We start from the raw sequence: 70,155 nt of genomic DNA, 5'->3' as shown, positions 1-70,155 counted from the left end.
TACAGAGAGATGGGGGGTGGAGAGAGAGAGAGAGGGAGAGGGAGAGAGAGGGAGAGAGAGAGGGAGGGGGAGGGGGGGGAGAGAGAGAGGGAGGAGAGGGGGGTTAGAGGATAGAGAGACATGGAGAGAATGATAGAGGGAGTGAAAGGGGGAAAGAGGGAGGAGAGAGTGGGGGGGAATACAGTCACAGTCAGTATAATGGTGTGATGACAGGAGGAATTAACAGACAGCTGGTTCCCAAATGAAGAGGGAAATGCAGACAGTCAGAATGATGCTCAGAGAGGACCCTCACCCATCTTTTTGTAGTACTCCTCCCAGGCCTTGGTGTAGTCCGGCGGGCCCCCGGGGGTCTGTCCGGCCTGGGGCTGCTCGGCGGGGGCGGGGGCACCTGAGGGCGCGGCAGGGGGCTGCCCGGGCACCGCGCCGGGGGGCTGCTGGTAATACTGGGCGTAGTACGCGGCCCAGGCGGCATTGGGGTCCGCCGCAGCCGCCTTACCTGCGGGGGGCACAGGGGGAGGGGTCAGTCCAAGTGAGTGAACGAGCTGAGGTTGAGAGGAGGAGTGAAGGGGTGAGAGAACGGCGTAAAGACGGGCACTCACTGGGGTCGTGGGGTCCCGGGGGCTGCCACTGCTGGTACGCGTTACCCCAGCCCTGGGGGGGGTACTGATGAGGAGGCGGGGGGCCGCTGCAAGGAGGAGAGCTGGCGGTTACTATGGCAACTGCACAAAAGTGTTAACGTGCCGCCTGCCCTGCTTCAAGTACTAATTCACTGGCCAGACCGTTCTCAATTGACACTAGGTGTGACTTCCTGGGTGCGACTCATCGAGTGCGGGTAACTGAGTGGGTGTGGTTCATTGAGTGTGGCCACCGATAGGCTGCGACTCCTGATTTAGTTCACAATGCCAAAACACATTCTCCACTTTGCACTGAGATGTTTGCTGGCATCTCAAAGCTGTCTGAAGTCAATTCTGTAAATTAATTTAGGCAGGAAGCAAAAATGAAATAACACTGCAGAGTCACCACTAGATGTCGCCACTGCACCGCTGGACTCTGCGCGGTTGCTGGAGGTTGACTGGGCGGTACTTACTGTGGGCCAGGACCTCCGGGAGGCCCCTGGTTGTAGGGATTTGGGTTGTAGGGGCCCATAGGACCGGAGGGGCCGGGGCCACCGGGACCAGGGCCCACAGGACAGAGCGGGCCCTGCGAACACAACAGGCCGCAGAGTTACGACCCGCCCCCGGTCTGGAACACCCAATCATATTTACCTTCAGCGTTCATCCCCGCAACTTCTACCACTGAGCGCAGACAAGCAGGTTCCCCATCAGCCCGCACACCACGAGTGTCAGCAACCCTACCGCACATTGTGCAAAGCATCCGTTCTAAAAAAAAAAAAGCCCAAATAATTCAGCCCCAATACCTCGATTTTGTCCTCGATGAGCTGCTTGGCGTGGTCGATCTGCTGCGGGGAGCCCCGGATGATGAAGAGCTTGAAGTTGGGGTCTCCGTTGGGGGGCAGCTGGCGGGAGATCTCCACGAAGGCGCCCGTCTGCTGGTTGATGGCCTTGACGTTCTCCCCGCCCCGCCCGATCACCAGGCCGCACTTGTGGCTGGGGATGGAGAAGGTCACCTCCCCCCCAGGGGGGCCCCAGTTGCCCTGTCCCCGGCCCCTACCCCTGCCCGGGGGCATTCCAGGACCGGGCGGCCCCGGGGGGCCCTGTGGAAGCACACACAGACATGTCATTAGAACACACGTTAAACAAGTCAACGCAACCACTGCGATTTGCAAAGAGAGCACTTGGTGTGTACAGCGCGTTTCCTTTATGAGGAACATAAAATCTAAGTTAATTTCACTTCTTATTTTTTAATGAATACTTTTTCCCTATTTCTTATAATTTTGGAATGTTTAATCATGGTAACGGGTCCAATGCTCATTGCAACTTTGGTTGTCAATTCGGACAAATTAAACTGAAATCCCTTAACAGACACCAGACTGAGGGGCCCATCCACACACTGGAACAGAGCCTTAACAGATACCAGACTGAGGGGCCCATCCACACACTGGAACAGAGCCTTAACAGATACCAGACTGAGGGGCCCATCCACACACTGGAACAGAGCCTTAACAGATACCAGACTGAGGGGCCCATCCACACACTGGAACAGAGCCTTAACAGACACCAGACTGAGGGGCCCATCCACACACTGGAACAGAGCCTTAACAGATACCAGACTGAGGGGCCCATCCACACACTGGAACAGAGCCTTAACAGATACCAGACTGAGGGGCCCATCCACACACTGGAACAGGGCCTTAACAGACACCAGACTGAGGGGCCCATCCACACACTGGAACAGAGCCTTAACAGATACCAGACTGAGGGGCCCATCCACACAATGGAACAGAGCCTTAACAGACACCAGACTGAGGGGCCCATCCACACACTGGAACAGAGCCTTAACAGACACCAGACTGAGGGGCCCATCCACACACTGGAACAGAGCCTTAACAGATACCAGACTGAGGGGCCCATCCACACACTGGAACAGAGCCTTAACAGATACCAGACTGAGGGGCCCATCCACACACTGGAACAGAGCCTTAACAGACACCAGACTGAGGGGCCCATCCACACACTGGAACAGAGCCTTAACAGACACCAGACTGAGGGGCCCATCCACACACTGGAACAGAGCCTTAACAGATACCAGACTGAGGGGCCCATCCACACACTGGAACAGAGCCTTAACAGATACCAGACTGAGGGGCCCATCCACACACTGGAACAGAGCCTTAACAGACACCAGACTGAGGGGCCCATCCACACACTGGAACAGAGCCTTAACAGACACCAGACTGAGGGGCCCATCCACACACTGGAACAGAGCCTTAACAGATACCAGACTGAGGGGCCCATCCACACACTGGAACAGAGCCTTAACAGATACCAGACTGAGGGGGCCCATCCACACACTGGAACAGAGCCTTAACAGATACCAGACTGAGGGGCCCATCCACACACTGGAACAGAGCCTTAACAGACACCAGACTGAGGGGCCCATCCACACACTGGAACAGAGCCTTAACAGATACCAGACTGAGGGGGCCCATCCACACACTGGAACAGAGCCTTAACAGATACCAGACTGAGGGGGCCCATCCACACACTGGAACAGAGCCTTAACAGACACCAGACTGAGGGGCCCATCCACACACTGGAACAGAGCCTTAACAGACACCAGACTGAGGGGCCCATCCACACACTGGAACAGAGCCTTAACAGACACCAGACTGAGGGGGCCCATCCACACACTGGAACAGAGCCTTAACAGACACCAGACTGAGGGGCCCATCCACACACTGGAACAGAGCCTTAACAGATACCAGACTGAGGGGCCCATCCACACACTGGAACAGAGCCTTAACAGATACCAGACTGAGGGGCCCATCCACACACTGGAACAGAGCCCTTAACAGCATGAGCCACTCAGCAGCCTAACAGAGACAATGCTCACATGAACACTAACATGCTCCTGTTCCGTACATCGCTCTGGATAAGGGCATCCGCTACGCGAGCGACACAACGGCGGACAGAGCGGAGCGGAAGACGAGTGGTCGGAGAGCGGAAGACGAGCGGTCCGAGCCGTACTCACCCCCTGTCCTTCCTCTCGGGCCCGGATGCTCTGCAGCAGGTCGGTGATGATGCTGGCGGCGTGGTCACAGCGCTCGGGGGGGCCCATGATGTGCGCCACTTTGTCCGGCCCCACGCCGTCGTCTGGGGCAACGAGACGAGAGGTGGCTTACGCGGGGAAACGGCCCGCGGCGAGGGCCGGGCCACACACAGCAACAATTATCAAACGCAATTAGGGCCATCGCCTCCCTGAGGTGCATCTATTTTTTATTCTTTCATCTTCTTGTCTTTAATTACACCTGATGCCACGCCAAACAACCAACGCTTCAGAGGCCGCGTGAAACGCCTCCCGGAAAAACACGTCACCGCTGCTATCTGTTGGGCGCAGGTAAGACAGCCAATCGGCAGCAAGGTCACACAGCTTCCGTGTGATCACGTGATGTGTTTTTGTCATCACAGAAAAGCTGCAGGGCTTTGCTCTCGACTGGCCGCCTTATCAACACCTAAAAGATAACCGCGGCGCAGTTCTGTTCCTCTGGAAGCTTTTCACACACTGCCTCTGAAGTTGGGATGTTTACTGCAGCAGCAGGTATAATTAAGACAGAAAGACAAAAAAATATACCATATGGTGAGACTATGACTGCATTCGATAATTAGCTTTACTATACATCGCCCAACCCTACCCACAACACACACACACACACACACGCGCACGCACAGACACACACACACACACACACACACACACACACACACACACACACACACACACACACACACACACACACACACACAGACTGCTGCACTCAAGGAAATAAGTACTGGCATGATATAAAAACAGTTATTCGTGTTTATAATTACAAATAAACAATATGAAATTAATCCGTTCGTATGTTTATAATCATCAGTGCAATTTCATGCTTCGGACCACAAACCCCTGAAACCCCTGAAACCCCTGAAACCCCTGAAACCCCTGAAACCCCTGAAACCCCTGTCCAGTCATGCACAGCTCACAGCTCTTCAGAAACTTCTGTAAGTATATCTGAACTGTCCTCCACTGCACATAAAACCTGTCTGGGCCAATCAAAATATACACCAAAAAAAATGCCAGAAAATGACCTGTCTCTTTTCAGATGAAAAACAGCCTGCTCCAAGGTTATAGCAAATTGAAATTCTGGGTGTAAACCTATCACAACTCATCACAGAAAAGGTGGAAAAAAAAATTTTTTACGTGCACCATTTTAAAAGCCCACCAGAGGGCCCAAGACCCACAGTTTGGGAAGAACTGCTCTGAAGCACAAACTCGCTGTAATGGATTTAAATAAGTTCCACATTAAACGCTGCAATGGCCTTGCTGAAATGACCTTCACGTTTCGCAGATCGTCCCAGCTTCTCTGAATACTGTGTCCTTACAGGCGGCAGTCGGCACTCTGAATGACCTGCACGTGTGTTAAAATGCCCGACTGCCTCTTTAGGGACATCTTACCTGATTTTCATCGTTTCATGGGGTGCGGGGGACCAGTTACACAGTTTAAACAGCACAGCGAGCAGAGTGGATGCTTTACCTGGTTTAAACTGTATCCTCACGCCGGCGTCATTTTGAATCTTCTTAATCATTTCTCCGTTGCGGCCAATCACCACGCCGACCGAGTGGCGCGGGACGGGGACCTGTCCAATCACAGAGCGGTTAGCGCCTCCCGTTCCCCTCCGCGCGTCTGCACCGGGCCGTGAGTAAGGGCGAACGGCACACAGTGAATCCAAAACGCCTCACACTGCCACCACGGAGACAGAGGCAGGGGAGCAAACGGCAGAGGCAGGGGGGTAAAAGGTGGAGGCAGCGGGGTAAAAGGCAGAAGCAGTGGGGGTAAAAGAAGTAGGCAGGGGGAAAAAGGTGGAGGCAGGGGGGTAAAAGGCAGAAGGAGTTGGGGTAAAAGAAGTAGGCAGGGGGATAGGCGGAGGCAAGGGGGTAAAAGGCTGTGGTCGGGGGTAAAAGGTAGAGGCAGCGGTGGAAAAGGCGGAGGCAGGGGGGTAAAAGGCTGTGGTCGGGGGGTAAAAGGTGGAGGCAGCGAGGGAAAAGGCGGAGGCAGCGAGGGAAAAGGCGGAGGCAGGGGGGTAAAAGGCTGTGGTCGGGGGGTAAAAGGCGGAGGCAGGGGGGTAAAAGGCTGTGGTCGGGGGGTAAAAGGCGGAGGCAGGGGGGTAAAAGGCTGTGGTCGGGGGGTACTCACGTCGATTCCGCCTCCCCCCATGCGGGACCCGTACTCGCTCCGCTCCCCAAATCCTGGGTGGTCTTTCTCACACAGGATCTCCTGCACCAGCTCCCTCGCATGCTGCACACACACACACACACACACACACACACACACACACACACACACACACACACACACACACACACACACACACACACACACACACACACACACACACACACACACACGCACACGCACACACGCACACACACGGACACACGGACACACGGACACACACACACAGACAGACAGACACACACACACACAGACAGAGACAGACACAGACACACACACACACACACGCACGCACACGCACACGCACACGCACACACACACAGAGAGAGAGGAGCGTGGGCTTCAGAGACTGAAAGCACGTGAGCATGTGCACAGACGCCACAGAGGAGCGTAACGCAGGAGTGAGGCCTCAGCTCAGAGACAGCACAGCAAGCAGAGACCGGCGCTCCAAGGGCTTCTCATTAACTCCCCGCCAGCCAGGTTGTCTGGGCAACCCAAGGACTGGAGTGTAGAACAGCATTTAGAGACCCGGGCTTGCAGCCGAGGTTATGGGGTGGGATCCCAGGCGGGGCAAAGACACCGTACCCTTGAGCAAGGTACTTAACCTGAACCGCTTCAGTAATTACCCAGCCGCAGGAAATGTATTACATATTAAATAAAAATGTTTTTTTCTTTTTACAGCAGACTGTGTAAGTCACTCTGGATAAGAGCATCAGTGTGATGTAACTGCAGTGTAAGTAATGTAAATCTCGTGCCACTTCCTCTCTTCTCTTTGTCGGAGGAGGATGAAGAGCATTTTGAGGTTTGAGGAAGCTGCCGAATCCTCGGGACGCGACCCCAGTACCTGCACTTTGTAGGGCTCTCCGATGATGCGCAGGGGTTTGTCCACGTTGGGACATTGGGACCCGTCCTGGATCAGAATCATCTTCACCCCCGCCCGCTCCTACATGGCGAGGGAAGAACCAGTCTTCACTCAGGCTGTACTTCTGACTAAAGTACTCCCCACACACATCCCTCAGAGAACCCAGTGTCTGTACTGCAGGTGTACAAGGCTGAGGCCCTGGTGTCTGTGCTGCAGGTGTACAGGGCTGAGTCCCTGGTGTCTGTACTGCAGGTGTACAGGGCTGAGACCCTGGTGTCTGTACTGCAGGTGTACAGGGCTGAGTCCCTGGTGTCTGTACTGCAGGTGTACAGGGCTGAGTCCCTGGTGTCTGTACTGCAGGTGTACAGGGCTGAGACCCTGGTGTCTGTACTGCAGGTGTACAGGGCTGAGTCCCTGGTGTCTGTACTGCAGGTGTACAGGGCTGAGACCCTGGTGTCTGTGCTGCTGGTGCACAGGGCTGAGACCCTGGTGTCTGTATTGCAGGTGTACAGGGCTGAGTCCCTGGTGTCTGTACTGCAGGTGTACAGGGCTGAGACCCTGGTGTCTGTTCTGCTGGTGTAGGAGATGGACAGCCTGTACTTATGTACTAATGTCTGTACTGCGGGTGTAGGAGATGGACAGCCTGTACTGATGTACTAATGTCTGTACTGCAGGTGTAGGAGTTGGACAGCCTGTACTAATGTCTGTACTGCGGGTGGAGCCAGCAGGGGGCACAGACCTGCAGCTGTTTGATGGTCTCTCCTCCCTTCCCGATGATGAGCCCCGCCTTCCCCGCCGGGATCATCATCTCCTGGACGGAGCCGCTCTGGCCGTTGGTGGACTCGTGGAAGGAGGACGGGGGCGTGCCCCTGCCTCGGGACACGATCTCGTCCAGGAGCATTTTCGCTTTCCTTGCAAAGAGAGGGACAGAGGGGTTCAGCTGTCACCCTCCAAACCCACTGCTGCACATATACACACACCACACAACACAGACACAGCTTTTACAAAACAGTCACCCACAGCCGTATTCACACACCCCAGAAATCTGCCAGTACATCTGCAGGGAATGGACTTTTGAGGGACGGTTCAAGGTCTTCCCTCATGCCCTGATTGGCCGTTTGCTTGTTCGCCAGCTAACGAATCAGAGCCGTTTCATTTGTCCTCTCAAATTTATTCGCGAGATGAAGCTTGGCGATCGTTTTAATTTTCGTTCTCGTTTCCCCCCCGAAAATCAGCGGTAATCGCGTGTGGAAGTGGTGAGAGGTGCTTACGGACAAACGCAGAGATGGGATGCACAGACTTACTGTATGGAGTCTGGAGACCCTGTGAGAGAAACACTCCTTTCTGGAAGACCTCCGCTGTCTGGACAAAAATCAACCACACAAATTAGTCACCCACTTCTGCCCAATTTCACTTGGGTCTACACAACCAAGAGGACACCCCACCCCGATGTCAAGGTGCAATCTTCTCGCGGTGTGCATCACCCAATCGATTAGGGGGAGACTATGTGGCGTTAGTCTGTAGGGTGGCTGACTCTCCTACCATATACGACCCCTTGCCCTCCCCCCGCCCCCCCGACCCCACGACCCCCCCGACCTCCCGCCCCACCCCGAACGAAGTTGAGGACACGAAAGGACAGGCAGCCGCTCGCTCTCGGAGGAAAGCCCCCTTCCCAGCTCTCCCTCCATCTATCTGCCTCTCACCTGGCGCGATCTGGACCTTGCAGCCAGAGTCCTGCTGGATCTTATTGATCTGCTCTCCTCCTCGACCAATAACTGTCAGAGAGTACAGAAAGAGCTTTAATTACCCTCCAGCACCCCCAACACTAAAGAGCAGGCAGAGCTCTAGACTGTTCAGCTACCCAAAAGAAACAGGAACAGGGCTCTACGGTGCACCCATTTTAGGACCATTTGCTACTGAAAATGTATGTGGGCTAACAGGAAAAATAATTTGGGAGGACATCTAGTAATTGGGATGCATTAGTGTGCTCCTAAATTTGCCAATTAGGGAGCACATGTGCTCCCTGGAAAACATATTAGCAGTGGCTAATATTATGCTGTGGCAGACCAGGCAAACACACTGCAACCTTAGTACTGAGAAGAGACCTCTTCTGACAAGGCAACAGGCATCATGGGACATGTAGTTTCACTGGAAGAGGGGAAATGCCTGGATTTAATCCAATCCATGAGTAAACATAGCGGATGACTAATCGTGCATGTGCAATCCCCTTCAGCACAAGGCTTTTGTTCTCTGAAGCCGAACGCTACATTTGTCAGGATTTAATTACCACTTAATGAAGGCTAAGCAGCCGCAGCCAGGCTGGATTCCAGGAGCAGTCAAAGGGAAGACCAAATGTTAAAGGTGTGTGAGTGTACGTGTGCGGGTGTGCATTTCTGTGGGTGCGCGTGAGTGTGAGTGAGTGTACGTGTGCATGTGTATGTACGTGTGTGGGTGTGTGTGTGCGTGCGTGCGCGTGTGTTTGTGCGTGGGTGTGTGTGTAAATGTGCGTGCATGTGTGAGTGTGCGTGAGTGTGAAAGAGAGATTGAACACTTACTGAGTCCGACCATGCCATCAGGGACACTGTAGTCTTCTGTGGTGGTTGTTGGCCGACTTCAGCGTGGGGGGGGGGGGGGGGAGAGGTAATTAGTGATGGGGTGGGCGATATAAAATAGATTGTGAAAAAATGACTGCAGACTGCAGCATGGGGGAGAAATGCTCTTTCCACTGAAATCTAAAACAAGCCCCTGTCCTCATTCCCAAGCCCCTCCTAATTCCATCCACAACCTTGTGCCCAAGCCTTTTCTACCCTGTCCTGCCAAAGCCCCTCCCACTCCTCCCTGTCATCCTCCGGATCACACAAAGTGAATGAATAAATGAATAAGCGCTTCTGTACTCCATTAAGGGGTTGCCATGGATTCCAGTGCATGCTGTGCTCACCTCTGTTGGGCCAGGGCTGCCAGCTGGGCTCTGATGGCTGTGAGGGGAACAGACAGGTCAGGCGTCGGGTTACAGACGCTAAGGAAGTCAACGACAGATACAGCGGCGGATGGGGGGGGGTAGAAGGGAGGGGGAAGGAGCGGACGAGTCGCCGCGGAAACAGGCAGCGGAGGAGACGCTGGGAAGGACGGCGGGAATACAAACAGCTGAGATAAAACATGCTTACACAGAGCGGTGGCAGTGTCCCGGTCACTCTGAGGGGCCATTTTCTTGCTGTCTGGCTGTTCTGGAGAGAAAGAGGAAGAAAATAAAACACCAAAATGAGACCAACCACATTCATGACGCACATCCTACACACAACTGTGAGATAACACACTAGGCAAGTCATTCAAGTAAAAAAAGAACTAAATGTGGCAGTTACTGAAATTAAAGCGAACAGTTTGTGACAGTAAGACATTCGGAATAGTTCCACAGGTGGGATATCACATTTCACAGAACTCACCGCAGTACAAAACCCACAAGTGGTGCTGAGTCACATTATAGGATTGCTTATGTGCTAAAAAACCAAAAACGATCAATGCAGTCTTTCCAGTGAGGGCAGCAAGTAAACCAGCGGGCAGAAAAACCAATGGCTGATGCCAGTGTGCTCATGAGAGAGAACGTGTGAATATACGTGCTTGAGAAAGTATGCTGACATGTGACAGAGAGCATGCTCCAATGTGCAGGTGTTGAGCTGAGAAGCAACAAGTTAAGGGCAGTGAGTGTGTGTGTTGAGAAGCACAGTGTTCAGGGCAGCGAGTGTGTTGAGTTGAGGAGCACCGCATTCAGGGAAGCGAGTCTGTGTTGAGTTGAGAAGCATCGTGTTCAGGGCAGTTATATTGTGTACTGAGTTGAGGCAGTATCGAGTTAAGAAGCACTGTGTTCAGGGCAGTGAGTGTGTGATGAGTTGAGGAGCACCACGTTCAGGTCAGTGAGTGTGTTGAGTTGAGGAGCACCGCGTTCAGGGCAGTTATAGCGTGTACCAAGTTAAGGACCACTGTGTTCAGGTCAGTGAGTGTGTGCCGAGGAGCACCGCGTTCAGGGTAGTTATAGCATGTACTGAGCACTGTGTTCAGGGCAGAGCTTCACCTGCGTCCTCCAGCTGCCGTTTCTGTGCTGTGAAGGGGAAGCTCTCTACAGGGCTACTGTTGTTCATAGAGGGGGCCCCTCCTCCTGCATCTCCACCGATCTTCGCCGCGATCTGAGGGACACACACACAGCAGGGAACCATCACCTCCACAGCCACAGGTAGAGACCGGACAGCGTAAAGGAACCATCACCTCCACAGCCACAGGTAGAGACCGGGCAGCATAAAGGAACCATCACCTCCACAGCCGCAGGTAGAGACCGGGCAGCATAAAGGAACCATCACCTCCACAGCCACAGGTAGAGACCGGGCAGCATAAAGGAACCATCACCTCCACAGCCACAGGTAGAGACCAGGCAGCATAAAGGCCAGTTCAGATCAATGATTCGCAACGAGATTGGATGCAACTTGCAAAATTCCAAGACGTCTGACTGTAAATGTTCTAAAACTGCACTTGGCGATTTGACAAGGTTGGTCTTTTGAGACCCCAGGCAACGGCTTCAGACGCTCTGCAACTAACCAGTTCACACCGCTGCAATTTTCTCTGCAACATTCTAAAATCGTTTCGTCTCGTTGCAAATCATTGATCTGAACTGGCCTTACGGGAACCATCACCTCCACAGCCACAGGTAGAGACCAGACAGCATAATGGAACCATCACCTCCACAGCAACAGGTAGAGACCGGATAGCATAAAGCTGGGCTTCAAATGTTCAGGTTGTCTGCAAAGATACTATATCTCAATAGTTTTATCAAATGAAGTTAGTGTACCTAAAATAATTTAAGCTGAGTAAGTTGCTCTGGATAAGAGTGTCTGCTAATGGAATTTAGCCCCTCAAAGGCTTCCCCAGCTGACATTCTAGTTCCTGTTCCATTCGCTTCAAGCAACCACACAATTTCCTCATTCAGAAACTGGAAGTTTAAGCTACATAAAAAGTGCTGTGCTGGTTAAAATCTAACCACAATCGGCCTGAGAAACTGCATTTCCATGTCTTACATGGAAACATGGCATTAAAAAACAGTAGGGATTAAAAGGCTATATTTAGCTTAGATGCTGCCAGGATGCAGACCTGTTCAAGGCAAATACCCCACTGGGTCCACAGGACCAATACAACAAAAAAAGCAACAGTACTTTACCTCCACTAGGCTACTATTGATTCCCACTGCACCTGAATGGCACTTTAAACCCCGGTCATAAGTAAGGGCACAATGAGTGGGCTAATCCGGCATCCACACAGACAAATAGCTCATTGAAACCGACATAGGTTGAGCTGAGACGTCACTACACGTCTCAGAGCAACTAAAGCAATTACAGTGACGACACGGATAGGAATTTAACCTGATATAAGGAAACAGGAACGCAAGGCCTCGCCTTTCATAAATGGCAACGTGATCCAAGAACATTAATTAAAAAATCATAAGGTTTTACAACTTGAACACTACTAGATTGCACGCCGTAGTGGTGCTCGCCAAATAATTCCAGTTCCTTTGAGGTCAAGTTCATTACTTTTTCTTTGCATGATCGGACCCGATTAGACCCGATTTTACCGGAAAAGTTTACGTTGGGAAAGCTTGTTAGCAAACCAAACTGACAGGTTTAATTGCTCAGTGAGACGCCATACGCACTGCGTTACCTTGCTGTGGTGATATTATCACTTCAGAAGTTAGCTAGCTAGCTTGGGTAGGTTAGATAGCTACTTCAGCAGTATGACCAACCGACCAAGTAGCTAGCTAGCTAACTACTTATCAAGCCATCCATCAAATCCATCCACCCCTTAACGTTTCAAGCGTCAATTGACGAGCCGGTGTTTTCATTGCGGTGACAAACGGTAGCTAGACTACAGCTAGATAAAAGTAAACAGACAGCTGGTTACTGATTTGCTGTGATATTTTTAAACCACGTAGCTACCATTTCAGGTTGCTCTTAAAACTGATATGCCTGGTTGTTACGATGTATCCTACAGTCCCTAAGACCTTGTCCCGCTAGCTGACTGGGAACATGTTGTCTAGCTTGTCAGATAGCAGGTTAAATGAAGGTGCTAATGGCCTGTTGTATTTACCAGGCTAACATCTTAGCTAGTATAATGGTTTTCATTTGGTCTCACCATCAAAACACTGCATTATAGGCAATTGTAGACATCTCGTCCTACGTCTACGTGCTGTGGCTAGACTAGCAACAAAAAACCCAACAGTGGTAACTGATGTTAACCTGCTAGCTAGCTAGTACACAGGCCTCGCGAATCCATACCAGCTAGCCAGCAAGTTTCCCAGTTAAGAGCACATGAGAATACCAAAACTAAAATTCGCTGACAAGCAGGTTCACAGAAACGTGTGATTTTATTGGGGACCTATCAGATATATACGCGACTTACAGTTAGCCAGCTAGCCATGCATGACGCCGGCTCCATTGATCTGACTGTCAGGCACGTTATAATTTAGCTTTAGCTTGCCTTTACTCACACGCCACCCCCCTCCTCACCTGGCGAGCTCGCTGTACCGCGTCTGCAAAGGCATCTTTCTTTATCCCGCCACCGACCCCCAGGGCTGACTGCCCACCGAGAGGTGCTCCAGCCCCGGGCTGAGGCACCGCGCTGTATTCCGACATGCTAGTCGTGTTGCGACGGGGGGCTGTCGATTCGAAGCAGGCAGTTTAGGCCGGGTCGAGGTGCGCAGAAGCGGGAAGACGAAAAGGCAAGAGTCGGGGAGGGGCGAGGAGGTTGTGATGGTGGAATGGGGGCGGGAGTTTAACAGAAACACATCTTGAGTTTATTCGGCTTTCTCCCGTGAGCGGCCAAAACAAAAACACAGTGAAGGGCGCAAACGCAAAACCTCGAGTCGATTTTCACCTTCAGCAACAAGTGCCTTCAGCCTTCGAGAAAAAAAACGCCAGACATTTAAAAACAGATTAAATCAAGGCACCGTCCCATTTGCGCTGCTAAAAATAACCAATCAGATGTTCAACCGTCATCAGCAACCAGTAATTCTGGCCAAACATATTTTAAATCCAGAACCGTTTCATGTTGATTGACGGGTAATCATGGCGTATAGAAACGTGAGATGGGTGTACAGGTTTGACGTTTTATTGAACAACGTGGATTATAGGCCGGTTTTCGCAAGATGTTTTACTTTGCGAAGAGCTCACCACAAATCAAAGCGTTCTGGAGTGACCACGTGGTGTCACTGACGGTTTGGATCTGTGGTATTTGCATACAGTCCTTCAAACAGGGCAAACCAGAATTTAAAGTGGATTTTCCCTAAACCGGATCTAATGTCTGCTACTGACGGCACGGTAAAATGTTTTAATCAGAAGCACCGATTAAACATCGCCATCTATCTACCGCTTGCTTTGACATAGTATAGAAAATATGTTTTTTATGCAATGTACACCAAATGTATATTTAATTTACAGTTAGATATTCAGTAGACCCTTTTATCAATAGCGATTTACAAAAGAGCAAAACCACCAAATGTGCTTCTCTTAAACATTGATAAAGTTTCCCTATAATCTTTAAATGTGTATAATTAAGTAAAATAGGTCAAAAGTCCTTTAGCATAAGGTCAAAAAAAAGTTTCAGATCAAAAAGCTGAATATATGCCTTTTCATCTAGATTCTACCGTATGCAGAGGTACTTCTAGATTCTAAAACATTTACTTAGTCGACAGTTAATTAACCAATGCTAATGGGTTTAATTGAAATACTGTTGCAGACAACCTGACAAGGAATATCTTAAAAATACAGCATTCGGTTAGGTGGCCAACAGAGGAAGGCCATGTTGCCATTTTCCTGAGTGGACGCTGGCATCCTCGAAACACTTAGAAATGATTGACGGCAGGCTAGGGAGCCGTTGTCTGTATGATTGAGAATTAAGACCATGTCTCCATTTTGTCTGTGCAAAGCCTCGCAAAGGAAGGCGTGTTGTAAAGCTAATCTCAGTCAGACTGCACTAAAACTTTTACTTTGATGGAGTTTACTTTCCGAAACAATTTCTCCACCCTATATATTTTTTGCCTCTCAATTTGGAATGTCAGTTTCTATTTAAGGCCCCTCCCATCTTTGCAATACATAATTACAATACTATTATTGATTTTGTTTAAACAAGCAAGTCCTAAATCATTAAATAAAGACAAACAATAAGAATAGCTATATTACAACAAATCGAGGAACAAATCCAATAAGAAAGGAAACTTAAAATTAGACAGAGATATGAGCCTCAGACCTCATTTAAGAGCATAGCGTGTATATAATTTAACTGAATGTATTCTGGAGTGATAACAAAATATGAAAATATGTAATAATAACAGACTTACAAGTGAATTCAAAATATCTTTATTTTTTAGTAATGTGAGAATAAAATGTAGCTCAAACAATATATATACTCATTACTTCATCAACATTTTTATATTTATAAATACATATATGCATGAAAATATGTTCATAAGCAGAATTACCATATGAAGAAATATTCAGTAAATTTGTAAGTAACAGGAATTATAATAGCAGGATGACATGCAGCCGATATTATTTATCAGATGGCAAAACACCATGACAGTATGTCTTAATAAACATAAATATTATGTGAATGAAGCACATCATGGCAACCAATTCCAGTGCAATAACCACATTACAACCAAAGCTGAAGTGGAGGAACGTCAGATCAGACAGCTAAGAGTTTGAGAAATCACTGCTTGGTGCAGAGTAAGAAGCCAAGGTGCAGCCCTTAAAAACATGGGCAACAACACAGATTATGGTTCCCGCCAGACCTCGGTCAAATACGTAACTGTTTTGGATTCAAGTTCTTTTCTGTGCTCTATTGATCTTGCCTGGTGTAACTGAGCCTGCCAACACCACCGGAAGGTGGAGTTTGCGCTTTTTTGAGAGTATTTCATTGGTTCCAATACACCAGACAAGATCAGTAAAGCATAGAAAAGTATTTGAATCAAAAACAAATACGTATTTGACCCAGGTCTGGTTCCCGCTTCACTCAAGTGCACCGCACGTGGACTAGTACACTCCTCCTCCCTAGGTACAGGAAGAAAATAACTTTTTAAATGACCTGGTTCAAAGTCATTGGCTCTCGAGTCCGCGACAATGGGCTAGGGTTGACTGCTGATGTTCAGAGACCTTTATGATCAGCTGTATCCTGTTTGAACCGGATGGCACAGTAGTACACTGAGCTGGTGTGCAAACCCTGCATACACTGCAGCAAGGGTTCCCAAAACAGTCTGACCCCACTGAATCCACTTTGTGGAATGTATATCATGTCTGTGACCCCACCCCTTTTTTAAAAATGACATGTTCAAACATGGACATTGTCTATTCACTTTATAATAACCACACGTACACCATAACCAGTGCAGTGCATGAAATGGGTGCCATTTAGTGGAAAGTGTATCATATTCAGCATTTCTTTTTCTTTTTTTGTGAGTCATTTTGTGACCCACCTCAACCCCTCCCACAAGCCATCTGTGGGGTCTGCCACACAATGCTGGGACCAATTTAGTACAGCAAAACATTTTCAATGCGGTTAGCAGTAATTCGCCAGTTCTCCATTGCATGTTGTTGTGTTGAACTAAGCTAACAGAGGCACTGGAACCACACCAAAATTACAATCCTCGCTCTCATTATCATCAGATACAGTGCCTGAATATAAAGCAAAATATAGTAAACCATAAGTTAGGTGGGGGTTGTGCAAAAACACAAAAACATTCCAGATTTACATTTGAATGGGAAGGTGTTAGGCTTGCTAATCAGAATGGACAAGTTTGTTGCTAAACAGCTCACTAAGTCTAACACCACAGACAATTAGTTAAGTTCCTACCAAAGTATATTTGGAGAGAAGAATTAGCTGCTGCTTTGCCCAAAAATATGCTGGTAGAGTGAAGCGTCTTGGACAGGAACCCGGACTGTTTCATTTCCTTCGGCAGGGGTGGGAAGTATATGCTCCACGCTTATTTAAGCCACAGACAGGCAGGCTTGTTGCATGACTGCCTTTTTTGTGAGTGTGTGTGTTACAGTAATGTGACAAATTAGATATCTTTAAAAAATGCCAGTGAATTGGATGACTAACCTGTGCATCGTAATTATCATAACCATTAAGGGAAAGTACTTTAAAAAATGTTAAGATTACATTGCGATGGAGAGATGCAAAATTTGTTCAGCAGAGGAGACGGCTAGGTGGCTCATCCTATTAAAGGAGTACCATGGTGGTTGAACGTGACACTTCCCAGTTGTCTTCAGGCAACAACAAAACAAATGTGCATAATTTTTTTATTCTTCAGTCATTTCAATGTACTTTAAAACGTATTTTTCTAAGCCTAAATTTCCCACTATAAAAATTCACCCGAACCGTCTGGGCGTGGTAATGAGAACTGTCAGTTAGCTATGATTGACAGACCGTGCCCCGTTACTATAGCTTCCCCCATGATACGCTCTCTTTGGGAGACTGAATTTTCACAAGCTAGCTAGCTTAGTAGTATATCAAGTATCGATAGATAGCTAAGGTAAGGACGTTGACTTATATCCAATTATAATTTTTGCTATCTAGCTAGCCAAGTTAAGATAAAAGCACAACTATAACGTCCTCATAAAAGCAAACTAGCAAGCTAACGTTATCGATAACATTGCCTTATGAAAGCAAACCTCCTAGCTAGCTAACGTTAGCTAGCTAGCTAAATGAATATAACCAGAAATAATCTAAAGGCACTCTAATTTAAGTGAACCTAACGTTAGTCAAATATTTGCATTGTCTGAACAGCAGGACGGTGTGTCCTGTCAGATTTCTTTATGGGGCGTGGAAATGGGAGTGGTTACTGTATTCGTGACGTAGAAAAATGACAACTTTCTCAACCGGTTGAAAATAGGACGATGAATTTAAAACGCATATTTCTCCAAAAATACAGAACGGACATATTTAATACTTTGCTTACTGTGTTTCTTCAATGCCTCTTGTGCAAATAGCACATAAAACCGAGAAAGTGTGAAAATCACCATGGTACTCCTTTAAGGCCTCAATACATCCAGAAAGGGCCGGTGTGTGGATGCAGGCTTTTGTTCCGACCAGGCAGCTAACACACCTGATTCTGCTAATCTGGGTCCTTAACCAGGTGTATAACTGCTCTGGATAAGAATAAGGGCTACTGCAGTACATGAATGGGCCCCACTGTCTGGTACTGAATCTAGACGCTGTCAGTTCCAACTGTGACTGGCGGCGCTGCAGGAAGTTGCATAATTGGTGCTCATGTCTGTGTGAGCCTGACTCGTTGGCTGCGATGCGAAAAGAAATGGTTGTGACATCACGTGCCTTGGAGAAGACTGTATGCCCTCTCGAAATGACAGCATAGGTTGCAGTGCGAGTATGACTGGGCAGTACAAATTGTCAGGAAAAAGGGAAGAAATTCATTAAAAATAAGTTTTTTTTCAGAGCACTCAACCTCCATGCGTTGGTAACAAAATATTTCCATTAAAGAAAAACAGTTTTGCCCCAAAAAGCCCTTATTTAACCCCCCAGAGTTAAGGAACTGCCTAATAAAAAAGACATCTGAACTAACTTTTGAGCACACCAGTGTTTGTGGGGTATAACTCGATAATCCATTTAATATTTGTTAAAATATTAACATATTAAATAGATGATGTCTTTTTTTTATCCGCTACGCCCCCCCCCCCAATTCCCAGTACACAAATGGCGGTTCACAGTGAAACGTGGTGCCCACCACCTGACCTGACTAAAGAATGGAGCAGGAACCAATCCTGCCACCTGGAGAGAGAGAGTTCCCCCAAAAACAGGTACAACATGCCAGTCATACATATCCAAGACAATCCTGGCAGTCTAAGCAGTTAAAAAGCAAGACTATAATATTGTCTCTTTATTGAAACATGCACTTGTCATGCTGGTAATAGATACTAATCTTCAAAAATATAAATTATCTTAGGCAAAACCCCCCACCCCCCACCCCCATGCATTCTGCTGGCATGCCCCATTCACCAGAGAATAAAGATTTACAACCATGTTTCTAAAAGCAAGCATTCGAAGTCTTGATAATATAATATAGATAATTCTAGACCAGTGTAAAATACTACATTCAGTCAGCACAGACATTCACATACATGCTCAAAGTACAGCAGTTCCATTGGTGTAAAAAAGAGATCAGGATCCAGGAAGGTGGATAATTTTATCTCCGAACCCCATTCAGGTCACCCTCTACCCTCCATCCGGCCACAAGCCCTTACTGCATCTATCTTTAACTGCCACTCACCCACCCCTCTCTTCCTCCCTCTTCTCATCATTTATCTTTTTCCCCCCACATTCCCCTCCCTCTCCATCCATGTCTCTTTTCCATAAATAGCGATATACTCTCATTTTTGCTTAATACATTCTATTATATTCAGATGCATCCCAATGAGGCCACAAGTGGCAATCAGTGGCATATTTACCAACACGTCTCGATATATTATTCAACATATTTCTCAGTACAACTCACATTATATTGTGCATTCCAAGCAACAATTTCATATTTCAGCAATAAGCTTGAGACATGTCCTGATATCGCTGATGTGTGTAGGTAATGGCTTAAAACATTATCAGGACTGCCATCCAATATGTTGTCAATCTTGATGTGTAATTTTTTTGCAAAAGTGGATGTCCGTATTTGGAGAAAAATATATATTTTTGTTGCAAAGGGAGATGTGCGAACTGAATGGCTTTAGTGAACCTTACAGTACTTTTGCGATCGCGGTGATGTTTGGAATCGCAGTTTGCAGTCAGCTCTGCTGCCCCCTACACAAGTGAACTAGTACAGAGAACCAGAGTTACCGTCAGCGCTGTCCTGAACACAGAGAGGAACAGCCCTCCCACGCCGGGGAACAGCCCTCCCACGCCGGGGAACAGCTTTACAGTGGGCGTGCACACTTCAGGGTCGGTTCAACAACAGCGACTGCGAAACCGTACAGGCTTTAAAAAAAATCGGCGACCAACGCGACACGCGGTCCCGCGACGTTTGCACGGTGATCAGTCTGTCGTTCGCTTGTTTCCCAGAGCCAGAAGGAGGCCTCTCGAGTTCGTGAGCTGGGGTGCTGAAGTCGAGCTCCAAACACACAGGGCAAAAAATCTTATTCCCAGGCATGCGCTTCCATACCCGGGGGGGGTTTACAGCCTCTACACGCACTTCATTCAATCACAGACACAGCTGGGCATGTGCTGAAGCAATTCAGGAAAGCGTTGGTGGCTTTGCTCAGGGATAAGATGCAAAGCGCCTGGATTTGGGATCCAGACCTCAAGCCCTGTGGTTCTGGGCTCCGTTCCCAAAACCATGGCACCTGGGCCTGTCGAGAAATTTGGAATGCACGATACGGTCGCGTGTTCGTCCCTCCTGGGCTGACAGAGCTGGGATACTCCCAGGCGGGAGGCCCCAGTCGACGGACAAGGTCGGGAAGCGCCCTGTCACTGGCGCGCAACCTGGAGGGAGAAGCTGGAGGACGTGCGGCTCCTTCAAGAAATCATCCCTCGCATCGCACACCGACAAAAGCGCACAAAAGCCACGCACAGCTGCCAAGTCAGCCAGACGTTCAGAATCCTCCTGATGTGTTGTTGTCTGGGTAACTGGTGTTTATACAGCCACTAACAGGCACAACAGGACCTATTGTAAAGTTTTCCCACTTTGTTGTGTCGGCGACAAAAAAGAAAACAATTTTCTGACATAAACATTAAGAGTCCTATGAAATGGCAGATTGCAGTGTCTGCTAAACATAATAATGCAGCATCACGCAGTGCACTTTCAGTCATTACCACTTAGGAGGAACTAGCACATTCAAAAGTGCAAATCCATCAGCAAGCTTGGTTCAGCAAACTGGTGTTGTGTACAGTCCCTCTTATATCCACTCCAGATGTAAACGAGTCCCGTTTCAAATCACAAAATGGGGGAAATTTCAAAAGTGTAAAAAGATGTGCAGCATATATTGAGGTACGTATAAAGTTTTTCAAGCTTCATACAGTACCTGCAGTTTCAAGGATATTGAAATGATTCATTTTAAAATGAAAACTGCACAAGTACATATTTCAACGAAAGTGGTTTTATATCATTTTTGATATGACACCTATTTCTACAAACCAAAATATATTTCTTTTTTTTTTTGGCTTCATATTTCAACACATCATGATTTATCATGAAGGGATGCTTTGGTTTCAGGTTTTCCCCCTACAGGATAATAATCCACCATGTTGCACACAGTAGTCTGAATATTCACATTCACATTTCTTTCGGGCTCAAAGTCTGTTAGTGCACACAGAAGCAGGGGTAGTTTTCAGCACTTTGCCAGTCTGCAGTTATAAACTTTCTGTTCTTTAATTCCTCTGCTATACGACGATGTCACTGAAGGAGGGAGTTCTAGAGAAGAGAATGTTACCTGTTCCTGAGGTGCAGGCGTAACGGCCGGGAACACGAGAAGTGTCGCTTAAGACTGGCCCACTTGCGTTCTGTTTCTGCCTGGTACAAAAACAGTAAGAAACTACCATGGAAAAGACCCAGCAGCACTTGGATCCTTGGATCACATCTCAGAAAACTCTTCCCGTTCTCTACGGGTACGCTGCTGGACCAGTCTGCGCGTGAGTCAGGGTACTCAGGGATGGGGCAAGTGTAACCCCCACCCCCCTCTCCTGTGTCCCGTCCCACTGGGGACTTTTCCGTTGACACCCAGCCATCCACGGGGGCTCCTCCACCCCGACCCCACACCCACGATCACTGCCTCCACCACTCCTCCTCCTCCTCCTCCCTGGCTCCTCCCTCTAAGAGCCCACGCCGAGGGCCTTCTTCATGTGCTCGTACACCACGTAGGAGATGCTGACCGCGGGGATGACCTTTAGGAAGTTGGGGGCGATGCCGCGGTACAGCCCCGGGACGCCCTCCTGGGAGACGATGTGCTTGAACTGGCCCAGCATGGAGAGCTTGGGGGCGCCGTCCACCGAGGCTGCGGAGGAGGTCAAAGGTCACCGCCGGCACGGCGTTCCACACACACGCTTCCCCCTCACTCTCTCAAGCCCTCTCTTCCACACTCTCCACCTCTCATTCCCTCCTTTCCCTCCGTCTCTCATTCTCATTCTCCCTTCCACCCTCCCACGCTCTCTCTCCCTCCCACCTTCTCTCTCTCTTACCCTCTCTCTCTCCCTCTCACCTGCTCTCTACCTCCCTCCATCCTTCCCACATTATCTTTCCGTCTCACTCTCTTGATCTTCTCTGTCCCTTTTCTCTGTTTCTCTCTCACCCCCTCTCCATCTCTTTCCCTACTTCCTTCCCCCTCCCTCTCCCTCTCTCCAGCTCTCCTCCTCCTCCATCCCTCTCTCCCTCCCTGAGGTGACTCATTTCCCATACACCCTGTGCTCTCTCACCTTGGGCTTGCATGCGGGTCCTGACCAGAGCGAGCGGGTAGCTGGCCAGCTGGCCGCAGGTGCTGGACACGGTACCACAGCCCAGCAGCACCAGAACCCCCGGGTCCGGTGAGCCCGCGGAGTACCGCTGCAGCCAGGCGTTCTTCAGGGTCTGAGAGAGAGGGAGAGAGAGAGAGGGAAGGAGGGGGGAGAGATAGAGAGGCAGAGGGGGGAGGGGGGAGAGATAGAGAGAGAGAGGGAAGAGGAGGGAGGCGAAGGGAGAGAGAGAGGGAGAGAGGGAAATAGCAAGAGACAGAAAGGGAGAGACAGATAAACAGAGAGAGAAAGGGGGAGGGGGAAGAGAGAATAAAGAGAAACATTTTAAAATTAGGATACAGAAAAACCTGTTCACTCCTGTGGGATAATCAAATGGACAGCAAGCAGGGCTCTGCAGACAGTTAATAATAGTCTGTTTTTGTAGAGGGGTCAGGAAGATACTAGATGTGCAAGATGAGAAAGAGAAAGCAAACCTGGTAATTACAGCCATCTACAGAACTGCTGCAGAGCACACTGACACCCTCAAGCAAAATTTTCCCACAATTTTCACAAGGATGTGCTAGAGGGAATTCTTTAGACATACACTGAATGAAAAACATATACTCAGAACCTGGGACTTCAGAAGTAGAACAGGAAAAACAGACAACCCATTAAGGGTCAAAATACAGGGTCAAAGCGGCATATTAGAACTCTTAAATACACACAAACACGCACGTACCTCATAGACGGCAAGGTCGATGCCAGCGTAGGGGATGATGCCCAGGGTGTTGGGTATGTAGCCTCTGTAAAATGCCAGCACGCCCTCGTTCAACAGGATCTTCTTGGCGCAGTCGCCCATCCCAGAGTACTGTCCCGTCTTGCGCAGGGTGAGCCGAGTCTTCAGAACCTGGGTCCAAACAGCAAGCCAGAGATTTTACCAGGCCGTGGCAAGACCGGCTCGACCAGCAGACGCCGATCTACCTCCAGCTGCACTGTATGAGATTTGTTTCCACTAAATATCTAAATATCTGTCAAATTCTAGCCAGTGACAAGTTGAACTGCTGTACACTAACATGCATATTTACATGCTCAAAAAAATGAGTGCCCTCACTGACTAAACCACCTGGACACCATAATAAGTATCACGTGCACAATCATTACCACCACTGTGACAGCCATTTTGAGCTTTTGAGTGTAACACCGGAGTAGGAACAGTGAATGGACAGACAGATTCGGGCAGAGAAAGGAAGAGAGGAGAGAAAGAGGAGGCAGTAGCTGAAGCCTCAGCGCTGGGCGTCATACAGGACATCGCGCGGAGCGGACATCGCTGACCCCGGGCGTGAACTCTGACCTCCATGGGGTAGATTATGGTCTGGGCCGTGGCTCCGGCCAGCGACCCCGCGATGAACCGCTCCTGGACTTGCAGGGACGCGTTCGTGTTGTTCCCTCTCATCAGCCGTTTAATCTGGACGGGGTACAGAGGGGAAGTGGGGGGGGGGAGTGAGGAGGACAAGGTGAGGGAGCGAGTCACTTTGAGGGGAGACGGGGGTGTGGGGGTACAGGCAGACATGGAAGATTTTGGGATGTGAGGAAGTGTGGTGAGCGTATGGCGGTAGTAACGCAAAGACAAAAAACACAGGTGGGCGAAGCAAGGGGGAGCGGGGACGGACGAACGGACGGACGGACGGACAGACAGGCGGACGGACGGGGCTCACCTGCTCGTAGGCCATGAACTTGATGGCGGACTCCGGGGCGATTTTGAGAACGTTGATCCCGTTCCCGCGCCAGAGGGACCGAACACCGCCCTCCTGCACCATCCCACGCAAACTGGTCCACAGGTTACCCCGGGGGGTCCTGGAGCCGTGAACCTGTGGCACAGCACAGGGGCGCACAGAGGACCACAAGCTAACAGGGTTGATCACACTCCACCCATTGCGCTGTCTACACCAGTATGCGCGTCAGCGACACGGAAGCACCAACACTGTGATAACTGCACCGGAAACACAACACAACACCGATTACACTGTGATAATAACGATGCAGCACGCCGGGTTGACAACTCTGCACTGGTAACAGTAACAGTATTGGACACCTCTGCACTATTAACATAATGTGAATGTCCACCTGTGCCAAAGATGCCCTCACCTGTAAGAAGACCTTGAGGCGATCCAGGGGGGCCGTGCCTGTACGTGACACGGCCCCCGCCATCGCCCCCGCCATGAGCTGCCTCCACACCACCCCAGACTTCCTCTCCCGCTCCGAAAACTCGTCTGGAACAGTCAGATGCTCACCAATGTCGAGCATCTAACACAGAGAGAGGGAGAGAAAGGGAGAGGACAAGAAAGAAGAGAGCGAGAGGGGAATTAAGGAGAGGCAATTATTCTATAAGCAGGAATAATGGAAATAATTTCTTGTCCTTACAATGTTCAAATAACGCCTCCTCAGGCATTTCATGCAGCACTACTCATTCGGCTCATAAATTACTCATGAACTTGGCAAACTTTAGTAAAACTGTTTCAACTTGCAGAGGACTGCTACACTTCTGGATATACTTATACCCTTGTGGAATTATTTCGTCACTACGGAATTTCATGCGTTTTCATTTATCTGTGACGTCACGGACACCATTGTTTCGCAAGAAGCTAGAGACAATCACTGACTATCAAGCTATCGCTCACTGTTCGATTGAGTTCCAGTTGCAACTAAAGTTATGTCGGAGTTATGGAGTTCCGGCGGTGGAATAGCAAACCGCAAAAAGACAAATTTCAAAATAAAGAAGGCAGAGCTTAGAACGGGGAAAAATCTGCTGTCGCTTTTGCTGATTTAATAGTCACAAATTAAATTATATGGATGGAGTAAAAACAGACGTAGCCTTTTATATATCGGCTACAATTATCAAATAGCTTTTGTTCTCGTGCAGTCAATTTGAATCACAGGGCTTCCAACTTGTGTACACTGGCTGCAGTGAGATCTTCCATTTGAAACCGTTTCGCATGCACGCGCAAACGCTTGTATACAAGTATACATCTTTTGCGACCTTAGGTTTTAAAAAATAAGACAACCTTTTAAAAAAAAATTCAATGAATTTATTGACAATCGATTATGAAGTCAATAATTGCAATAAAACCATGAATTAGCAATTAACGTCCCGTATAGGTTACTCAAAGTCGCGCAGACAGCAGGGATCAATGTGACTGATATAAGTGTAGCAGGAAAGTTGAGGCGGTCTATTAAGCGATCTAAAGGATTAGTGGACGGTTTTTGTTTATCATGTAGGCCTAATCTGTAAATAGATCTTGCGTGACGCGTGAGATTGCATAAGGGAGTGTGAGATTAAGGCTGCAAGCGTGTCATGCCAGATACGTGAGACTTGGCAACCCTAGTGTCAGTCCAGCTGCGGTTACCATCTGCCTGAAGTCGAGGTCCGCTTTCCGCCTTCACGATTCGTTTGCAAATAATTCGGCATAACACAGCAATTTGTGATTCGCATTTTTACTCTGTCACGCACTTTAAGATACAATTTTTGCATATAATGTGTTATTATGTACCGACGCCGTTAAAATACATTTGTCGTGCTAACATGAGATTAAATAAATCTGTGTTTAAAGAGTAGTCCAACAATAACCGTTCTTGAACTACTCAAGCAATCTTGTTAAAAAGGGAAACCAAAATGTGCCCAGGCTTGTTGCCAGGATGATTTAGCTTCAGGATGGAAACATCAAGAATGATCTCATCCACTTCAAGCTAAGATATTAATTAGGCCCAAGTTTCTTGTCCCAGGATACTGGAGCAGTGCAAGTGTGCACACCTAGTTCAGCGAACCCCACACCACCACAGGCAACTTAAGTAAGTAGGAATCACACTGGTGTGAAGTAACCTATGCATAGCCACAGTGGAATGTCTACAGGTGCACAGACTGACCAGAGAATGTTTCCAGAAGTAGGCAATGTCCTCCACATTGTGGATGGGGTTGAACAGGAAGTGATCTCGCCACTCGTTCCAGTCGATGGTCATGGTTCCGTCCTTGTCCATGCTGACGGGAGAAACAATGAATGACAACAAATACAGACACTACCCAAACAATATACAGATCACAGATGACCATGTATACACAAAACAGGCAGACGAACACACAAACACGCACAGACACACGCACACACGCGTGCACACACACACGATATGAAACGCACAAACACACACGCACCTCTGCAGTATTATGGAAGCCTGCTCCACAGACACATCCACTCCCAGGTTGTGCAGACAGCGCTGGATCTCCCCCAGATCTATGTGACCTGCAACACAACCCCCACAGCTATGTTTGTATCAGCACACCAGGACAACACTGCCAATGCAGGGATGGATTCTTACACCCAAAATCAGGCAATCCAGTACCAATAACCACACATGGGTCAGATGCTTTATTTGAAACATTTTAATCCTTTGGACACCAGTAAAATCCCTGCAGCATACTGCCCATGTTGAAACATTCATCATCAATATTCACAGAAAAATTCTGCCTACCACAATACGCTTTGGTTAGCAACGTGGCACACCGAAAATTCTCAGTGACCTTCAGGAGAGGTATATCATTTTAAAGAGCGAAAATATTTCAAATGTCTTTGCCCCAATCTGCTAAATAGGTACACAGTAGGGCACCTGGGGAGATGTGTTCTGACTGGAGAATGAACTGAAGAATTGTAGTTCTAAAATCCATGATGGCAAGTGGAGAAGCCTGGCCCTCCATCAAAGTTGTTAATTGCATAATTCAACCCAAATATAATGTAAAATCAAAGTGGGATACCATGTGCTTGAGGTATTCTGCATTTGTAATTAAGATAGACAAAATATTCTGGCCAGTGAATGAAGAGCTTTGTGAGTGCACTGTGCTGTGAGTATATCCAGTGAACACAGAGCATTGTGAGTGCACTGTGCTGTGAGCATATCCAGTGAACACAGAGCTTTGTGAGTGCACTGTGCTGTGAGTGTACCCAGTGGACACAGACCATCGTTGTTGTGGTCCAGAATGCGGAACATGAGCTGCAGTGCCTTCTCATGGGCCCGCAGGTATTCAGTGAACTCTTCAAAGTCCAGCTGGCCATCCTTGTTGGTGTCTCCTGCCTGCACTATCTGCTGGGCAGGGCAGACAGAGAGAGGGAGAGGGGGAGAGAGGAGGGGTGCCACACGATTAGGAAAAAGGGAGACGCAGAAAGAGGAGGCCAGCATTTCTTACAAAAAGAAAAAAACAGCTCCAGACCAGCAGAGCCAGGTCAGGAAAATATGCAGACTCACTCTCACCCTTACTCACACATACAGACAGACAGACATACAGACAGACATGCAGCTCCACTCATTTGGTGAAAGTAATCCTCCACTGGCCTCATTCACTCCATCTACAGAGGGAGAGACTGCCAAGGCTTTTTTCAGTAAGGTTAAGTAGACTGTGCAGAGACAGCACATAATTTTGTCTGAAGTAATACTGCCAGCCAAAAGACTCCTGTTTGGATGTCCCAGGGTTGCAGTGGAAATATGTTGCAGAGTAAAATATGGCAGAAGCACCTCATGCAGGTCCTGTGAAAACTGCCCTATCATTTAATCAACTGCACTTAATTGCATGCAGAAATCAATTTTAAAAAAACTTCAGTGAGCACAGTGATGTATGCTAACTGAGGTATGGAAGAAGTGCCTTTTCTAAAAAAAATCTTTGAATTTCAGGTTCCTTTCTTTTTAATGGGTTAAAGATTGCACACTGAAAGCGCATGTAAACATTAAAAAATCTTAGCCAGCTGAAAAAGTTACCCTTTTAACAAACCAAAAAGCAATTGATAAAACCGAATGTATGAAACAAACATTTCAAAAGAAGAAACATTTCTTGCTAATAAACACACAAAGAGAAATACACAACATAAACAACATCAACGCTTTCTATCAGAGTGCAACAAAGTTCTCCTCGCATTTTAGTGGTGAAACTCCATTCACAGCAGGGATCTCAAACTCAAATCCTTAGTGTCTGCTGGTATTTTAATGTATTCCTGCACTTTGGCAAAGTGCATAATTTAAATCCTTCCTTCCAAGGCCTACATTAGCTGCTGATCTAAATGGAAACCACAAAAACCAGCAGTGACTGCAGCTCACCAGGACTGGAGTTTGAGACCCCCTGTTTGGCTGCTTCACACCATTACTGAATGAACCCTGATCATGTGCAATAGAAGCCTTATCAGAAGCTGGCGTCAGATGCAGTAAACAGTAGTAACAGAGTACCCACACGTGCACATGCACACAGGGGTGGAGCTAAAAGGGGTATGAGCTTTCCCAGCCACTAGCAGGTCACACAGGCCCATACAGGTGTGTGCATGTGCATGTGTGTGTGTGTGTGCACGTGCATGTGCATGTGCACGTGGCTCATTTCCCACAGTTCTTTCCCTGAGAAAATAAATTCTAGAGATGTCCCGGCATGCACACACATACTACAGGGAACGCTCTCTTCTCCTTCTCCTATTCCAGGTAGGAAGTGACAGATGAGGTCACGGGTTCGAGTCAGGAAGCACAGCGGGGCGTGCACGGCCACAGCTCCCAGGGCTGATCGCAGGCAATGGCCCCTGTTACCGCCCTTATGGCCTGCATTCTGACACCAGTACACCTGCTTCTGTTACTGAGGAAGAGTTTGGAGAAGACAGCGCTGGGGGAAAGTTTGAGTGATGTAGTAAAGCCACATTCATTAAAACTGCTGCTTCCAAAAGGCTAGACTTTTGTTTTTTGTTATGAAGGTCTCCCACTCCCAGGAAAAAAAGCGTTTAACAGAGTTTAATAGTTCAATAGAATTCTAAATTTTACTGAAATAATCAGAAAATAAATAACATTTCCTGTTCGTGGGTGACAGTGCACTGTAATGTTGTTATAAATTAAAAACAAGACTGATATCCAGCTGTATCAATGACTGCATGCAAAAAGGTAACCTGTATAAGTCACTCTGGATAAGAACTTTTGATAAAGGCAAAAAATTATATAAATCCATAAAAATATGAGCTCATCATTTACCTACAGCTAGAGAGTATCCAGCACTGTCAAGCCTGAACATGAACATCTCATGGGTTTCTGCCTCTACTACAGGACCTGCAAGCAGTTCAAAGCATTGAAAACTTTACAACAGACATACTGGGAATTTTCTTTGATCTGCCATTGTATACAGTTAATAATTAGCAATTATAAACTACTCTGAATACACCATGTCCTTCTTCAGCAAGGTTCAACTTCCTTATGACCTCACGCTTCATCTGGTGGCTTAAGAAGTTTGTGAAAGAGTTTCCAGTTGTGAGTACTGAGTATTACCAAAGACAGCTGCTGCCTGCGACAAAACAAAACATGTGCACTGGACTTTATTTCCTGAAAAAAAAAACTTTGAAACAAAACCTCCATTTGGAGAGCCAGCTCAGCTTCCTTAATACGAATAATTTAACAGTCAGTGATATCGACCACCGTCCCAGTTCCACGTTCTTCATGGGCGTGGCCACAATGAAAGACAAACCACCAGCATGCAGTCTTGCCCAATCCTGACCCCTCCCCCCGGGCAATTTGCAACATCTCGCTGCACTGTGCTGTGCAGTCACCGTTCTGGAGAACTGCACGAATCACACAGGTGGTGAAGCCTCTACGTGCCCGGGCCAGCCTCTGCCCTTGCTGCAGCAGCCAATCACAGTCAGCACTGGCACAGTCAGGCTTCGATTTCAGAAGTGCTTTGGCTCAACGTGCTACATTGCAGCCCAGCTCAGCACTGCCGTAACAAAATAGGCTCCATTAAAGTGATTAAATAGGCCAGTTAATCAATGCATTTGCTTGCAAAAAAGCAACGTGGGCAAGCAGAGGAATAAATAAGACTGACCGCTCTCTCAGCCGTCAGTGCCATAGCTGTGTTTTCCACTTGCAGCCTTGCGGTAGAATATAATTCTCATTGTCACACAATCCTTCCATGTAATTATTCATAAACTAACTTCCGCCGGCTTTTTTTTTAAACATGAGAGTATTTAAGTTTTATATCTTGGACAGTTTTTGCCCACATCTTGATAACAAACAACCAAAGCTAAATTTGTAGCAGTGAGGAAAAAAACATATTTTCCACAGCAAACAATGACAGGATTATGCTAGCACTTAGCCAATACATTTTCTTTCCATTTCTTTCCAGAATGACAAGAACGGCCTAGTAACGTATGGCCTTCAATGATTCTGTTATTTAATGTCGTTCAACACCATAGACTTTGCAGCTGTGCACCACAGTACAAAATGAGAATGTTCTGCTTAAGAAAATAAACTGCACTGCACTCCATTCTCCATCTTTTCAAAGTTAGTACTTCATGTTTGAGTGCCCTATTTTAAAAAAGCGATAGATATCTGAAAATCAATATCTTTTTTTATAAGTGGGGCAACATCATTTTTGATTATGACAATTTAGTCCAGTCTAGGTTTTGAGATGTACAGCTCAGGTGGTGAATCCACGCCACGTACAGCGCTTGTGTTAACAACAGACACATGCTGAACGATAACAGTTTACCGCAACAGATGCTATTGATGAAAGGATTACATCAAATTACAACATAATCCTGATGCTTCAGATATCAGAGTAAAAGACTGACATTGCAGCAGTCACCTGTGAAAGTGTGTTTGGGTGTTAAGAGCAGCACATACACATACGCACTCCTTTTTCCAGCAGGATACCATGATCACGGAGACCAATAATGGTTCAGTGCTGTTTTACCCTTAATAGAGATGGTGTGCATTCTCCGCTGGTCATGAAACCCTTATTCATTAGTGCGATGCATCCACATTATTAAGGTACCACAGAGAACTACCACCACAGCAAAAATATCAACTCCTTATCAGCACATAAGTTCCTCCATTCTACTGCTTCTTATCATTACCATTGAACTTCTTTATCACCAAAGTTCATTCTGAGCAGAACCTCCCTTAACTGACTCAAAGCTCACTCCTGACGTGGGAATATCTCTCTGATACACACACTCAGGGTTCAACTGTTGACAGAAACACGTGTGTTCTTTGGAGATGGTAACCAGCTAAAATAGTCCACATTTATGACCCTGTGAATGCAATGGCATAGCCATTTTACCCCACGAATGACCTGCCATATTAAGTTAACAGCTCCACTGCAAGCCCACAGCCCAAAGAAATGTCATGGCTTCGCCAGGTCCCCAGGGAATGAGCACAATATTTTGAATAAAGGGGTTGTGCTACAGCATTAGACATCAGAAAACTGAAATATTCACCTCACTATTTCAAGGTTTCTGTAAATTAACACCAGGGTCAACCAAAGAAGACCATCGTTTACCAGTTTGGTTTTTTGCGAAGTAGTCCAGTCATTGCAGTACCAATTGTGAAACATTATTTAAGAGGAACTATCTGCCTTCTTTCTAGATAAATTGCAAGGGCACATTTCCAGTCAACTTCTTAATCAGAGACGGAATAAAACCCACACGCTGATTCTAACTGAGGAGATGATCTCACTAGAGTATCAAAAATAGAGCGGCGTTCTTTCGCTTGAGAACACACCGCGAGCACATCTACAGCTCTAGAAATGGGCTTCTTAGGCTATTTACGGGAGAAAATGAACACTCCCTTTGGCATTCCAAGTGGCCTCAATTTGACTATCGGTACTTTTTATTGGACTGTTATTACTTTGGGAACTTGTATTGTCTTGACTGGGATCAACACAACTGTTAGTTCCCTCTCATAGCCCAGAATCTCCGACAACTGCGCAGCTGACGCAGTGGTGCCTCGGGACAAGTGTCAACACACGCTTTCACTTCACATCACACCACACATGGAAATTTACACATGAAGCAGGGTGATACTAGGCTACGTGACACCAGGTCAATCGCTGTCCGATGACAGTGCCGGTGACGGGGGAAATTGTTAGCTACAAATTTTCACGCCTTTATTCCATAGACCGTCTTACCTCCTCCACATTGCTCCGAAGGAAACCCCGAGCCGCCAATCCGGTCCGCAGCTCGTTGACGTCGATCCGCCCGTCCTTATTTAAATCTATTTGCTCGAACAATTCGGCCCATCGTTTCTCCCGCTCAGGGTCAGCGGCACCGTTGTCTTGACAGAAAGCCCGGCTCCAACCAAGACAGGACCGTGTCCTGGTATCGCCCATGTGAATGTGTAAGTTTTTGAAAATTCTTTTTAATATAACTGAATTCCGCGAGCACCGCTGTAGTCCTACATATGAATGAGAACTGTCACATTCCGGTCAACCCGCGGTGGCACCGCCTTTATCCGCAGTAACACCGAGGTATACGGGCGAGGGAACTGCGAAGTTTGTGGATGTAGGCTAGAAGTCCGTTTCCACAACAGATCACCCACTGAGCGAACAAGCCGGCTCCTCTTCCTTCAGTCCCTTGGAGCCCAGTCGAAGCAAAACCCGCAGGCTATGAAATCATGGAGGAGTCTAGAATGAAAATATCTGATCCTCTTTCGTCCACGTCTGCCTCTGCTGCGAGTGCGAGGTTTAGGTAATCAGGCCAGCATTACCGAGAATCTACACCGCGTGAGAAGGAAAGGTCCTTGAAATTAATATTTATCCCCCTATCCGTTACATTGCCCGTAGTAACAGCAACAGCCCCAATCCACGGGTTTATTTGGAGGAATTAGCCTCTTCGTCACAAAGTAGTCTTGTCTGTTGTGTTAGGCGAGTTACAGCGCACCGTTAGAAATATGACTGCATGTCATATTTACCGCATTACAGTGCACTGGTGAATTAAGAAATATGTGCCGGGTGATAGCGTTCAGCCAACCGGCGGAAATTTCAGTCTATCCCAATGAGAGATTTATTTCCGGTAGTCCGCGTTGGCCCTCAATTTGTGAAAATAGGGAGGCAGTCATAAAACATCTCATTTTTCCTCATCTTTCTTCCTCATTCCTCGGTCTTAAAGATCGTTTCGGATCGAATTCGAAGGTGAACAGGAAGATATCGTCTCGAGTCTCCACCGCAATACAACAGCAAGTAGGCTGATAGCGTGCTAAATCTGCGCTATGCCGTGCATGTCCAGTAGAGTGCTCACACTATGCACGATTAGCCTACTGCAATATTATCCTGGTGTAATGTGCACTGTGCAGTAGCTATAGCGTGTGTTTAGGTAATCGTAGCCCAAAAAGAGTAAAGTGAATCGATACTATCACAAGAGAATGTAGATTTCCAGCGATTAATTTTGCTGCATCAGTTCGTAAGCTACCTTCGAATTCTATTTAACGCAGGTGGCCAACTCACTTCCTCCACAAATAACAACACAGGCTACACAACATGGAAAACCCGTCCAGCCATCACAGTAAAAAGTCGCGATTCCCAAGTGAACTTCAGCAAAATGCTATTCCAAAACTGTTCCTGCTGCAAAAAAAAATCACTCTGAATGTTTATGTTTACAAATATTTCGTTAGTCAATATGCTATCCTCCCCGAACAAACACCAACGGGCTGTTTCTTTGTGAAGTCTTAGGATAAGCGTTTAGGCTGTTGCTAAACTAGTCGTAAACTTTCTCACGCTAATTAACGTTTGACATTTTGTATAGCTATGATAGGCTACTGTTCGTAACACTATATGATTCGTACCCAACAGGCTAAATAAACGAAATAAGCGGCATTGTAGTGGTTGTTGTCCTTTTTTAAAAGTCTCTTGAATGGATCAGTTTTTCACCTTTAGTGACCTACAATTAGGCTAAGTCACGTAGGCCTATGCGTTTCAAAAGAAAGGTGAAAAATCAACTCCAACTTCCTTTGTTTGTACAAGGATAAGCATATTTGCTTTCTGCTAGTTTACTCGAGCATATCATTTTGTTGCAAGTAGCTCGAGGGGCCAGTATCGCAGCCTTCAACTTTCCAACCGGTTTATCGTCCTAAATCACCTGTCTGTGCAGTAGTGGAGCCACTTGCTAACATATGACTTGCCAACTGGTCGTACATGTGATGAGCCAGTTTGTGCGTGTTTGGGTGTTCACGCGTGCGCGTGAATCCTGGTTCATAGAAGAAAAATACTCCCCAGTATTTTGTTCCGATCACCTGAATTTGCTAATTATCACAATTCTTCAGCCTGGAGGTAGAGCTTATTAGTTAAACAGACTGACTGAAGTCATGGAAGAAACACATTGTAGGACTTTCACTTACGGACCCCTGGACTTTCCACCTCTGGAAATGAACGGGGGGTGTGATAAACCGCGATAGGCCTCGTTGACTGGTCGGCTGTTGCCTACCCTACCATGTGATGAAACCATCCTTCTTAGCACGAGAGTGAAGAATGAGCTGTATAAGATAATGCAGTACAGCGGTCAATCGTTATTGAAGTGCATTGTGCTGTGCTGTGGAGCAGAACGATTAGCCAGCAGGGTTACTGAAGACTAGAGCAGTGGTTCCCAACCTCGGTCCCGGGGGATCAGGTGTTTGCTGGTTTTTGTTCCAACCAATCCCAGAATTTTAACAAGCTGTTCCATTTTCTTTTTAGGCGCTTTTCATGTTTAGAGGGATTACCCTTTTAAGCCTCGTTATTTCTGAAATAGCTGCGCATGGCCTGAAGAATAGAAAGTTTAAATTGTGCTTATTGTACTATATTACAAACAATTACGTAAAAAGATGTCTGTATTTGTAACTTATTAACTTAAACGCTGAGGTGAATCAGCAGGATCCTAATTAGGTTGCTGAACACTTGTGTTTTAGTTTTTCATATTTTTCCCCCCTCAAACTTGACACAATGTAAGTTTGGCTCATTGTCATTTGCGTTGTCTTTGAATTTTTTGCTGTCTACTAATGATTACTTTTTTTTTTTTTTTTTACAAATTGTGTTACCATTTTTATGTAATAATTTTCAGTACCACGATAAGCACAATATGAACATGTGACTTTTATTCTTCGTGGGGGGCGTGCATAGCTATTTCTGACACAATGTCCCTAAGAGGGTAAATGATCCCTATAAAAATGAAAAGCAACCAATTAATAAAAAATTAACAGCTTGTTAAAATTCTGGGATTGTAATTGAGGATGGAACGAAAAGCAGCATATCACGGGTCCCACGACCGAAGCCGGGAACCACTGCTGCGGAGCGCATTACAGGCCATTCTTTCGCTAATGCGCTAAAACTGCATAGACTGCTCAAAAGCACACTGCAATTCTCGTGTCCGCTGGTCTCTCTGGGCACCTCAGACGATTTTGTCATTTAACGAATTGTATTAGGCTACAGGTCCATTGGGCTATTGACAGTTAGGTCGTTTTTGCATGCACGGCTTCGCCCAAGACCGCTAGCCGTGCGCGCCGCCCCCCTGCCGCTGAACGCTATGGGGTTTTATCGAGGTATTAAGGAAGGATATAATGGAGTTTGAACGGTGTGACGCGCAATGCCTGGAAACAACACAGTCAGCATTCGTAGGATAGAGATTATACTGACAGACACTAAGAGGAGACAATGTGCATCGTAATGAGAATGAAAAAACACAGTAAGAAGCCCTGTATGGCTACCGTTCAAAGGTAGAAATGTAGGCATAAAATATATTAGTATATTAAACGCTATATATTTTAAATGTCTAGGGTAGCCTAGCTAAACGATTTTTTTTCGTAAACGCAATCGTACGGGTGGATGAAGTAATATACTGTATCGCACAATTACATAAGTACTGCCTGTATTACTATATGGCCCATGCATTAACTGCAGATTGACGGTGACATTTATACTTCCATAGACAGCCTGTACACCGAAGTGTTTGACTTGTATCTTTATATTTTTATCACTTCTAATATTTTACACACACCACCTGCATGTTGTATGAACAATGATGACATATTTGCATACACAACCATGTCCGTTTTCCACCCTCTGATCAATCAATATCCCACATTTCAAAAATGTAATTCCCCTTTAGCATGTCATGTATTGTAGACGTACATCATTATTTTTGAAAACTTTATTTTAAAGCGCTGAACATATTGCTGTCCAACTTAATCCGAAAAGGGCCGGTTCGGTCCAGGTTTCTGTGCTAGCCCATGCAGCACTAAGGCACTTGATTCTACTGATCAAGGTCTGATTAGTTAATTACTTTAAACAGGTTGTGTAGTGCTGAGCTAAAACCAAAACCAGCACCCTTTTCGTATAAGATTAAATTATACTGTTAAAATGCCACAAATTGATAAAGTAAAATAAATTACAGCTGATCAACTAATACATAGAATTGGACTGGGTGTGAAATGCAGAAGTGGAAAGTCCAGGGGTCAGAAAGTAAAGGTTCAGCCATGTGTTTCTTCCACCCATTAACTCAGCCGGCTCATTTCACTGATTAGTACTACATCCTGGCTGAAGAATTGTGCTAATGAGCAAAATCCTGGGGAGGACGTCTACTCTCTGAACCTCGGTTTTCCACCTGTGGTGAAACGGTAGCCCAACGACGTGTAAACCACCCTTTCGAGAAGCTGATTGGGTTACGGTAGCTGGCGGGACGTGGGTTCAGAGTGACCCGGTTACCCCGGAAACCGAGGCCCGGGCGCGTTCCAGGGGTGTCGCTTCGGGCAAGTATGGTCTGCGAAGCTTCCAGGCTCCTCGCGTAGCTTTAAATAGATCCGGCCGTATGAAATATTGTGGCAACAATTCCTGGGATACTCCCGAGATATAAACACTCAAGTTCAGCGCTCTGAGAGACGTTCACCGTCACGCTGCACAACAGTCACGGAAGTGACTTAACAAAACCCTTTTTTGGAGCTGCCTTCAGTGTATGTGATAAGTTGGCATATGTCTGTTTTTGACAGTTGGAACTATTTTTGAAACAATAATAAAAGGTATTGAAAGCCATGTGTGCATAAGGTGATGGTGAAGGTGAAGTTAAAAACATGTAAATTATCATTAAAATAAGTGCATTTATTGAATTCGGTAAGTCATTTATTAATATCTAGGAATACAGACGTTTAATTGGCATAATGCAACATTTTAATGAACTTAGAAGGCAAACAAAACAAATGGCTCACAAAACAGCTCAATTTACTGACACTGACAAGTAAGGTTGTGCACACGCACGCACGCACACATACACACAAACACACACACACACGCACACAAACACAGAAACACACACAAACACAGAAACACTCACACACACACACACAGACACACACACACACACACACACACACACACACACGTGTGACCCCTTCACTCTTCAGTCCCTATCCTCCCTAACTGGGCCTTTGGAACTCGTGCTCCTCTCTCTGCTCTCGCCTCTTGTGGCCGGGGACCATGCGGTGAGCCCGATCGTCCCCTTGTTTGTGCGACTGAGCCACAGAATAACGACGCAGTTAATAACCCTAAGGCAGTACATCTCCTCCTGACTTCCGAGAGCCCGGCTATGTGTGAAGGGGTGGGGGGTGGGGGGTGGGGGGTGTATTAACTGTCTGGCTCAGAACAAACGCCCCGTGGGGTGCAGGTGTCGCCCACTAGAGGAGGAACATGACGGAACCAAAGTGCGGCGTTTTCTCAAAGCTGGGCCCTGTTTCTCGAAGCAGGACTACGGAGTTGACTGTTTGTATTGCACGTACAAAAAAGAGTAAAGTGTACAATATGCTCTGGATAAGGGTGTCTGCTAAGGAAGTAAATGATCTGGATGGGAGAGGACATAATGTACAGACTATTAGAGCACCCATATCATATACAGATCAGTGATGCAATCCTTTTACTGCTCTGCCACCCCCCCCACCCCCCCAGTGGTGGAATAATCTACAATCAGGACAGGAGAGCCACTTTCTCCACAGACCCATTTAAACTGCACCATGACTCAATTAATGCTGATAATTCTGCATGGGTTTTTACGAGCTGTAGCTATTTTCCATTTAGAACTATATCCCTTAACCGTTTGCTTCCTAGTAATACTACATCCTGTATGTCCCCTTTGTGCCTATTGTTGATTGCCACAATTGGTTGTCACCCTGGTGACTTAAAATGCTGGCTCTTACATAAGTAACTCTGGTTCAGAGCATCTGCTAAATGCCTACATGTAATCTGATGCGCGCACACACACAGGAGGTCAACGGTAAAGAAAACAGTAGGTTTTAACAGCCTTGGCCAACGCTAGTCCGGGAAAGCCACAGTCTGCCTTTTTTTGGCCTCTTCTAAAATTACCATTAGTGAGTGGCACCCGAGAGCTGAATATTATTCAGCCCATTTAACATCCGAGTTTTGGCTTCTTTTGCTGAGAATAATGCCAGTCTGTCACCTGGGGGGGTTGGAAATAAGCCTGCCAATCTCTGACGCAGAGCCCTGACAACTGACAAATGCCGTCGACACGTTTGGCCGCTATCTCTGCAGCCATGCGGGCGGCGAATGATGTGTCTGTCGGGGCCTGCAGAGGCCTGCAGAGGCCTGCATGGGCATCGCGTTGGCACCCACCTGGCCTTCAAAGGCACTTGGGGTGGTGGTGGTGGGGGGGGGGGGGGCATCATTACTGGTTTTTTATTTTGACTGAAAAGACTGGGTGGAACCTCACAGCGACGGTCGAGAGCTCACAGCAAGGAGAGTGCAAAAATACAGCTGAGAAATACAAACCCATCTCTAAAGGGCTTCACGCCTGAGAGAGCACGAAGCATGAACACATTAAAACATCTTTTTTTCCCCCTTTGTCAGTGCTTTGCCATGTTGACTGGGGAGCGACAAGACTCTTCAGAACTACGGGCGACCGAATCCCACGGTAAGTTGCGCAGACGGGTCTGTTGCTCTGGGAGACCGTGACTGCAATAGGTACTGACATTCGCTGAACTCAGACGGGGGGGGGGGGGCAGAAATGTCCCTCCCTCCGTGCACACGGACGTACGCAGTGAGCAAACTCTCGAAGGCATCGCAGGCCTCAGCTCTCTCTAGGGGGTCCTAAACGCACTGCGTCCTTTCCGAGTATTCAAATTTAAGATTTAAGCACAACGAAACCTCCGGTGGCACGGTTAGTCTGTCCTGAACACTAGCATTGCTTGCCCGGTCATGTGTGTCAGGCCTGACAAATACACCTGTTTACAGCCACGCTCTACTCATGAGATAATCCCTGCGCAAAAAATTGAGCGATCAAATATAGCGACTCACCCCTTAGTTACAGTGATTCTCATTGCATAGGGGACATGTGGATGATAGGTAACAATGGTTTCTAAAATGGGGGGGGGGGGGGGGGGGGGGGGGGGCGGGGTCCGGGGTCCGAGCATAATTATCTCATTATTGTGCATGGCCGCCACCAGACAATGCGCGACTGCACAGGCCTTTGGGATTAGCAGAGCACCTGGTCTGGAAAGCCGCTGTGGCTGAGCTCGGTCATCTTCGCTGAAGGAGGGAAAGCATCGTCACGACTGAAGTTTGGGCCGAGCTCCAGTCAGTCAGCAGCTTTTTTAAAAAAGCACTTTTTAAAGAGCACAGGTTTCTTTCAGGCTGTGTGGGAAAGAGAAAAAGCTACTTCTGTGATCTATACACACTGTGTGTGTGTGTGTGTGTGTGTACGCGTGTGCGCGTGTGTGTGTGTGTGTGTGTGTGTACTGTTTGCATGCCTGAAACCTGAAGTTGATTTTCAACTTTTACGCTTCCTGCCCCGGAAACAAAGCTGATCAATGAAAACTGCCCCATTTCAAAAGAAGAGTTCCAGTCTTTTTTGGAACATACAAGTCTGTGTGGTTTACCAAAAGGCATTCCTCTGAGAAATTACACCTTTGTGGGGGTGGGGGGGGGGTAAGGGAGCAACGTCTCTACAAGGGCATTTGGCCCAAATCAAGGATGGATCACACAACAGGCTATGACTGCTCCCATTAGTTTACTTTGTCAGAAAATCGAATAATTTAACCCCATTTGTTTACAGCATATATTTACATGTTTAAAAAACTAAACTCAGTGGGACAGCAATCGGGCTGCACCAGGCTGAGCTGTCATTCATATTAACGGTGAAGACTTCTGCTCAAAAGGCCAATCCCACTGCACTACTCCCAGGCGTGATACCTCCTGGGATCCAAGGCAGAATGACTTCATAAGGTGACCGAAAACACCCAGCATGATGTTGCACAACATTACAGAGCGCCACGTTCGATAGAATCATACTTAGCGTTCTGGAAATGCCCAGGGGATGACTAACGACGCTCGGAGTCTAAACACTTCCCACAGAAAGACTGGATGTTTAACGGACGAGGTTTTAGGTACCCTGCAAATTCCATCATATAAATCAAACCGACTGCTCTGTGGATATGAATTCAGAGCCCCACACCGCTGCCTGTTGTTACACTACATTACAGGCATTTAGCACACACTCTCATGCAGAGCTGAACGGTGTTTGTATTAGTATTTTATAGAATTTAATTCAGCCGGATACACACTGAAGCAGTTCAGGTTAAATACCTTGCTTGGGAGTACAACAGCAGTGCCCTTTAACCTTTAACCTTTAACTTACAGCCCAGTGCCCAAACCATTATGCAGCACTGCCTGCCTTGCTTTTGACACAGTGTATACTGTGGCAGCATTGTGCAAAGAGGACTCGGTGCCAGAAATGAGCAGTATATCATAGAAAGAAAAAAATAATAAGTATCACAGCTAAAGAACCGGATTCAGGATGATGACTAAAGCCCCATTAAACTAAACCACTAGGCTGTCAGCCAACTGCTACATTATAATTTTGCAATTGTCCTTCATTCCACAGCACTAGTTAATGTTTCTCAAAAAAAAAAAGAGGGAATTCAAGTTCTAACGGATCCCGAACCACAGTGCTACCGAAAGGTTACTGAACGGTCAAGGACTGCTGGGAAAGGAGCTCAGATACCGTAAGACGGCGGCGCGTGTGGAGTCTGCGCAGTCCGTGTGTCTGTATCGCTCTGCGGCCCCGGCTTCGGTTGTGCGTTCCACGATGTACGCGAGGGAGAGAGACGGCTTCCTGCGCGGTGTTCCTGGCATTCGTAGTATTGTATGTGGGTAGGAGCGCACGTTACGGTGGCGCCGAGGCGTAACACATATGCAACATGAAAAACAGCGCCACTTCAGTCAGCCTTTCTCGCCATCTGCTCTCCGTGTAGACTGCAACAACGCAGTGAAATCATTTTCATTTAAAACTCGAACAGAGTTTATATGAGTCGAGAGAGATGAACACTTAACAGAGTAAGAACGTTCTCGATCAGAGTTCATTTAACACAAACATTTTACTGTGCGCACGGGCCGATTTAAGTTATGAATACATCAACAATTGGGTTCAGCTCTCACCATGTTCATAAAACATTTACCTGCACACTGGCAAATGAAATTTATGAAAATTTACGAGGGGTGTTATTTCATCTCCATAAAACAAGTCTATTAAGCATTTCATCAATGTAAGCAAAAAAAATTAAATAAAAAATCAGTAGAAAATGCCCAATTCAATAATGGTAGTCAGTACTGATTCCTAATTGATAACCTTATTTATTACTGAGCAGTCAGCCAGTTATTTTAGCCTGCATATTTTAACACATTGCCTTAGTGTTATTCACTGTATCAACTGGCAGACTGTCATGGTCTGTTCCAGACATGAGAAGAACATTCAGTATTTACATTTCTACTGAGGCATTCACAGCATTGTTGCTTGTAAATAGAACACTTCACCCAGTAAACTTTAAAAAGGGGCAGTCCAGTCTCCTGCACCACAAAGGCGTGGAGGATGAAGGTATTACTGATGGAAAGGGAGTCGACAGAAGGACAGAGATGAGGAATACTGCATGTGTGTGTGTGTGTGTGTGCGTGTGTGTGAGTATGTGTGTGTGTGTGTTGATTGGAGGTTGTTATCTCAGGGAGGTCTACTGGAATGGTAGGCATATATATTTGGTGCAGCTGCTGTCTCTGGCCAGCAGGGGGCCTACAGGGCAGTGAGACGCCCAGTCAGTGCAGCTTGCAGCTCAGAGGGCAGGAAGACACCCAGCTCAGTAATGATTCCCCCTGTGATCAGCTGGTGGGGGGTGACATCGAAGGCTGGGTTCCACACCTCGATACCTGCAGAGAGAGAGACATAGAGAGACAGAGGGCGAGTAAGCCAGAGGGGGAGAGAGAGAGAGATAGAGAGATAGAAAGTGAGGGAGAGAGAGGGGCGATGAAGAGCAAGAGAGAGAGATTAGATGGAAACACAACAAATTTAATCATAGAAAACACACTGTATATGTATATAAATCTGGTCACAGAATTCACAGTTTTAGCTTCTCATTGACCTGTCCTGCTCTCTCCTCTTTTCATCTTTATAGGTAAGTTATCTCTCCCCAACCTGCTTTCCCCGGTTCTCTCTCTAAAACTTTTGTTGGGTGTGCCTCCTCCCAAACTCAGCCTTTACCTGGAGCAGCGAAGGGCAGGCCGCCAATACTAGTCATCTCCACCGGGGGGCGCTCTTCGATCACAACATGCCTCCCGCTCTCCAGGCTGAGGTCACATGATGTGCTGGGGGCCACCACGTAGAACGGTATCCTGTGGTGCCTCGCAGCGATGGCCAGCTGGTAAGTGCCAACTTGGTGGGCGGTGTCTCCATTGGCGACGACCCTGTCGGCCCCGACTACGACCGCTACGAACAGAGGGGTTGACACAATCGCTACCACATAGCACCTCAGACGTACAGGATACCATGAAAACTCCATGTGTAATACAGAGTCAGACACACACCCCAACACTGCCACAGGTTAACACTCCACTCAGAGTGAATACAGAGCATAGTATCTCATGGGTCTGTGGAATCTGCTGACATAACCAAGGCCAGGTAAAGGGGTGGCAGTATAGTGTAATGTTTTGGCAACTGTGCTTCCAACTCTAAGGCTGTAGGTTTGATTTGATTTGCCCAGGTAGGGCACCACTGTTGTACGCTATACTCAGTGGCAGGGCTGTGCAGAGACCTTTTGAGGGGCAGGTGCTGAAAGTGGCAAAAGGGCACACCAACCTAGAAAAACTTTTACTACACCCAGTTATTGTAAAGAATACATGTAATGAAATGTAACGTAAGGTAATCTAATATAATTTAATGTCAGGGAGGCGCACCTGTGATGGCCCTCGCTCTCATGGCGACGGCCGCGGCGCTGTCGGTGATGAGGGTGGCGGGCAGGCCCTCTGCGGCGGCCTCGTGAGCAGTGAGCCGGGCGCCCTCGCCCCCGGGCCGCGTCTCGGTGCAGTAGACCCTCTTCAGCCGGCCCAGCGCGTGCAGCGAGCGCACCACGCCTGCGGGACGACGGAGACGTAGCCGACGTCACTCACACAGCCGCGCGCGGAGAGCGAGCGCAGGCGAGCGACGCCACGGCAACGCGAGGTCACCCCTCATCGCCAAAATCGCAGATAAATGCCGTCGTACCGGCAGCCAGTGAGAGATGAGTTTAATTGTTCGTCTAAATTATAATTTACTGCAGTGAAATATCTGTGGGAGCATGAATTTAGCATCCAACCACAGCGCCAGTATGAGTTCGTGACAGTGTCTCAGAGTGGGTAGACAGAGTTAACATTAGTCACAGTACGAACAGATGGTTTGCTGCTTTCACAATGCCTGGCAAAGCTCATTTAATAGCATACTGGCAAACAGTGTGTGTTGTCAAAGCATTTTTAAAAATCAGCCGTGGATGGATCTCTTCAGGCTATACTGGACTAACTATCACCACTCTGCGGTGCACTCCCAATCTGGGATCACTCTTATCGCTTACATCACTCCACTTTGATCCTGTACACCTTTCATGTTACATGTACCTTCATCCAGCACTAATATTGTCGTTATCTTGATGTCATGGCCTGTTGTCATGCCTCCTAGCTTGACTTAACATTACTCTGACCTAGCCTATGCTTACCGTGTGAACTGGACTTCATGTGTTCATGTCTATGAATAACTTACATAATGAGCATTGTACCTTATCGGACCTGTGTTTTGTAGTTGTTCCAATGACCTTCAGTATGCACTTATTGTACATTGCTTTGTATACAAATGTAATGTAAAATGGCAATAGATCAATTATAAAAGTAAATATAACTGACCCTTAATAACTGAGAGATCATTGACTTGAAAAGACAACAAATAAAAAAATATATTCAGGTCAACTGCGCAGAATTTTCAATTATGAAAATAAAATGTTTGAACTCAAATACAACTTCAATACCTGTATACACCTGCTTTCTCTCTCTTCCCTCCCTCTACTTCCTGCTCTCTCTAACTTTCCCTCTCTCTCCCTTTTCTGTCTCTCTCCTTCCTTCCATCTCTCTCTCTCTCACCCAGTGCGGTGCCGTATCCCGCTGTTGCCAGGGACCCCGTGTTGCCGTGTGTGAGGATGGTGACGGAGTCTTGGGGAACCCCAGACAGGATGTGCTGCGCCCCGTAGTTCCCCATCTTCTGGTTGTCGTCGATGTCCCGCTGCAGCATGGCCTCGATCCAGCCAATCACGCTGTGTGGCACACAAGCAAGCAGTGGGTACGCCATAATGCTGGGCTGTAACTGGTCTGCACTGAAACTGAAGTTCTCATAAGATCCGTTTCAGATACAGAACTACTAATCTCCTCAAAAAGGCTAAGTTGTTTGATAAATTATGGCACCTCTTCGGTCCTGGCTGCAATGCTCTTTCTCTCTCTCTCATTCTCTCTCTCTCTCTCTATCTCTCCCCCCATCTCCCTCCCTCCCTCCATCCATTTAAATCTGGTTAAATGCAATGGTGTTTAACTGGCAGGACAACCAAAGCAGTGTTGTGAAAGCACACATGAAACGTGAAGTATGACATTGACACCATTAACTATGGCTATGTTAAGTGACACGCGGACGTGCCTATATCAAAACAACAGCCACGACAACAATAATAATAATTATTATTATTGTTATTATTATAAAAATGTACAGGCAAGTAAAACAAATAATGCAGGTCATTAAGTACCTCTCTGTCAGCTCTTCCGTTGTCCTCTGTGTGCTCTCTCTCTCCGTGAATTCCAGCAGTTCTCCTGCGGCCCGGGCCATGTTCACAGCTGTGGGTCGGGCGGACGTCAGGACGGCTAGCGACTTTCGTAAGAAGGGCACCAGGCTGTCCCCCCTGATCCCGGCCCGCAGCTCCATGGCCACACTCAGACACCCCACGATGGCGATGGCTGGAGCACCCCTCACCTGGGACACGGGGGGGTTAGAGCGCTCTGTGACGCCTGGACTGGGGGACTGGCCAAATCATGAAAACATACAACATGGGGGAGGGGGTCCTGGGCAGCCCATCCTGTTTAAGGTGGGGCCCAACTTTGTGGTGTCGAACCGTGCCAGTGTGGACCGCAGGGCAACAGCTGGGTCTACCCTCACTCAGCGATGGAAGGGCTTTGGCCAGGATGACAACGTCTCATTGCACACCAGCGACCTCCACTGGTCAATTGGGCACTCGCAGTTTGCCGGTTGAGCAGCACAGGAAGCCTCTTCCGCCGACTCGAGTCCGTGGGCCTTGCACAAGCTCTTTGCAAGCCCTGGCCCGCGAACTGCAGTGTGATAAGAAGGGGCAGCTGACATTGTGTGTTTTGAAGGAGAGCACATGTGTGTCTGCGTTCTCCCAAACTGATATTGCAAATGTTTCAGCAATAAACACTGATGAAGAATACAATTAATTGAAATGTATTCTTCATCAGTGTGTTTGAATGTGTTTGCATGTAAGAGGACTGCACAAAAATTAAAAAATAAATAAAAATCAGACATGAACAATCCATTGGTGTCATGAGGGAGCGAACTGCCGCAGCGACACTTCATACAGAAGCGTTTCAGAACCGTCGCCGGCCAATCAAAATTGCGCAGATGGCATTTTACCATGGCTGATTATTTTAACGGCTGTAACTTAATTGTTGACGCAAAAGTGTCTTCTTATCGACATTCAGTCTTGACAGTATTGTGACGAAACCGGCCCAGGACCAGTCCAGGAGCTCCGCTAACATACAAAGGAGTCTAGAAGTACAAATAGGCGGGCTATTTTCTTTTAGAATTTGCAGCAGTCTAGCACCGCGTTTGGCTAAGTATTACAAATCAGTAACTTCAGATAAGCAAATTGTTTATTAGCTTTGGCGTTGGTATTATGAACGATAAATAGCTTAGCCAATTTTAGAGCCCATCGCCCTATTCGGGAGTACACTTTTCTCGTTAATGCGTAAATACGACAAATCAACACATTTTATCTCCATTATGGTATGTAGGCTACAGGTAGGTAACCATAGAGACACGCACACGTGCAAGCAGACGTCCGCGTATAAATGGACGAACATCATAATAATCATGCAAAGCTGACCGACGGCAAGTCAATACTGAAACATTCACGTATGCTCAATGCTCAAACAAAGACTGATCCTGCGCACCTATTCAAACAAAGGCAACCGACATTAACCCAGAAATATGAATTGGAAATGAAAACCAATAAAGGCTTTCGGCTGTTCATACTCTTGACAGTGCATCGGTGAGAACGATCCAGGCATACACTGTGGTACTGCGATACACTTCTTACCTTCATGGACCTAATCGCTTCGTACGCGTCCTGGACAGAACGGATCTCTTCATGAACGCTCTGGTGCGGCAGTAGCAGCTGATTAAGAATCTGCAGAGACCCGGGCCGATAACGGATCGCTTCCAGCGTCATGGCCCGTGAATGACACGCAACACAGCTTGCAACCCGCTCCCCACAAACAGACACAATATCACCGGTCCTTCAGTCGATTTAACGATGAACAGTAGTTGATTAGGACCAAGCGATCATGGACACCAGCGAACTACAGATTCCCACTTTGACACATCGAGGCACCACGTGCCTTCTTTTCACCACGCCCACCTCATCGCTCAGCCGATTCATCAATTCTTCACCACTCAAATGGCAACGGCGTCCCATTTGTTTAAGATTTTAACGAGGAAATGATTTCATATTAGCCTCGCAACAATGTAACCAGAAACCGGCTATTCGCACAACAAAGAAAGAAGACTGCATATACTCACCTGTGTGTATAGTGACATTCATAGAGGCCTAATAATTTTTATGATTTACGATTTTAAAAAATCTCATACAGTTAAATGCAAAGTTTTGGCACAGTTGTGTCAAATCGCTTGTTTTTCTTCTCTATTAATAAAATTTGTATTTCTAATTAAACATTAACAAATGTTTCAAAGGCAAATGTTTCAGAGGCAAATTTCAAAATGCCTGCATTTATTTCGTGTGTTTTTATAAGACTTATAAACAACTAAATTTGGACACTGACAACACAGGGCACATTCATTTTCAACCCATATTATTTTATTAAGTAGGTTGTTTTACATTTAGTATGTTTATACAGTACACATATTATATATGATAGTGTTCAAATCACTCGGAAAGTACAGGACCGCATTTAAAAACAAAAGAATCCACAACGAAAGCAGTTTATTAGGGCACCTGCAGGGATATCCTATTACTGTATGAAAAATTCCCACGTTTGTGGGTCGTAAAGATTGTATTATCGCGATAGAATGACGGCACTGTGACACCTCTCAATTATTGTTCCCACGAGCTATACTCACTGAAGTTTTACATTTCTCAACCAATCGTAGTCAGCCATCTCACTTGAAAATGCTCTGTCATAGAAAGGGTGGGACATCGACAATTAGATTAAATAATTAGTTCGATATATTATAATAAAGCGTATTACCGGTAGTACCAGCTGTTTATGATTGCAATTTGCTATACTAAGTAGTAGGTTTCAACTTCAATCGTAAAAAAAACGCATTTCAGAAGTACTTAATTCTGCTTAATTCACACAGAATTTGCAGTGCCAAGCCATAAAGAATCAGTGCATCTCCCTCAAATGAAAAATGATAAAAAGTCAAATATCAGCATTAAACTCAAAAAATTAGGCTAATACTATATTATGACCATGAGGTTGCTGTGCCAGAGTAATGCAGCATCCAATCCAAACACTGGGAAGCATTCATTCCTTAAGCCACTGAATGTACTGAAAGCCTCCAGCCAAGAACTGCTGATACACGATACAGAGATTACTGGCTTTTAAACACGCACACAATTACAATGGAAATAACAAAGGCAGCCCCTCCCCCACCCCATCCCCTTAATGTGGTTAATGGGGTACCTGCGTTCTCTGGCAATCTGATGGCTTGTTCTACTTCAAATGTTTTATGCTCCCCTCAGTTATTTTACTTATTTTAAAAAGGACTCCATTAATTTTTTTCTGTTACTGTACAGATATGCTGCGATGTAGGTCTGGGCCCCCTGTCCCCAAAAACCAGTGTTCCAGAACAGGTGGAAGGGCTTTGTGGTTATGGAGACAGGAGGGCAGCTACCTCCTGCCTCCCCCATCTCCCCACCCCCCCTCTTCCCCTTCCTCAGCCCAGATTGCCCCTCCTCTTCAAACACTCCATCTAAAACCAAACGAGTTCGACACAATATCAATCACATTTTGTACAAAAAACAACTAATAGGCTGGAAAAAAAGACTAAGAACTATGACAAATCTGACATTAACCAACGCAAATGTTTCACAGCACAATGACTTACAGCACAATAGAGTTCTTATCTAGACTCAAAATCTTTGGGTTCTTGTGACAAAGAGGGTTCAAATTCAGTATTTTATTGCCACAGCTTTTTTATTTTGGCATTTATTTGGCATTCTGTTTTAAGCTAAGTATTACAACTCACTGAGACTAGATAATGATCACAAAGCCATCTAAAGCACCTCGTGTCATTGATGGGATGATAAGAGACAAGAGCACAGAATGTACATAAACATTCAGAGCCCAAATTCGTGCAACACCACAATGGTGTGACATCACAACGGCTGCCGACTCATCTTTACCTCACTCTCCACCATCTTCAGCCTTCCGAGAGTGTCCTTAGCAGCCTCCTGCAGAGAGAGGGGTGACAGACACAATGTGACTCCATCACTGTAAAGAGAGAGAGCAATGCCACACTCACACAGCCCTCAGAGGGGGTCACGGTCAGCAGAGACGTCTGTACCCACCGCGTCCCCCTGGATGGAGAGTCTCTTCACAGACTCCCCAAGACCCTCCACAAGCTGACAGAGAACACTGTCATACTCTGAGAGGCACAGGGACAGAGGAAAAGAGAAAGAATGATAGAGATGGAGAGAGAGATGGTGCAGTAGAGAAGTGACAAGAAAAAGGCAGAGGAGAGATAGGAGAAAGACAGGTGACAGAGAGAAAGAGAAAGGGTAGGAGAGAGAGGGAGACAAAAAAGGAAGAGAGGGAAGGATTGAAGAGAAAAGAGAGGTAGGAGAGAGAGAGGGAAGGAAAAGGGGGAGGTCAGTATTAAAGATAGTTTTCAAGTTTTAACCAGAGACAGAGTTTTGGGAAAGCCAGACATGAAAGGGAGCTCAAGGAAGACATTGTGGGTAACAAAGACATGACATCTCAGGGTTAATCACATGACAGCAATGCGCCAAATATACCATAATGTTCCATTCACAAGGCCAAAGTGGAACCTTAAATGGACCACACCAGTGGGCAGAAAAAGGGGGTGGGTGGGTATGGAGGATGGATTGCCCTTGGAGGTGGAAGGAGGGTTGAACTGAGAGCAGTGCGGGCCTGTAAATGGTAGGTGGATTTTGAGGTAAGAAGTACAGAATGTGGAGGGTGGGGTAAAAAGGCGGGCAGTGGGTGGAGGCAGATGGAGAGGCACGGGAGGGTGGAGGTGGCGTGTTGGGCGCGGGCGGAGGAGACAGCGGCGGCAGCCCCACCTGCGAGCAGGACGGGCGTGGCCCTGTCCATCTGCGCAGTCTGCCACTGCAGACGCCGGAGCAGCTCGCGGTGCTGCTGCAGCAGGTCCAGCGGCGGGTCCCTCTGGCTCCGCCTGCAGTCCAGGATCTGTGGGGGCGGGGCGGGGCGAGGCGGGGTGGGAAGGTAGGGCGGGGCCAGGGATAAGGAGGCCTGGTCACACGCATGACTGACACACCAAGAGAAAGAAACGTAAACACTGACCCGCCTGGAAAGGCTAAGAAAAGACTCTTCCCACGCCTGCCCCTGCAACACGACCCCAGCAGGACCTGAGCTGATCCTATCACTTCACCTGAGTTACATCCACAGATAAAGTTCCACGTAAAACTGCCTGTTCTGATAAGGCCATTCCAGCAACAGCCTCTCTGTCTCTCACTGGCCCCCACATAACAGACGGCCCTCCTGGCACATAAACATAACAATGCAGTCACTCACTCACTTACACACACTCTCTCACACACACACAATCCCACTTGCTTGCACACAAACACACACGCACACAAACACACACACGCATGCACACACACACACACACACATACAGGGCCATTACAGATGTATAGTACAAAAACAGACCTTATTCTCCAGAGCCTCTGTATCGTGAGCCAACAGATTGATGCTGTAAAGCTTGTACCTAGGAGGGGGCGGAGGGGGGCTGAGAGAGAAAGAAGGGCACACACACACAGTATACTTAGACATTTCCCTTTACTTTACACAGTACAGACCCTGGGGATTTACTTTACACAGTACAGACCCTGGGGATTTACTTTACACAGTACAGACCATGGGGCTTTACTTTACACAGTACAGACCCTGGGGCTTCACTTTACACAGTACAGACCCTGGGGCTTTACTTTACACAGTACAGACCCTGGGGATTTACTTTACACAGTACAGACCCTGGGGCTTTTATTTACACAGTACAGACCCTGGGGCTTTACTTTATACAGTACAGACCCTGGGGCCAACCACTTTTCCGTGAAGCAATCCAAGATCCTCTACACTTAAACGTGCAATTACTACTATTATCATAATTATTACAATTCTTCTTGGTATAAATAATAACCAGGAAATAATTATGGAGTCACACCAGCATTTAATAAGGTATTACTGTTATTATTACATGATGTGACACCACTATAGCTAAGTCTTTCTCTGTTCTTTTGCTGAAAATACAGGTTTGACACCTGCTGAGAAAACATCTTGTGTCACACAGCCCCCTTATCACCGTTCCCCCACACCCATAATTTTGGCACCACTGCAGGTCACATCAACAATCACTCACGGCTTCATTAAAATATAAATGTGTAAATGCATTAATAAAAAAAAAAACGAGATTAATGTGTAACTAATTCAAAATCACATTTGAAAGATATATGGCCTGTCATTACTGCGTAAGAACACATATTGATGAAAATAGGCCATTCGGCCCTTGTAGCACTCACCAAATCTACACATGATTTTATATATTATATATATATACATTTAAAAATAACTATATATACACAATGTAAGGCAAACACTGAATTTTCCATGACATAGAGCAATGCATGACTCATAAAGTGCACAAAGCAATATAAAAATGCAGACATATATTAAACCGATGGCTCAGGGAACGCGATGGTGTAATCAAATTCAGTCTGGTAAAAAAGAGCAGCTTCCTTTTGCTCCTGCCCATCCCTCGCTGCAGCTCCTGGGGTGACGACAGGCAACCCCCCCCCCCCCCTCAATAGATTAAAACCAGTTTCTGGATCCCGTAGTCCTGAGCACACACATCATCAGCTGCAAGAAGTCCTCTTTTGTTTGACTCTCATTATTTGTGTGAAATCCTCAGAAGCATGGAGTCTTTGGACTGAAACGTTTGCACTCGAACACTTTTTTGGCACTGATGCAGCTGCACCGAATGAAGAGTATTTTTTTGTGATCTCGGCTTCATTAATTGTTTTTTGAGCTGAACGCCTCAGAAGCAGGCGCGTACTGCTTTTAACCGCCAGCCTTAAGTAAGTTCTCTGAGCCTGTCGTAACCCTTCATCTACACTGGCGCGGGCTCAATTATTCTTTTTCTACAGCCAAATCTGGGGGTACCCTCTAATCCAGGGACCTTCCCCTCCCATCTCTACATTTTTCACAGGGACACTGTCCTGTATGCCTCCCCCCGGCCTCTATGGGTCGGGGAGTGGTCCAGTTTGGGCCCCCAGCCTCTACGGGGCGGGGAGTGGTCCAGTTTGGGCCCCCAGCCTCTACGGGTCGGGGAGTGGTCCAGTTTGGGCCCCCAGCCTCTACGGGGCGGGGAGTGGTCCAGTTTGGGCCCCCAGCCTCTACGGGGCGGGGAGTGGTCCAGTTTGGGCCCCCTGCTTCTACGGGGCGGGGAGTGGTCCAGTTTGGGCCCCCAGCCTCTACGGGGCGGGCAGTGGTCCAGTTTGGGCCCCCAGCCTCTACGGGGCGGGGAGTGGTCCAGTTTGGGCCCCCAGCCTCTACGGGGCGGGGAGTGGTCCAGTTTGGGCCCGGCTGAATGGTGGGCAGTGCAGTGTGGGAGCGGTTCTGCGTGGTTTTGGCACAGTCTCACTGAGGGCAGTCAGAGGAGAGTGCACACAGACGACCTGCAAGGTAATCAGACAAAGAGCTGACCAGACACCAGGCAGGCGCGTATCTTCTTCTCTTTCCTCTCTGTCTCTCTCTCTCTCTGTCTCTCTCTCTATCCTGCGCTTGTTTTCATTCTCCTCCTCTCACTATTCATCTCTTTCTTATCTCTCACCTGAGGTAACAATTTTAACATGGCCCAGAGCATTTTCATTCTCATACACCAGACTGAATTTGAAGCTGTACACAGAACGACAGAGAGAGAAAGAGGGAGGGGGATCGCAGGAGGGAGGGCAGGGAAGAGGGAGAGGGAGGGAGGGAAGGAGGGAGGGAGAGGGACTGAGAGAGTGACGTAGAGAAAGAGTGAAAGAGAGAGAGACTAAGAGAGAGAGGGAGAGGAGCGGAGAAGTAGCAGAGGGGTTAGAGCAAATTAATAAGATGTGGAGAAACTCACAGCCACACAGACACAGAGGTAAAGGAAGCTGGAAAGAAGTGCTAAGCTAATTTGGTCTTTATTAAAGCACACAATATGGCCCAGGGCAAGAGAGCGGTGCTCTTATTACAGGGAGGGCAGGTGCCCGCAAAGAAATGTGGAAAGGGAAAAGGACCACATGCATCCCTGCCCACACAAACAGCCACAGGCACACAGAGACAGGCAGACGAAAGGGCGCAAATTAGTGAACTGACAAACAGTCAGTGAGTAAGCATACGATCAGCTACAGACAGACAGACAGACAGACAGGCAGGCAGACAGGCAGACAGGCAGGCAGGCAGGCAGACAGGCAGGCAGACAGACAGACAGACAGACAGGCAGACAGGCAGACAGGCAGGCAGGCAGGCAGGCAGGCAGACAGACAATCGCTGACCTGGCACTGACGTTTTTCACAGTCTCAGTCTGCGGTTTTGGTTTAGGAACTGCGACCTGTAGGACAGAGACATCCGTTACGATGATTAGAAACTGATCAAGGGTATGCTATCAAACTGGAAACAGGAAGTGACATCACTCAGTCCCGTCCTGGGCTGGCCTCACCATGGGCATTGTGTGGGGGTCCAGGACCAGCCAACGCTCTGTGACGGTGTGGACCTGTGGCCCCCCCAGGGGCTCCCGAATTCTGACCACCACCTCTAAGTGCCCCCCTGTGGGCTTTCGACCATCCAGCACCTGTTTCAGAGAGTACACACACGCATAAACACATACACACACACACACGCATAAACACATACACACACACACACGCATAAACACATACACACACACACACACACACGCATAAACACACACACACACACACGCATAAACACATACACACACACATGCACGCATGCATAAACACACACACACACACACACACACGCATGCACGCACGCATAAACACACACACACACACACAAACACGCATAAACACATACACACACGCATAAACACATACACACACACACACGCATAAACACATACACACACATACACGCATAAACACACACACACACACACAAACACGCATACACACATACACACACACATACACACACGCATAAACACATACACACACACATGCACGCATGCATAAACACACACACACACACACAAACACGCATAAACACATACACACACGCATAAACACATACACACACACACACACGCATAAACACATACACAGACGCATAAACACATACACACACACACGCATGCACGCACACAAAGATGCACAGACACAAATCTGCAATCAGGGAGGTTGTGTGTACGTGTTGGTATGTGCCTAGACGTATGTGAGTGAATCCGTGCGTGCATGCAGTGTGTGTGTGTGTGTGTGTGTGTGTGTGTAGTGTCATCTCTCACCTCTATCAGCTGTCTGACCTCACACTCTTTGTCCAGGGACTCCAGCTTAAGTTGAGCACTGCCCACCACCTTCTCCGTCTTAAACAACCCACTGCAGAGAGAGGCTTAGTCACTTATGTGCTCTCACTCACATACACGCATGCACACACACACACACACACGTGCGCACACACACACACACACACACGCCCTCACCCCTTGTGAATGACCTCAAACTTGATGCCCCTGGACTGAATGACCCTCTTTAAACTCCGATGACCTCGACTGATGTTGAGTTTAAACTGCTCCTTGAACTCTGCGAGAGGGAGGGAGAGTGAAGGAGAAAGAGAAAAAAAAAGAGAGAGAGAGAGGAATGCCAGGAGAGAGAGAGAGGGGCGGTGGGCAGGTCAGACAGGTAGTACTGGTATCCTGTCATCATAGTGTAAATTTGTCGATGTCAGTGTGCTATTTCTCCATGTAAACCTGAGTGTGTAACTGCATCAGTGTGCTGTTTTAGTGTGTCACAGGAGTGTATCCAGTGCAGTCAGTGCATCTCAGTGTGCAGTGAACTTCTACCTGGGCTGTTGGTGTTTTTCACAGAGCTGGTTTTATCCTTCTGCCCTTCTTCCTAAGGACACACACACACACACACACACACACACAAATAGAAGAAAACAGAGAATTTTATCAGAGCCCTACCTAACCCACTTTATCAGCAATAATCTGTATATGAGGAATGAGCGTGTGTGTGCGTGTGTGTGTGTGCTTGTGCATGGGTAGGCATCTTACCGAGCTGGGGAAAGGAAACTCAAAACGCACGCTAGTGTCCATAGCCTTTGGAGAAACTCCTAAACACAGACAAACACACACACATTTTACATTTAGGGCCAGATTTACCAAGACCTTTAGCATGTGCAAAACATTTCAGCACACACAAAACTAATAACACGTTTGATGGACAGACAAACAGTCGGACAGACAGCCAGACACAGAGGTACCTGAAGGAGCAGGTAGGTTGATTCCCTTCACTATAGTCAATATCATGTCACTGCTGGTCAGGTTGGGAAGAATCCTGCAGACCAGAGACAAGAGGTGAGAGGAATATGAAATTCCCTTATGGTGATCGTCATGCCAGTGAGGTTTTATATCCCCTACAGTAAGTGAGCAAACAGTTATAGGCAACACTATGTTATAACCACAAAATAAATTCCGTATGGTGGTGGCTTGCCATTGAGGAGGAGGACTGCAGTGCAAGTCCCTCACCACTAGAGGGCACTTCTGCTTTTACATCAATTCCACAAACTGAGTATTGTCACTACTCTATGGCTGTGTCTGAGGGGTGCTACGTACTTGACAGTGCTGAAGGTGCGCTCCTCTGTGTGGAATTTGGGGACGGGGTAGCCCTTCCCGTGGGCCTGCCTCAGCACCTCAATGTTGTTCATACACTCCTTCGCCAGCTTCTCGAACCTGCGCACACAGGCAACGCCGCGCTCAGCATGCGGTCCGACCTGCTGCTCCACCACACTCCCCACTACACGGGAAACTGAGTCCCACAGACTCTCAATCATCTCTGCAGGTTCCATCTCCTCGCAAGAGCAGCTCCTTCTGGCCAACTGAGCGCCTCGAATCCGTCTGCACCAGCTGTGCATGCTGGGAACTCCTCCAACGGACAGGCTGCACAGCTCAGCTGGAGGGGCCGTTCAATGTGAAGAGGCGCAGCTGGCCCCACACACTCTCCCAAAACAAATTCAATTAAAATACGCATCGTTGGAAGGAACCGGACTTATTAGGGGGAGCCCATCCTCCTCTGGCCAGCTCAGGGTGTGTGTTCATTAAGTTACATTGTTACATTACAGGCATCTGGCAGACGCTCTTATCCAGAGCGACGTACAACAAAGTGTACAACCAAAACCAGGAACAGTTCAGATTCAACTGGGCAGATTACACTGGGCAGTCCACATTTGAAGAAAAAGTGGAGCATGAAAACTGTTTCAAAGCAAAACAGTTACCTTCTCAGTCATCAGTGAACAAGCTATCTGCAGCACAACAGCAAAACTGTCAGGGAGCTGGGCTCGGAACTCCAAGCCTGTACCCAGAAGCAAGGTTCTTAGCCTGCGTTGCTTCTGCAAAATAACTGAAGCTGCTAAATGCCTGCGCTGCTGCAGTATTAACCAGTGTGCATTCAGTGTGGTGTCGGCATTCCATTCGAGAAGAGGATTGCAGTGTACACGTAAGTCACCACTAGGGGGCATGCATCTGCCTTACATCAGTTATTTACTGCTTTAATTAAGCCAGGTCTTTTTTTTTATGGCTCACCTGACGGTCTCAGCAACATTGCCCATGTGGGTGAACTGCTGGGAGTAGCCGAGACACTTCTGCGGGGGACAGAGAGCAGAGCACGGTGAGACGCTGAACGTGTGGCGGGCAGGAGGCAGCTAAAATGGAGGGATCAATGCAGCATCAATGAGATTCTGGAGGAAGGGGAAATAAAGAATGGGTGACAGACGGATGAGACCTCACATGAGCACACGCGAATGCAGATGTGCCCCCTTGCGCGGGCGCTCTAGGAAACGGCGAGCCTAAACAAAAAATTAATTCCCAAAACGCCGTAAAGGGAACAGGGCGCTCGCTAAATCCGCAAGCCTAATTTACATATCAAACGCAGCCTCTCCATTTCATAACCGTAAAAACCCGGTGGAAAAAAACCGAGCTACAAAAGAGATTAAAAAAGGACAATGCAGCCCGTGTATCTTTTTTAATATTTGCGCGAGTCACCATGGAAACCCTTCAGATCAGAAGGGAAAGGGATGGGGTTCTGAGCGGGGTGGGAAGGCGATAATAACCTGTTTGCAGTGGCACAGTAAGCAGGAGGCTGATTACAGAGCAGCACTCCATTGTGAGCGTGAACGAGTGGCTGTGTGAAGCGGAGTGGAAGGAGTGGAAGGAGTGAAACCACGGACTGAAAGACGGACGAAAGCGGGTGAAAATGGGATTACAGTGGGGTAAAATCAGGGTGAAACCAGGGGTGAAAGTCTGGTGATAGTGGAGTGACAGAGGGGTGACAGAGGGGTGAAAGAAGGGTGACAGAGGGGTGACAGCAGGGAGACGGCGGGGTGATATAGGGGTGACAGAGGGGTGAAAGCGGAGTGACAGCAGGGTGATATGGGGTGACAGAGGGGTAAAAACAGGGGGACCTCGTGCTGCTGTCGCAGAAGCTCCACCAGCTGGTTGTACTGCTCAGCGGTGTGGGGGGAGACCGCAGAGCTGCAGGACTGCGTCAGGGAATAGCCTTCCTCCGCCACGGGGGCACTGGGGACCTGCAGGGGGGAGGGGGAGGGAGAGAGAGAGAGAGGGGGAGAGAGGGGGGAGGGAGGGAGAAATAAAAAACCAAGAATAAAAAAATTTAAGAGAAAGTAAGAAGCCGTAAATTAAACTCTACCCATGTTATTGGTTGAAATGTGGTCCCTAAAGTTCAGATAGGTTTTTTGTTCCATAAGCAAGGATAAACTAAAGGAAAGATGAGGGTGGTGGAGGGAAGAGGGAGAAAAATAAGAGCAGAGAAAGAGAGAGAGTGGATGGGAGAGTAAACTTGGCCAGAAAGACTCAGCAGGGGGAACAGAAAGTACAACAGCCTCAGGGCCCAAAATGATTCCTTCCCTCCATTTTCTCCCTCCATTACACCCCTGCTGCTCCGGGAGGCTCCTGACCGCACAGGTCGGGCCCTCCTCGTCTTCCTCCCGCTGCTGCTACCTGACCCGGGGGCGGACGTTCGAGCGGAAACCGGGCCGCTCCATCTCCATTACCTTGGTGATGTCGACGGGCAGCCCGGCCTTGGCGGCGGCGATCATGTGATCCAGGCCCTTGGCGTGGCGCAGGTGGAGGGCGGCGCCCTGCATGTCCTTCAGCTGCTTGGAGCGCAGCGCCGCCCGCACCAACTGCTGCCGCCTGGACAGCAGGAAGTCCAGCTGCTGCTGGGCTGCGCGGCCAATCAAAACGCAGTCTCAGACCCGCGGGGTTAAAACTCCGCCCCAGCAGGGCGCAGCGTTGGCATGGCAACATCAAACAACACAAACAGACAAAAGGCAGCAAGCCGGCCTGTACTTTCCTCAAAATTGAGGGTGAACAATGTGCGAGTTTTTATTTTTTATTTTTGGAAAAGAAGAGCAGACAGACCTGCCCTCCTTTTATATTTTTTTGCTTTATACAGTCAGGAAGAAAGCAGAGACGGTAACAGACAGAATTAAAGAAACAGAATCCAGGCCTGTAACACACAGTAGAGTTACAACAACAACGACAGCAGTGTAGCAAAAGTGCAGTTAAGGTCTAATAAATACACAACGCTCCATGCCCCATGCTAAACATGCTAATACACTAGACAGTCCTCACATAAACACACAGATCTGTGTGACCACACACTCACCTTTGGATCCCATTCTGAACCCCTGACTGGGGGCCGTGGGGGGGCCAGGGGTCCTCAGATTAGGGGAAGAAGGAGCTGAGGTTTTCGCAGCACGCTGAGAAACTGGTCTCACTGGTGGCTTTGGAGGGGGGGGGGGGCGTGGCCGAGTACAAGAAAATAACCATAGCAACATGCTGAGTTTCACGAGGGCCAGGATTCCACAGAAGGCACAGTACTGAAGTCCATATTGAGAGTCAGTGTGGAAAAACAGCAGCTACCTCAAGGGACAGACACAGTTCCCATTTAACTGAGCATTAACTTCCCAAATTTCTCGTCCCGTGTACACAATTCTTCCTTGGTCATCATTTTTCTAAAACATTGCACATACAATCTCACAAGCATCTCCTACCTTTGACACTTCCTTCCCTTGCTCCTCCCATTCCTCCTCCTCTGTATCCCGATTGGCCAGCCTGACGGCAGCCTCTACCACTCCAGTGAAGTTCTGCTCAGTGCCCTCTGACCCCTGCAGAGGCGGGCACCCTGAGAGTGGGGTGATGGCACCACAGAAGAAGAGGAAGGACAGGCAGGTTGGTAAACAGATACGGGTACAGACGCACAGAGACTGATTCACATGGACGGACAGACAGACAGACAAGCAGAACGGCAGTTTACCAGGAGGGACAGGAAGTCCGGACAGATCGACTGGCCGTCCAGCTTGGTGAGATCGGATGGCATCCTGGTATTGCTGTGAGAGAGAGAGAGAGAGAGAGACAGAGAGAGAGAGTGAATGTGAGCAAGATTAATAGAGAATAGAGAGTGAGCTGACGAGAATGAAATGTTAATAGGATAATTTGTTTTTAAAAAAAGAGAGGTAAAGGCGAGTAGGAAGGTCAAAACAAAAAGGAGAGAAAGAGCGAGCGAGAGAAAGGAATAAAGAACAGGAAATGGCTTCTCAGCTCACAGCTCAGGAGTCAGTATTGTGCGTTTAGCTGCCATCATCCACAGTCAATGCACCCGGCTCTGCTTAAACAGGCGCAATTCTGGGGAAATAGTGTGTGTCAAACGTCCGGATCGCTCTCACTGGCCTGTACTCAACATTCGTCCTCAGCTTCGACTTTCAAGTAAACGCAAGGCGTATCTGAGATGGTGATCGCTGAACTTGCCCAACTGTGTTCAGGAAGGAAAAACTATTATCCTTGGTTTTAATCGTGAGTAAAGTTCATTGGATTGCAGCCAGGTACCGTTGGAAGTCAGATCCGGTGCACGCCCTTTAAGGATTGAGGTTACCTTGACGATGGTTACCTTGACTATGCGCATGTGCATGCGGGCCTTGCGGTCGTCTCCCTTGCCCTTGGCGTCCTCTGCGGCCCCCTTGTACCTCTGCATCCTCTGCTGCAGGGCTTCCGCCACACTGCGCGGGGCTGCAACAGCTGCAACACGCATGTGCCTTAGAGCCCACACACAGTACACACAGTACACACTCACATACTTATACACACACACTCACAGCTCAGAGCCCACACACAGTACACACAGTACACACTCACACCATGCACTGTATAAAAACAGACTCACACACACACACACAAACACACACACCTCAGAACCCACACACACAATACATACATGCACACCTCAGAACCCACACACAAAACACACACACACACATCAGAACCCACACACAGTACACACACACACACTTCAGAACTCACACACACACACACACACACCTAGGAAACCCACAGACGTCAGAACCCACACACACACACACACTACATACACACATACCTCAGAACCCACACACAGTACACATACACACACACACACACTGCTGCTGAAATTACGCTGTTACCAGAACTGGCCACAGGTGGCGCTGCACACAGCGAGGCGGCGGGTTGCGCGGGGGTCTGCCTGTCCACCACTGCATCCCCTGCAGAGGGAAGGAGTTAAAAGAGCAATAAAAAGTTGCAGAGCAGCGCAGAGGTGATGAGAAAAGTCTCATTAGCATGCCGCTCGTTAGCCTAGCCGCACACCTCCGCTTCGCCCGCCTCAATCCCCGAACTCTTAATTCCTCAGAGAGACGCGCGAGACTCTGCTTCAGGAGCATCAAAAGAGCCGGCCCCGTTGCCGCAGTAACTCTCAGCCCTTTGCAGTGTCAATCTGCAAGAGCCACCGCTTAAACTGACACAGACACCCTCCTTAAGCTCCCCGGGCACAGCTGCTCAAGTGCCAGTTGAGAAGCTGCTGTTTTCTAAAAGTTTCAGAGTAGACCTGACCTCAACCTCAACCCCCGCACCCCCGACCCACCCCCCAGCAAAAGTCTTAATAAGCTGTTTTTTTTTACCTGCGCCTACAAAGGAGGAACAAGAACTTGTTTGCCCCGACATTCTAATGACTTATCTTTAAACTTTAATGCAATCACACTGGACTGCATTTACACAAGAGGACTTTCATGGGTATTAAAAAGCTCTAACAGTGTAAGGTGAGGGCTACACTAGCACTGACGAAGGTAAACTCTGCATAAACCTACCAAGCCGTTGCACACATGTACAACCACAACTGAGGATGAAGAAAAATATGTAGAGGCACATGGTGCAACTGCAATGGCTCACCAGGAGGGGGAGGTAGGGCGCTGATGTCCACTGAGTCTCCTCTATCAAACGCCTCGACCACTGTGTGTAATTTCTGAGAGAGAGAGAGAGCGAGTGAGAAAGAGAGAGAGAGAGAAATAGGGAGACAGGGAGGGAGAAAGAGGGTGAGACAAAGAACGAGAAAACCATTAACTTGACTTACGACCTTCATTAGTGAGTCTATTATGCTAGGCACTACAAAAACAATCCATCAGACGAGATAGGATCTGAGCCTCAGCAGCCAGCCACACTGCTCAGTGATGGTGTTTGTCCATAGAGGCGGGAGAATTTACAGCAGTGACCGAGGTCCTGACTCGGGTGACTCCGGTGACCTTCCGTGAGTGATATTTACTGTTTTAGCCGTGACATGCTGGCGGTACCTTGGCTACCAGGTAGTGCTGTTTGGCCGTGCCCAAGTCTCCACGCTGTTTGGCTTGGACAGCTGCCACTTTGTACTCTCTCAGTCTGGCCAGCAGCAGGTCCTTCGTGACTGTAAAACACATACATACACACACGCATGCACGCACGCACGCATACGCACACACACACACACACATGTACATACACACACACACATACACGAACATACACACACACACACATGCATGCACACACACACGCACACATACACACACACACACACGTACATACACACACACACACACACACACACACGAACATACACACACACACACACACACACACACAAACATACACACACACACACACAAACACACATGCACACACACACGAGTACCCACACAGGCACATATATACACAGAGACAGAATAGATAACAAAAAATTCATTTGAAAGCCACCATGCTTGTGACCAGTCCAGCTCCAGTGCCCACAGTCTATCCGTGCCATAGATCACTCTCAAATTCATCGCATGTTCATTTGCACTTTAATGGGGAACCATAATGTCCGAAAATCTAATGAGAGCATTTACTCTTCACACCTCGTGGATCACCATGTGATTTACAATCAATAACAAACAGATTCCAAATCTTTGGCAATTTGTAATTTGGGGTAAACACTAAATCAGAATTAGCTGAACCCCCTGCGGATACATTAAAAAATATTCAGGTTAGTTTCTACATTGACCTAAACACAACACCAAGGACTGGCTGATAAGCCTGGAAAACAAACTAACGGCAAATAAAAACTGCCAGTAAGCACATTCTGTCAGTGCTTATGAGTGCTGGATAAAGTAAATACATTCTGTCAGTGCTTATGAGGGCTGGGTAAGTGCTGTCAGTAAATACATTCTGTCAGTGCTTATGAGGGCTGGGTAAGCGCTGTCAGTAAATACATTCTGTCAGTGCTTATGAGGGCTGGGTAAGCGCTGTCAGTAAATACATTCTGTCAGTACTTATGAGCACTGGATAAATGCTGTCAGTAAATACATTCTGTCAGTACTTATGAGCACTGGGTAAGCGCTGTCAGTAAATACATTCTGTCAGTACTTATGAGCACTGGGTAAGCGCTGTCAGTAAATACATTCTGTCAGTACTTATGAGTGCTAGGTAAACGCTGTCAGTTAGCGTATTCTGTCAGTACTTATGATCGTTGAGTAAACGCTGTCAGTAAATACATTCTGTCAGTACTTATGAGTGCTAGGTAAACGCTGTCAGTAAGCGTATTCTGTCAGTACTTATGAGCGTTGAGTAAACGCTGTCAGTAAACGCATTCTGACTAACCAGCATGGTGCTTTGCGGCGCATGAGCCACAAACACTCTCTAAACAGTGTATAAAATATGTGCATTAAAGCAACACCAGTGTATACCACATGATACCATATGCAGATACCTGCAGTGCAGATCTATGAGACATTAATGTGAACTTCATTGCATTATTTGAACCTAATGATGCAGTTCATCCTACATTATGGCAATTAATTTATCCCTCATGCCGTATTGACAGAATTACTTTTGTTATAAACTAATATTCTTTTTCCATTTTTGTGAATGTCCTGTTAGGGGTTCTCCAAAGCACCCCCACTTCATCAGATCTTTGAAGAGTGTACAACATTAAAAAAATCAATTTTTATTTAAATAAAAAAATGTGGTTTCAACCATTGCGTGGATCGTGCATGCACATGTTTGTGTTGCGTGTGTATGTGTGTGTGTGTACGTGTGTGTGCGTGGGTGTGCGTGTGTGTATGTGTGTATGTGTGTGTGTGTACGTGTGTGTGCTTGTGTGTATGTGTGTGTGTGTGTGTGTGTACATGTGTGCCTATGTGCCTGTGAGTGGGGGCCCAAATAAATTACCAGAATCCTGTTGGCTGTAGTTGATGGTAGAAGCAGGTGAGCTGACAGCAGAAGACTTCTGCAGAGACGGCTGGGGGCGGAGTTTTGGTGCAGTAGGCGGAGTCCCCTGTCTGAGACTCTCATTGCTGGAGCGCACAGATGCACGCTCCTGTGGCGGGTGCTCCCACACTCCGATTGGCTCAGCTGCCTGATGGGCAGACGTGGGTCTGCCGCCTGTGGCAACAGGGGGCGGGATTTCATCCTCGTTGACTGGCTTTCCCATCTTCACTGACGATAACATGGACTGCAGAGTCTACGAAAGGCACAGAGACAGGGAATGGAGAGTGCAGTGATTCAGCTCAAATCACTCGCACTAGACTACCGAGCCACAAACGGTGCAGCCCCTTCCTATCTGCAAACAGTAATTACAACACGCAGACCAATCAGACGCCTCCTTTCAGCACCCTCTCACCAGACCTCTCCGCTCTGCCCCTGCTCCCCTTGATGGCGGGACGAGCTCCAATCAGCCTGGACCACAGATTAGCCAGCTGATTTCCACAAGCTTCTAAAGAGCAACCTGTCTGGACTACACTTCAATGCTTCTATAAAAAAAACACAAAAAAAGCAAAGGATTCTCTCCCTTTGTCTGCGAGGTCTTAAGGCATGCACCTTGACGGTGGTACCTGTGCGACTGTAGCTTTGCCTATCGCTAACTCTAACAGTATTTGGTTATCAGGTGAAATGCCCTTTCATATGTTACTTCGGTCAAAAGCGTCTGCCGAATGGCTACATTGTAAAACTGTAAATCGCAGGGAAATTATGATGGACGTGTGTTGAAAAAAAAGGGTGATGGTGGCCTGACCAGCCAAAACACAGAGAAAGCCCCCCCCCCCCGTCCCCCCGTCCCCCGTCCCCCCACCCCTGGCGCGGTGTTGTACGCAGTGACGCGGGGTTCTAACAGTCTCTGCCTGTGTGAAGTGCAATCCCCTGACATGACCCCACAGCTCAGCTGCAGCGTGTGAAGAGACGCCGGCTGACACTAGGCACTTCACAGTGCGCACTTTAAAAAGATAAATGAGATTCAAGACTGGTGACAAACCGAGGAAAAGAAAAAAAGGCAGCAAAATCCCCCCCCAAAATCTCCGACAAAATGACGAAATCAAGAAAACAACAGCAATAGAGACGGTGCTTCAGACGTATTTAAGTGTTATATCTGCCGCACGCCGTCTGCTTCTACGCTGTGGTTTTTAACCCCTTCAGCAGCCTCACTGAGGAGCCGTCGTGTTGCGTATTAGTGTGGATATCAGCCCAGCTCCCCCCCTCACCTTCAGTCCCCGCTCGTAGCGCCGAGCCCGGCTGCTCTCCCCCGCGGCCCTGGCGTTCCCCGCGGCTGTCTGGTACATGTCAATCCGCTCCAGGAGGCGGGACTTCAGGCCGCCGCAGCCACTCACAGTGGAGTTTGAATGTTGCACAGGCGTGGCCCTCACTGCTTCAGATTCCTCCAGAACGTTATTGAGCTCCGCCTACGAACACAGTTTCACGGTTACTTGACACTGTGGTTGCTGTTTTTTTTTTTTGCAAAATGAAAAATAAAAAATGCTACTTGAAATGTAAAAAAAATTGTGGTTTCAGGCAAACAGAATTGCCATCATATTGCAATTAAGATATTTACAACCATACTGAAAAAAAACACTAAACGTCTGACCAACTGTTTTGTATCTTGCCCACAAAAGTGCATTTTTCTGTCAGCCTCAATCTGTGAAGATCGGTTTGTTGTAAGCACATGTTGACTCTCTCTGCCACACAATTACCAAGAGGTCCGCATCATTCTCCAGATTTCTCTCTTCATCTCCCCCCTCCTCCTCCTCCTCATCATCCAGGTCTTTCATACACAGCGCAGCCATGTGCTCGATATCCACCATCGAAACTGGGGCTGAGACAAGAATGGAGATAAATCCTTTTTAACAAGGCTACAAATAATCCTCACCATTGCAGTCATGAAACATTACATTTAGCAGCACTTCAGGATAAAGTCGGTGTAATCGGCCATGAATTAATACCTTATTAAAACATCATAAATATTTATTGCAGTTCCTGTCTACGGCATGATACTCCTTTACAAATGACTTCAGGAGGAGATACTGTCAGCTACTACTTTGTAAACGTAATGTGCAGTTAGTCATTTGTGCGTGTGGCGCAGTGCATAGGGGGGGAAGTTCTCAAGGCATATGTAACTGCCCCGTGCAGACAGGGGTTTGATCCCCCACCATGCCACATTCTGGGCAGTGATCCCATCACTATCCATTACCCCCACTGCTTTCTCCCTTGTCTGAATTAAAGCAAAAGAAAATTCAAGAATGGCAGACTGTCTGTTATCCTTTAAATAAAAGAAAAGTAATATGAGACATTAGTGAGCTGTGTTTCTTAATAATGTGAGCACAGTAGAGAACAGCTCAGTGCCGCGATATTCCCAAAAAATAAATGAGAAAGTCACTCACCTGCTCCACCCTTTTTTCTGTTACACGGTGCCCCTCCTTCTCCAATCAGAGACAGAAGCTCTGCCTCTAGCACCTCCTCACTTCCCCCAGGGTCAGCCTCTCCATCCAATGACATGTCAAGCAGCAGCCCCATCTGAGGTACACAGAAAAAGGGGAGGGAACTTTCAAAGTGTTTTCAATGGTACTGAGCAAAACCACAGAGAAGACACACATTTCACCTTGTGTGCCAGCCATCAAATAAATATGATTTACCAACAGCACTGCAGTTGTCAGTATGATAACAAATTAGTTTAACCTGTAGCTTATTTTGCTAACTGACCTGTTTGACTAGTACTTGGCTAATAAAGTAGTAGTTTGACTGTGCTTTACAAAACAGTGAACAGTCTCTCAGTCTTATGCATTTGGTGTCCATCTCTATTCATGATATTTGCTGTGCTGTTGCAACTTCAAAGAGTGCAGTGGGCTGCCCTACGTGCCCATTTTATAGCAAATCTGCTCGTCAGCCGCTGTGTTTCTATGGCTCTAGATTGGAAAAAGAGCACAAAGTTCATATCTGCACACAGAACAGTACTCTAAAAGTATTCTAAACAAGAGCATTTCTTTCCTGGGCTAGATCCGTACTACCGTCGCAGCACAGACAATGTGCCTCATCCTCCTCTTAACTTCAAATTTGCGCTTGGAGGGAAACAGGACAATAAAGTAACATGCGTTACTCAATCAGGAAGTTTGACCGAAGCTTAATTCTTTCAACCGCAAAGACCAGGGCAAAGCAGGCCAGTAAGGGAACCCAAGGGGTCATGCGACCAATCAGCTGCAAGCAGCACGTAAAAAAAGCGGCTTCTGTCCAAGCGCTAACCGGTCCCAGCCCCGCATAGTTTCAGCCTTCCCGCCGGAGGAGGCCATAGCAGGGCGGGGCTGGAGGCCACAAAGGCGTGCTTTGTTTCGTCCGTGAGCCAATTCATAATTATAGGAATAAAGCGGGGGGGTGAACACTGCTGAGATCTGAGTGGGTCACATCTGTTTGGCAGTTACAGGTGCCAAAAACCTGACGGCGGGACTACCAGGTGTTGTCAATCAATGCTGACTCATGTGAGCAAATCAAAGGACGTTATCCGGCGTAGAAAATGACTACAGCCGTTGAATGGATCCGTTCAGCAAGCCACCGATAACATATGGCTGATCGATTAAACCATTTTGTAGTTCACAAAGGATAACGCTCTCGTCCCTATGTGGCTCCATTACATGGGGGCGGGGGCGGGGGCTGAGGGTGTCTGTGATATTTGAGCTTCCATGAGAGAAAGAGAATCATTTTGGGAGGAGCAGCTCAGTTTACGCCCCAGCTCTTCAGAGCCACGTGACTGAGATTGGATGAACGGCTCAAAAGCAGCTCAATTAAATTAGCCATGCAGAACAGCAATAAGAAAATGCACTATACATTTAAATCACAGTAATACTGACTGACACAAGTCTTTTTAACTTTACTTTTTTTTTTAAACAAAGCTTATGATAAATTGTAACCAAGTTTTAAAATCTTAAGGCCGCTAAAGTGAGACATGGTTATGAAGTGCTGGAATAGTAAGATGGACAGAGGCGGAAAGACACGTTAAGGCAGAGAGAGGTCCCATTACAGAAAGGCGATATAAAATGGTGTATTACCTGCCTGGGTCCACATGTTCCTTGGTTCCGGAACGGGGAGGTGCGACTGCCACTCATGGGGTCAAGTCAAGAAAAACCCCATCAGAACTGCAACCAGACAGAAGACTGCAAAAGTTTGTACACTAATGTGCCTGGTCTCCAGTACAGTTTGCAGTGTCGTATTCCTTGCTAATGTTCCTCTTCATTAGCGCATGACTTATTTTTCATTTTCTATTTTTTACTTTTAAATTTGGCGCCCAGCGTGGGTCTCAGCACGTTCAATTCCCACTTTAATTTGGAATGTCCAGCCATCTGCAACTGCAGCAGCGTTCATGCGCGAACAGCACCGGCGAATCGTTAGTGTTACAGCCATAGACATATATACATGTCTATGGTTACAGCTGCGTCCAATGAACTGTATAAGAACACTGGCTGCATCGCCATCGAAACACGTGGTGTCGCACGTCTGCTTCTTTTCACAAAGTGCGTGCCACGGGATTCATTGATGCACCGCTGCATGGTGCCCCGAATGAGCCACCCAGCAGCCCAGCTGTGTGACTGTTGAACGTGCAAAACAACGCCCACAGCTGCAGTACTGTGTAGGCAACTTCACACAGCAAATGACATGCTTCAAATTAAATTATGTCTAGGCACATAACTAGCCTACTGTGTAGCTGACATGCCAAATACTAATTACATATCTAGCAATTAAATTATATGGAAGAAGTCATAGGATGAATGCATAAACAAAGGCATCAAATGATAGTACTTGCAGGCTATTTGTTTTTAAATGCAAATGCAAGCTAACTGTTTTATTAAACACACGTTCGATTCAAGGTAATTAATGGTGTTACAAGTAAGGTCCCGCCCCCCACTTTAACTAATGATACAACTACTACTACTACTACTACTAATAATAATAATAATAATGACGACCACAAGACAAAGGATTACAACAATCACGATAAAGAAAATTATTTGACACACGTCCTTTCTCGTACGCCTTGCAGGGTGTTGATAAAAACAAGTCCAGAATAACAAAACTAGCCAAGACGAACATAAATAGTCGCATACAGCAATGGCTAGCTTGCTGCATACATTTCTTATTAAATATAACTATACGAATACATTTATTTTATTACAAAACAGGTAAATTCTTAGATACCTAAAAAGGCGTAGTTGGCTATCTAGCTGGCACGAGTTGCTAGCTTGCTTGCTAACGCTTGCTCGCTGGTTGTTAGCAATTGTAACTACGTTAGCTTGCAACGCCCAAATAAAATTTCACCTGCTACAGGATGTAACCTGGATGTAACCAAGCCGTTATTATTGTGTTTTTAAAGCGCAAATCGTCTATTTCCCAACGTAATGCTGTCAAGAGATAACAGACCTACGCAATGATTTAAATACAGTTATTTCGTTCTACAAATTAATAATTTGAAACATTACCACAACGACCCCCAAGTGTACAAATCACTTCCGGCTTCGCGCTGCGTCTCTAGGGCAACGGAATTTACATTAAAATACTGCGTGTTGCAATAGGACCGGCTGGTCTTTGGTCAGAGTCCTGTAGAACCTGTGTGCAGAATTCCACCCTCTAAATTCCTCCTTTTTTTGTCTATTTTTGGCCCTTCGTGCACAAGACAGTTACAATGTCCCTCATGCACTGGTCCTAGATCCGTTAAACCAGCCAAAGTTGCAACATAAACTATTGTCCTCCAAAATTCAGACGCTGATTTGAGGTCAGTGGCGAAGGTTCTATTGTTCTGTATCTGTGTCTTGTTGACTACCAGGTGTAAGAAAACGCAGTTCTTTTCTGATAACCGAGTCTGGAATGGAAAGAACAAATGCAGGCAGCTGACTCGGAGGATAACTGAAATAAAAATGTACATTTGTTTTTTGGTGTGTGATGAAATAGCTAAATAAAGCTTTGACAAAACAACACAGTCCATTTAAAAATAACCATGTAAGATCAAATCACAACTTATTTCCGCCTCAAACTGCCCACAGAGAGATCAACATAGTTTGCTATTCTTGAATTGCTGTTATGCTGCATTATTGTTTTTACATTACCAGACATTAAGCACATAGAACATGTGGGGATTAATGGGCCTAAATAAGACTAAATTGAGGTCTAAGTAAGTAATTAATTATTTTGATTGAAGATGCTAGGTGAAGATCCTGCACCTTGACATGAGGCAGCACAATCCTACCATAGACTGCTCTCTGCACCCTCAGAAATAATGGTACAGTGGAGGTACAATTTGGTTCTTTAGGGAAATATTTTGTTTAATATACCCTGAAAGTACTATAGTGTTTATTTGGGTACTAATAAGTACCTTTTACAAGCAAAAAAAGGTACAAAAAGATTTTGTTTTGCTGGCTAAGGGTACTATTTTATTTTATGGGCACCTCC

General features: G+C 47.2%; 4 protein-coding genes and 1 long non-coding RNA gene across 14 annotated transcripts in view; 1 reads left to right on the top strand and 4 right to left on the bottom strand.

Annotated features, from left to right (window-relative positions):
- Positions 1-13,745, bottom strand: part of LOC118217034 (far upstream element-binding protein 2-like) — a 16,863-nt gene extending 3,118 nt beyond the window's left edge. For 2 of the 4 annotated variants that reach the window (XM_035398775.1, XM_035398776.1), the window contains exons 1-16: positions 13,298-13,745; positions 10,822-10,933; positions 9,920-9,979; positions 9,694-9,730; positions 9,311-9,366; positions 8,459-8,530; positions 8,060-8,117; positions 7,495-7,666; positions 6,738-6,836; positions 5,855-5,956; positions 5,195-5,297; positions 3,652-3,773; positions 1,418-1,714; positions 1,088-1,200; positions 600-685; positions 293-496 (exon numbers count right to left, since the gene is read on the bottom strand). In XM_035398775.1, coding sequence (XP_035254666.1) covers positions 293-496; positions 600-685; positions 1,088-1,200; positions 1,418-1,714; positions 3,652-3,773; positions 5,195-5,297; positions 5,855-5,956; positions 6,738-6,836; positions 7,495-7,666; positions 8,060-8,117; positions 8,459-8,530; positions 9,311-9,366; positions 9,694-9,730; positions 9,920-9,979; positions 10,822-10,933; positions 13,298-13,423 — 1,819 coding nt within the window. In that variant the 5' untranslated portion in view covers positions 13,424-13,745. Of the gene's footprint in view, positions 1-292; positions 497-599; positions 686-1,087; positions 1,201-1,417; positions 1,715-3,651; positions 3,774-5,194; positions 5,298-5,854; positions 5,957-6,737; positions 6,837-7,494; positions 7,667-8,059; positions 8,118-8,458; positions 8,531-9,310; positions 9,367-9,693; positions 9,731-9,919; positions 9,980-10,821; positions 10,934-13,190; positions 13,224-13,297 lie in introns of those variants that run through there. The other 2 variants (XM_035398778.1, XM_035398777.1) reach the window with 2 other exon arrangements.
- Positions 13,746-20,864: 7,119 nt separating this feature from the next.
- On the bottom strand, positions 20,865-33,796 carry slc25a23b (solute carrier family 25 member 23b). The gene is made up of 10 exons (XM_035397649.1): positions 32,173-33,796; positions 27,215-27,338; positions 26,416-26,503; positions 26,133-26,244; positions 24,357-24,515; positions 23,927-24,079; positions 23,563-23,676; positions 22,951-23,118; positions 22,197-22,347; positions 20,865-21,778 (listed from the first exon to the last, which is right to left on the bottom strand). Exons 1-10 carry the CDS (start codon positions 32,371-32,373, stop codon positions 21,597-21,599), a joined length of 1,452 nt encoding a protein of 483 aa, XP_035253540.1. The 5' UTR covers positions 32,374-33,796; the 3' UTR covers positions 20,865-21,596.
- LOC118216478 lies at positions 32,270-45,279 on the top strand. 2 transcript variants are annotated; one of them, XR_004763020.1, is made up of 5 exons: positions 32,270-32,381; positions 38,860-38,923; positions 42,529-42,695; positions 44,441-44,632; positions 45,146-45,279. It is a non-coding gene; the product is annotated as an uncharacterized LOC118216478 (long non-coding RNA). The 2 variants fall into 2 exon arrangements; XR_004763019.1 differs by having other exon boundaries at positions 45,143-45,225.
- Positions 41,285-47,033, bottom strand: LOC118216477 (methylthioribose-1-phosphate isomerase-like). Its single transcript, XM_035397651.1, has 6 exons — positions 46,671-47,033; positions 45,087-45,310; positions 44,437-44,606; positions 43,228-43,404; positions 42,536-42,760; positions 41,285-42,204 (listed from the first exon to the last, which is right to left on the bottom strand). The coding sequence occupies exons 1-6, from the start codon at positions 46,800-46,802 to the stop codon at positions 42,071-42,073; spliced, it is 1,062 nt and encodes a 353-aa protein (XP_035253542.1). The 5' UTR covers positions 46,803-47,033; the 3' UTR covers positions 41,285-42,070.
- Positions 47,034-47,425: 392 nt separating this feature from the next.
- LOC118216475 (coiled-coil and C2 domain-containing protein 1A-like) lies at positions 47,426-69,432 on the bottom strand. 6 transcript variants are annotated; one of them, XM_035397643.1, is made up of 29 exons: positions 69,189-69,432; positions 67,764-67,850; positions 66,108-66,240; positions 65,421-65,542; positions 64,935-65,132; positions 63,631-63,922; positions 61,740-61,849; positions 61,342-61,414; positions 60,582-60,659; positions 60,032-60,159; positions 59,402-59,474; positions 59,139-59,269; positions 58,751-58,868; positions 58,134-58,306; positions 57,525-57,647; positions 56,647-56,705; positions 55,681-55,797; positions 55,329-55,402; positions 55,120-55,178; positions 54,907-54,958; positions 54,547-54,646; positions 54,352-54,442; positions 53,545-53,676; positions 53,381-53,436; positions 50,511-50,589; positions 49,899-50,025; positions 49,164-49,240; positions 48,999-49,046; positions 47,426-48,565 (listed from the first exon to the last, which is right to left on the bottom strand). In XM_035397643.1, exons 2-29 carry the CDS (start codon positions 67,818-67,820, stop codon positions 48,530-48,532), a joined length of 2,916 nt encoding a protein of 971 aa, XP_035253534.1. In that variant the 5' UTR covers positions 67,821-67,850; positions 69,189-69,432; the 3' UTR covers positions 47,426-48,529. The 6 variants fall into 6 exon arrangements, with proteins under 6 accessions (XP_035253534.1, XP_035253537.1, XP_035253536.1 ...); XM_035397646.1 differs by lacking the exon at positions 69,189-69,432 and adding an exon at positions 69,028-69,175; XM_035397645.1 differs by lacking the exon at positions 69,189-69,432 and adding an exon at positions 68,908-69,040 and having other exon boundaries at positions 67,764-67,868.
- Positions 69,433-70,155: the final 723 nt, after the last annotated feature.

Source organism: Anguilla anguilla, chromosome 17 (assembly GCF_013347855.1).
Source record: "Anguilla anguilla isolate fAngAng1 chromosome 17, fAngAng1.pri, whole genome shotgun sequence".
In the NCBI taxonomy this organism is placed as follows: domain Eukaryota; kingdom Metazoa; phylum Chordata; class Actinopteri; order Anguilliformes; family Anguillidae; genus Anguilla; species Anguilla anguilla.
The sequence above is the reverse complement of the archived record's forward strand: the minus strand, read 5'-3'. Positions and strand labels throughout refer to the sequence as shown.

Bases quoted from the DNA above. Each gene is read 5' to 3' on its own strand.
- slc25a23b (XM_035397649.1), bottom strand. From the start codon at position 32,373: ATGGGCGATACCAGGACACGGTCCTGTCTTGGTTGGAGCCGGGCTTTC. The intron at 27,339-32,172 runs GTAAGACGGTCT...CCTGCCCAGCAG, and splicing joins TTCGGAGCAATGTGGAGGAG to ATAGTGCAGGCAGGAGACAC. The intron at 21,779-22,196 runs GTGAGAGAGCAC...CCTCCTCCGCAG, and splicing joins GACCCGCATGCAAGCCCAAG to CCTCGGTGGACGGCGCCCCC.
- LOC118216477 (XM_035397651.1), bottom strand. From the start codon at position 46,802: ATGACGCTGGAAGCGATCCGTTATCGGCCCGGGTCTCTGCAGATTCTT. The intron at 45,311-46,670 runs GTAAGAAGTGTA...CCCGTGTCCCAG, and splicing joins AAGCGATTAGGTCCATGAAG to GTGAGGGGTGCTCCAGCCAT. The intron at 43,405-44,436 runs GTGAGAGAGAGA...GTCGTCCCGCAG, and splicing joins GGGATACGGCACCGCACTGG to GCGTGGTGCGCTCGCTGCAC.
- LOC118216475 (XM_035397643.1), bottom strand. From the start codon at position 67,820: ATGAGTGGCAGTCGCACCTCCCCGTTCCGGAACCAAGGAACATGTGGA. The intron at 65,543-66,107 runs GTGAGTGACTTT...TTCTTGTCTCAG, and splicing joins CAGAAAAAAGGGTGGAGCAG to CCCCAGTTTCGATGGTGGAT. The intron at 53,677-54,351 runs GTGAGAGATGAC...TCTCTGAAACAG, and splicing joins AGGTCAGACAGCTGATAGAG to GTGCTGGATGGTCGAAAGCC.